The sequence below is a fragment of the Alosa pseudoharengus genome, unplaced genomic scaffold, assembly GCF_046254945.1.
Source record: "Alosa pseudoharengus isolate Yale_2024_CS ecotype anadromous, Long Island Sound unplaced genomic scaffold, YU_APseudo_1.1 YU_APseudo_1.1_scf_3, whole genome shotgun sequence".
Taxonomy (NCBI): domain Eukaryota; kingdom Metazoa; phylum Chordata; class Actinopteri; order Clupeiformes; family Clupeidae; genus Alosa; species Alosa pseudoharengus.
Window position 1 is genome coordinate 21,576,776 of NW_027468718.1, and position 72,089 is coordinate 21,648,864.

A 72,089-nucleotide genomic window follows, 5' to 3' on the forward strand; every position below is an offset into this window, starting at 1 on the left:
TCTGTGCAACTGTCTCTCTCCCGTGTTCTCTCTCTCTTTCTTTCGCTCTCTCTCTCTCTCTTTATTTGACCGAATACCATAGGCTGCAGTAGACCTCGCCCCTCACAATCCCTCACCTTGAATGGCCATGCGTGAAACCTGCAAAGAGGCACCAGTCTCTGAGAAGCACCGGTCTGTGAGCCGCACAAGCCCTCTCAACCATTACGCTTGGACTCCGCCTGTGGATGTGTGCAAGCAGCAGATGGAGATGGAATACAGGGCCATCCATGGTGCTGATTACTATCCCTAGACTCCATTACAGGGCTTCGCGCGGACACAATGGAAAGCAGAAAATGCAGAGAGCACACGGTCAAATCCACTCACAGTCAAGCACATGGGAGATGAGAAACAAGGTTGTGCACTGAGTCCTGAACTCTCTCTCTCTTTCTTTCCTTTCTCCTGCCCAGCCCACCAGGAGAAATGCTCTTCTTGTTGTCTACTGATGTGTATAGAACGGAAAAGAAACACAGCACAACACAAGAGTGTGAGGTGTGGACAGGTCTCTAAGCATACAGACTGTCTCTGGGGGTGTCTGTTTTAAATTGCTTCTCTATATAAGTTTACATGGCTCTGAAGCTCTTCAATTATAATTGGCTCTGTTGGAATTAGGCTCTGAGCATGGCGAATTTCTCCAGGCGAGGGAGAAGTTTTCTCTCTAATAATGTTGTGAGCAGAGAAAGAGAGAGTTTGCTGCACGAGAGCCAGCCAGTCAGACTCCCCAAAAGTGAAGAGATTGCCTATCCTGATACCCCCACCCCCTCCACCATCACCACCACATTGGCTGGAGCTGAGCACACAGGTTCTGTGGAAGAGGATGAAATATCACCTCAGTGTGTGAGGGGTCTTATTAAACTTGCAGGAGAAACCTATACGTGTTGCGTAGGGGGCACCGTGTAAATCAGTGCCAACTGTTTCGCCCCAGCCACCATTTTGGCTCCTTCAGATTTGCCACCTTCTCTCTCGCTGTCCACCTCTCCTTTTTTTTCCGACGACAGAGATTAGTGGCCAGGCCCTGGTGTGGCGTGGCAGGACTCCAACGCGTTAACTTTCCGTCTCCATGGAGAGTGAGGTCAGCCTCGCAGGAGCGAGCAGCATCAGATAAGGACACCATTAGGGTGTTATTTTAAACCACCTGTCCCGTAATGGGCTGCCAGCCCTGCTGTCACTGTGGCCATGTCAGGTATATTTGTGTGAATGTGTGTGTGTGTGTATGTTTGTGTGTACATTCCTTGGGATTTTGTGACTTTCTTTTGCTTACAGTCTTGTGTTTCAAGTGTATGTGTCTTCGGATTGTGTGTGATTGTACATTTTGCTTATGTTGCTTGCAGTTATGTTTTTTGTGAGCTTGTTAGTGTTTGTGTGTGCCTATGTGTGTGTGTATGTGAATTTCCTCTGTGCTTCCATATGTATGTGTGTACATGCATGAGTGATAGAGTGCATGTGTGCATGAGAGAGAGAGAGAGAGAGAGAGACAGACAGAGTGTGTGTGTGTGTTGGCTGTGCCACCGTCGCTGTGTCCTCAGGTGTGATGCCGGCTGTGTCCCTACAGCGCAAAGGTGCTGGAGAGCAGCGCAGGCCGAGTGAGATCACGCCCCGCCATGACTCATTAATTACACTGGAGTGGTTGCCTTGGAGAGGTTTACAAATATTTGTTACGGAAAAAAAATGCCTCCTGCTACGCGTGCACACACTTTCACACCACCAAGAGCGAAATGCAATCAAGGTATGGTGTTGTGACTCGGAACATGCACACAATTTTTGCTTTTAATTCAATGCTGACAGGTACCTACTGAGAGAGGGATACATTCAGGGGGAAAGTCCATATTTAGGATTGAATTCTATCAGTATGACATGAGTTTAATATAAATGTAAACCCAATGGCAGCTACTGAATTAACAATAACAATTGAGTTGAGTGGGACATTGAGAAATACAATAATGAATGCAAACATTCCCGGTAATAAAAAAAAAATCAATCAAATCTACCTGAAGTTGCAATACAAAGCGATAAGGAACCAAACAATGGAATTAAAAGGCTTTTTTTGTAGATCAAGGATGGCCTGTGGGGTCAGTGTTGTGACTGCTGTGATCAATATAGTCTTTGACTAGCCAGAGTGGATTGTGGGGCATTTAATCAGAACTAGAAAGCATCCGCTCTTCAGTAGCTGATCCCTTTGCTGATACCGGGGTCCCTTCTTCTCCTGTGGCCGTGAGTCATGCCCGGCAATGGTGCAGTGAGGTGTGTGTGTGACCTGGAGCTAATCAGCATCAGCAATGCATACTCAACCACCCCCTCTCCAGTGACCTCAATGAGTTGCCTGAGTCCTTACATTCATCAACAGTGATTTATTGTAGCTCACAGTTCAGTTTGTTAGTAGAATCCATTAGAGTATGCATGATAAATACACACTCAATCCATTCCTGTGTTGTTGTTGTTTTTTTTGCCTTACAAAAAATGTACAAACAGGTTAACATCACTTCAAGACTAATACAAAGTTACACATTTCAAAGTTGAAAGGCAATCTATGTTGCTATGTTTTGTACCATGCACTTAAAAACGCCATGAAAGTCACTCTGTGACCAACCGGTTTCATAGACGATAAATATTCACATTCCGTAGCATGGGTCAGAGTTTAGTTTTGATTGAATGTGTTCCTTCCTCTGTCATTAAGTAACAACACCCCTTTTAGTTTATTCAATTTAGTCCATTTTAATGGACTTAATCAGACTAAATTAGCTGTTCAAATTAACTACATGTAAACAATACAACTTTGATTAAATCAATCTGGTCTTCCTACATAAAGCTATCAAGAAGTGCCGATGCATGAAAACATTATGCAATGTAAAATCTTGAAAGTAGTCTGATGATATGTAAAGGGGTTTTGAAGTCAGTTTAGCTTACAGTGATAAAGTATATCCAACCAAACTGCTAATAATGACAAAATACTCTAGTGCATTTAAATATAGTAAATGTCTACACTCTAAATTTCCATAGGGCTTTCAAGTTGCATCTTAAAAAAATAATCTTTTTTTTTGTGTATGTACAGTGGTGCTCAAAAACTTTTGGTTATATTATTTACAATATGCCAACTGCATTGTATGGTTGTTAATGACAAAAATAATAAATTAAATGTACAGTAGTTTGTGTTGTAGTCAAGGCTTGTATGTCAAGGGCTGAATGACAATGATTTGTCTGTACAGGTATTCATACTGTCTTGTCATATATCTGCTTGAGGGATATCATGATGTGTTGCCTATAGATACAGTAGCATTGCTATTTTGGTGAGGCTTTCTACATTGTTACATGGACCCTTCACTTTAGCCCACCGGGTAATCAACATCTGTCATATCACTTAATCCCTACATTTCTGAAATATCAGTGTTTTTTTCATTATAAATAGGACACTTGACTATTTAGGGAAATAAGTGTTTTCTGAAAACAAACAACAGCAACGACCCAAATAAAACAGGATTAATATCAAATCTGCAAACTAAAAAAAAAAACGGATATTGGGATGCCCCATTAATAACAAAAAAACAACTAAAATTGAATTAATATCAGTTAAGCAACATATTATTGAAATGATAATAAAAAAACAGAGAGATTCAACACACGTCCCTGTGTTAAGTTGACAAAAGGATTTGCTTCCAGGTAGAATGTAGTTACTTAAACAACAATGGATAGAAACGTGTCAAGTACCTCTCCGTAGCAACAGTGGCTCCATCCACCCTTCTCAGTGGTCCACACAATGAGTTCCTATTAATGATACGATAACTCAAACTTTCCTTAAGGCAAAATCAATACACCACAAGTCAATATCTCTGCAGTAATTGAAAAGCTTCCCACACCATAACTGCCGTCTTAAACAGTGTCACTGGTGCACTAGTTTTTTCTTGCAAAGAGACATGCAGACAAGATGGCAGTTCTTCATCTGATTCTGCAAAAATTAATATCTACTTACAGGTCTAAGTCTGACAACTGGTTTCTCCAAACAGTAGTCCTCTCCTTAAAATGATGTATTTAATAGAAATAGTAAGATTTCCAATACAGGTCTGATAAGTAGAGATATGGACGAGGGAAGTCAGATGTGATATTAATTGACAGGCCCCTTGCGTGTTGTTGTACTTGCATCGGAAAGTATGTGCAGTACTGTGCAGAATGCAAGGTGATTGTATGATCTCTAGATATGGAAAAGGTTCCACAGCTAGATCTGCTGAGCACTCTGGGTAATGCAGTCTTGCTTTGGGTTTTGTCTGGAGTGGAGCAACAGTCCTGTGAGTGTCCACAGACGCTTGGGTGGTCAGCTCCTGGTGACTGAAGCACAAAGAGCTCGACTAACAGTCTCTGAGCAGGTAGGGCGGGATGAAGTCCTCATGACAACCTCTCTCTTAAATCTCAGACACACACACACACACACACACAAAAACAAAAAACTCTCCCACACAAAAATACACTCAATCACACAGATAGGCTGGTTAAGCCATGCAGTAGAGGCTGAGGGGAGAGGGTGCTTTCGCCCGTTCCTACACAGTCACAGGTCCCAGCAGCAACAGTAGCAGCACTAATGGTATCGTGTGTGTCTGTGTGTGAGTGAGTGTGTGGTTGATGTCAAGTGCCCTTTTTGGGCACGCCAAGGGCCAACAGGCTCTCTCAGGTGGGAGGGGTGCCAGCCTGGCAGGCTGGAGGTCAGAGGTTAAGGGTCGAGGGGTCATGTGGGGAGAAGGCAGCTCACGCGCTGAGGGTCATGTTCCTCAGGATCCACTGCTGTGAGCGGCTGCCGTTGCAGTCCCTCAGGGTGGGCACCATCTTGTCCTCGTCAGACGGCATGTCCAGACACTGGTTACTGTTCACGTGCAGGAGGGTCAGCCTCTGTAACGAAGGTGAAGGTAGGGTCAAGGGTCAAATGACAGCAAAACACAAACAACGGACTAGGTGTTGGACAGACATGGACAATGCAACAAATGTCCACATCGAGTCCTGCCCACATAGTAGTGTGTGTGATATTCACATGAAGCTCAACAGAGAGGCATCAGCAGAGTGATGTTGGAGGAGGGCCTTCACCACTTCACATCACTTCCATCAACAACACTGATTAAAACAACAACAACAACATTAATTCAAACAGAACTTACTTATTACTTAATATAAACGTAATTAAAGCAATGCAAACACCATATCACCCAACGCCGTAGACCAAATGATTTTACTATATCACGAACAGAGTGGAGTTGGAGCAGGGCCTTCACCACTTCACATCACTTCATCAACAACACTGATTAAAACAACAACAACAACATTAATTCAAACAGAACTTACTTATTACTTAATATAAACGTAATTAAAGCAATGCAAACAAGACATCACCCAACGCCATAGACCCAATATCACCAACACTCTTCAGATCGACAGCACCATAATGGAGAACTTGAACTTTGGTGTGTAATTCGTTCACCATCCAGTGACTGCCATCTCTGAGAAAACACAGGGAACATGAAAGCTCTTTCGAGTTTTCAAAATGGCCTTCGATGGCTTTTTGCCTGAGTGGCGTGTGCCTCTACTGAATTGAAATAGTATCAAAAGCTCTTAGGAAAGAAAAAAACAACAACACCCACAGCAACACTGTCAAACCTTGATTGTTTTTAATGGTTTCAGAGAGAGGGGAGTAATCACTCACTGTGCACGCATGAACAAGGAAATATCAAATACTTGGGGTGCGTTCACGTATTTTCACGCTCATCAAGTAAGTTGGAGACCCGTGGTAATGAGCGAGGCAGACCCCTCGAGTTTAAGGATCGGTGCTAATCACGCGAGCTGTCTGGCCATAATTAAGAGCGCCTATCAGAGCGCACTGCCTGGAGAGACACAATAGGACATGGAGCAGAATACGCCACTAATGCCTTTTAATGCGGCCTTGGCGTTCACAAGTCCTGAAGCCACTGTTGGCCTCTCGTCTCTCATTACAGATGAGACCGAGGGACAGAGAGAGTGTGTGTGTGTGTGTGTTATGGGGGTGTGAGGGGATGAGGGGGAAGGGTGGGGTGAATAAAGAGCGTGTGAACAGCGATGTTTATGCTGTTTGCTTTTGGGGCGGAAAGATCATTTTTCAGAAAAGAAAACACCACCAAGTTTTGGCGTGGTGACCGAGGGTTATGTTTAATGAGCGTGGAAAACTCAGATGCAAAAGCGAGTGGGCAGTCGCACACACACAGCACAAACACTCGCACACACACAGCACAAACACACACACTTCTATACACCTCTACATTGTCTAAGCACAAAAATGACAAAGCACCACTGCCACGGCACAGACAACTGCAGAGCGGGCAGGGCAGTCCATCACAGAGGCCTGGCCCTACACAGTGTACACAAAGCACACACACCACACACACACACCTCTGAGCTGATGTCATGTGAGCACGCAACAGGTCCTTCTGAGAGGAGCAAGGCATCTACTGTACTATGCAGTGGCTAGGAAATACGTGGACCCTGAGTCATGTTTTACAATGCATTTCAATAGCTCATTATCATAATGCTTGCTTTGTAGCCAAGCTGCTTCAGGAAACCATGAAAACACTGGGTCAAAGGCCAGCTAGCACGCTAAACACACTCATGATTACGCCTCTAATCTTAAAAACATGACATGTTCAGGCCTTGGTGTGAGCGCCTTTCATTGTAGCAATATTGACTGGAGCGGTCATTCCTGACAAAACATGTCAGAAGTGATGTATTCGCCTCAGTCCCTCTCCCATAAATCACATGGAGACACGGTCAGTGGTTTGCAAGAGACTGGGCTGTTCATGGGGGTGGGCGATTTCGGCTATTTGGATGGAGTGGTGAAATAATGACAGTGATATGCAGACGCTTCAATCCTTAGCGTCCCCATTCATTATGGATGAGTAAACGCTGCCAAAGCTATTGTGCTAGTTGTGACACCATCAAAATAAGGATGGAATATGAAGCCCCCTCGTGTAATGAGAACATGAAAAGCGTTGGGTTTTGGTCAGTGTCTAATTAGGACTCGCTTTTTTAATCCTTCCCAGGTCCCATTCTATGTCTGTGTTCCTGGACAAAGGTGGAGTACTGTGCTGTGTGTGTCTCTCTCTCTCTCTCTCTCTCTCTCTCTCTCTCTCTCTCTCACTCTCTCACTCTCTCACTCTCTCTGTGTGTGTGTGTGTGTGTGTGTGTGTACACTTGTCTGAAACCCAGCTAATTAAAAAGCGGATTGTATCTTCCATCCCCCCCGACTCCAATGAAATTGCTGATGCTGACACATGCCAGACTCTCTTTGGGTCTGTCCATACGCTATTGTAATGAAGTTAAGAGTCTGACGTACATCCACTTCACCTACTGTCGTGACCCCACACACCTGTTTGGCTTTGATGCCGCGTGGAACGTCTTACTGCGGGATACAAATTGTGTACAGGATACAAACTGCTGTAAACATTAGCTCCATATCCGCAGCAGCTATATAATAACCACAGTAATTATTTCCAAAGGGAAATAACAATGCATACGCCCGAGTCCAAACAACAATGAGTTTGAAACCGAGACCCAGCAGCAAGGCATATTCACATGAAAGAGAGCGCCACAGTGCCCAGACCAACAGCCAGGGTGTGCATTGCACGACACAAAGAGAAAGTGACTTAGTGAATAAGAGACGGAGAGAGTGGAGAAAAATAAAAAATCAAAGCGAAAAGTCCAAAAATGAGAGATGATGAGATACAGGTTAAAAACAAACAAACAAAAGCCTTGAAAGAGAATGAGAGAGAGAGAGAGAGTGGGCGTAATTGAGAGGCAGGCTCCAGACAATGAGAGAGAGGGAGAGAGAGAGACGGGGAGAGAGCATGAGTGCGTGAGAGGGAATGTGAGTGTGAGGGAGAGGAGAGAAGGAGATCTGGTTGTTTTTGTTTTGAGCGGCACATGGTGCTGCAGCTGCTGGGTTTGCGTCAACTCGGCCGCCCTCCATCTCCGCGAGGGCGTCGCCATGAAAGAGCCCGCTGACAATGAGGCGCTCACTTCAAAAGAGCTTGTAAACAAAGGCCAGCCCCGTCTCCAATCGGCCTCGGCGATAATCAACTACGAATAAATATTAAAAACTGCCTGGCGTTTCCATTCAGACGACACATCATGCCCCCCCCCCCAATCACCACTAACTGTGCACAGTGCCTCCACCGCCGCCAAATGTTCACATCAAAAAATGAAATATTTATGTAACGGAATAAATGTCAAATGAAATTTAATTTGAGGCTGGCTGGACAGGTGGTAGTAGTGGGGGTGGTGGTAAGTATGTGTGTGTGTATGTGTATGTGTGTGTGTGTGTGTGTGTGTGTGGGGGGGGGGGGTTGGGAAAAGGTCTGCTAGATAGTGAGGTACGTAAACACAGCGGCAATGGGAGCCTGTCACAGGACGGCCGTTATTGCTTTCTCTTTTACACGCCTGTGTTCCTGTCTTCCCACATTCATCTCCAAAGGTCAACGGTAATAGCTGGAAAGCAGCCGGCGACCCGCTTTATTGGCACGCTCACTTTCACCAAGCAGGACAAACCCCGGTGCCCTATAACCGCCACGGTCACGCTCCTCAGGGGAGAAAAACAAACAAATAAATAAATAAATAAACAAGACAGGCAGCTGTGATTGACATGTCGATCAATGATTTAAGCGGACTATAAACACAAAACTGCAACAAGGAGAAAATGATATTCAAACAGTTTGTCGAAATCCATCCTTAGTAAATGTTTCAATCAGAACTGATGCACCTTGACAACTAGTCAGCCAAGACTAGCCTAGAAAAACCTACTGTACTATGATTTTTTGACTACTCACACTCTACCTACTAACATTCTTAAACTGGCTGTCACAAGTGAACTATACACTGTAAAAAATGATTTGCCCTTGTGGTGCCTGGTGTTATCTTAACTTATATTATTTTGTCAAGTTGACTGTGATTCGCCACTGTTGTTCAAATAACTTAGAAATCAGTGTTATTGCCTGTAAACTAGTGGCACAGTTGATACAAAATAGTATTTGTTGCTTAGTATTAGTATTTCTACACTGTAAAAAAAGTTTTGAACAATAAGCCATAGTAAAGTCTTTTCTTAACTTACTTCAACTTATAAAAGTGAGTCATGTAATTTCAACCAAGTTTCATGAGTTAACAATGTTTCAACTTTGATTTTGAAGTGAAGTGAACTCAATAACATGTGAGCTGAACTTAACATGGTAAGTTATGTTCCTAACTACAGCAGTTAGGGATTATGGGTAAACTATTTTCTTTAATGTTTATTGTTTTCTCATTACTGTTTATTGTGACTTTTTGGGATGTGTATGACTGATGAGTAAAATTACTGTGTAAGAGATTTTCATTGTCAGGATTACCATTAAGGAGAAGACCATTACTGAAATATAGGACATTTTAGAGAGTAGACATACTTCTTCTCTGGATTCAATGCGAAATAGACTACTTTCTCAATTAGGCTCTTAGGCCGTATCCATTTACTATGAATGGATATAAAAGGTGTAGCAACTGGACTAATAATGGTAAAATGGGAGTCTATATTCACAATGCCAACAATGCACAACTAAGTTTGTGTACATATGTTCCTGCCTCCAGCACAATCAATACTTTAAGCCCTATGCACAGGATTAGTGTGTTTTGGATGGTCATCTACTTTGATGGTTTGTGGCACCAACGAATAATTACACAACAACATGACGACAACATAGCCTTTAGTTTCACTGTCACTTAGTTATGTATTTTACTTTAAGATTAAATTTCAGTAAGGATTGATATGTGATCTTTTTAAGAATGTGTTGACTGGGGCTGTAGCATTCTGGGAACAAACCTCTGCTCAAGTTAAATTAATGTTAAGTCACATTCATCAAAAATTATGTTGTGTTGACAAAGAAGCCTTAGTTGATTGAACTTGTCTGATTTAGAATATTAGTCAGATCAACATGCTATCTTTATTTGATGCAACTTCATTGCCTCATTATGATAACTTTTTATATGATTTTCAATCAACGTACAATTTCAAGGCAACCAGGTTACTCACTTTTTCCAAGTTAAAATAACAAGTAATTTTTTACAGTGTAGCTACTCCCCTACGGCTAGGCTCCCACTGTACCTGCCACTCTCTGACACAGGCAGCGGCTACAGGAAGTAGTCGGTGGGGCTGTAATAGAGCTTCCTGAAGACCTCGATCCGGCTGAAGTTGCGCAGGATCCAGGTCTGCAGTGGGCTGTCGTCGCAGTACTCCACCGTGGGGCCCCAGGTGCCGTCCTCCAAGCGACTGATGGTCAGACACGACTGTGTGATGATGTGCAGGAAAGTGTGCTTCTGCATCCGGGAGGTGAGGTGGGGGGTGAAGTAGGGAACGACACCAGCAGGCGCCACATGCAGGTGGAGTGGATGAAGAAGGGAGGGGAGGAGTCAGATGGAACATGTTGATGGTTAAATGAGATGAGACAACCAAACAAAAGTGTCAGACTAACTACTCAGAACTTGCACCAAATGGCAGTGAGGGACAATGTCCAGATAATAGTAGTGGTGGTCATCTGGTGGTGGTAATGGGTGGACCAGACAAGCCCAAAACAGTCTGACTGCGTGTCCAGACACAAACAGCACCTGTGGCTCTTGGAGCTGCCTGACTGGGCAGCTGGAGAATGGGTAATGGCTGGGGGACAAAGGGCGGCACACATGACTGACAGGTAATGGATGTGGTTGACGGGAACCTGAGGGGCGAGGCAGGGAGCGGCCCCAGACAAACGAGGCGTAAATGGGATAAAAGTGGCCGGAGCGGCATGGGTCTGGACGGAGAGGGAGGCTCTTTGTCGCCACGGCTGCCGTCTGGTGCCGCTCCCGACGCTGCTGCCGCCACAGTCACCGCCGGCTCAAAATAGTGCCTGACAGCACGAGGGCCCAGCACAAATGAGAGGCAGACATTTTTCTTCATCCACAAATAATTTAATGTCTCATGTTTCACGGAGCACAGAGCCCAACGCTGCAGCAGCATCTCTCTCCCTCCCTCTCTCTCTCCCTCTCTCTCTCCCTCTCTCTCTCACTGTCATCCCTGTCTTCTCTCTCTCTTCTGTCTCTCTCACTCTCTCTCAACCTCTCTCTCTCTCTCTCACACACACACACACACACACACACACACAAACACACTGTAACCCCCCTCTCTCTTTCTTTCTCTCTCTCTCTTTCTCTCTCTGTCTCCCATCTCACAGCACCCCCCCCCCTCTCCTTTCTCTCTCTTCTGTCTCTCACTCTCTCTCTCTCACACACACACACACACACACACAAACACACTGTAACCCCCCTCTCTCTTTCTTTCTCTCTCTTTCTCTCTGTCTCCCATCTCACAGCACCCCCCCCTCTCCTTTCTCTCTCTCTCTACTGTGTTCCCTCTCTCTGGCCTATGAATAGACCATACTGCATTAGATGGAGGAGAGAGAAGGGGGGGGGGGGCAGGTTCAGTGCCCCTGAGACAAAGATAAGAGAATCTCTGGAAGGAGACATTGCATTTTTGACATTAAAAATCATGTCCCAATAGTGCAGTCCCTCCCCAGTCCTTGTAATAAATAATCCATTATTAAAATCAACAGCTATTTCTGGACTTCTGATGCTACTTTCATGCATCTCCCTTTGCCCCACAGCCAGCTCTCATTTCTCTCAATGTCGGATTTCCAAGAATCTGCCACTGGCTCCATAGAGAATATATGTCAAGATAGAGATGCACAAACAGGCTTTCAGTCTACACTCCATTCAGGCTTACCAGCATGGTCTGTTAACGATTCGGCTGTGGGATCTATAGGTTCATGTAACAACCTTGCTAAGGGATGTAAGGTTATACAACCACGGGGACACATGGGGCTGCTCATTATACCAAACACCATACACACCATCACCGGTCAAACTAGAACGCCTACTAAAACTGACCACATAATGTCACACAGGGGTTGCACTGACACTCACAGAGCACAACTTACCTTAAAATCATACTCCCACTTGCCCACATACTGAGGCAAAGACAAGAGAGACAATCAGACGCTGGTAAGTTGGAGGGGGTCTCAAGGTTCATTCTGCACCCCAACAACAAAGACTCGAGTCTGCCTGAGGATGAGCCACAGGCACCTAGCACCACCTGGTGGCTTCAAATAGCCCTGCACCTCCACGAGTGATGCAACGACATGATATCCCAGTACAGACACTAGTCTGCAAAATTAACAACTACTACTATTCTCATTCGTTACAGACAATCCTTCAGGGTGTCATACTGAAGTATAGTAGGCCATCTTCATATTGTAGCCGTATTGCTGTAATAATATACAGCGTATGTAATATAGGAAGTCATACCTCTGCATCATAATCAAACATCTGGTTTCCCTTCATGTGGTGACACTTGAGCATGACCACTGGACCGTTGAGGCGTGAGACATCCAGACACAAGTCGTCGGTCCTGATCTCCTTATCGGCCGTGTAAGAAAACACCTGTAAAGGCGCACAAGCAGAAGAGCATTGGGTGTCAAGTTCATCGGCGACACATTTGCTGCCCAAGCTCTGTGTTGTGACTGGGACAGAGGGTCTGCTCTGCTCTGCTCTGCTCACCTGGTTTCCCCCCATGCCGTGGCAGTTGAAGAAGCCCACTTTCTCGTTCTCCTTGCGGCCCATGTTATCCACGCACTGGTTGGTCTCCACGTTTCTGATCTGGGAGCAGAAAGAGGAACAGCTCGATTGCGAGGTGGGAATCCTACTCCAAACTGGAATAGTAAGGCAAGCAGCATCTGACCACTACATTAGTCTGAAGCAGCTATAAGACATACAACCCATTGGTCTTCTCCTGTGTAGAAGGTCTCCTTGACAAATGAATGAGGAGACGGCACCTGTGCCTCACATTCAAATCTAATAATTCTTTTCAGATGAACAGATATGTAATACATAATTGAACATTCCCTGCTCAATGGAACAGACCATTCTGCGCTATTAAGAGTGTTTCACAACCGAGACAGAACGACAGCACCTATAATTGGGAGAGCCATTGTTTTGGATCTACAAATGACTGAACATAGTCATGCCATGGAGCCGAAACACGGCGAACAACTCCAACAGGTCTGTTACTTAATGAATTCCCCCTCCAATGGGCCGTTTAATATCAAGCTAATATATGCCTAAATGCCGGGCATGCCCTGTGCTTTATGCTTCAGTTATTATCTTGCATCAGCAGCATCTAAAATTGAATAATATAACAGTGTAATGGCTTCTGTGTTTGAGAGGGAATCCAGGATGAGCTGTGTGTGTGAGGTGAGGAGTGAATCATGGCCAGACATAGAGAGAATGAGAGAGAGAAAGAGAGAGAGAGGGAGGAGGAGGGAGGGAGGGAGAGATGAGAAGAAGGAGGAGAGGAGAGACTGCGGTGGCTTGCAGTGCAATGAGCAGGTTTTACTGCGGCACGTTGCAGGCTGTAAAATCGCAGCGTTTCAGCAGAATTGAACTTGGAGGGGATTACAGGCTCATTTGTCAACGCTCACTGCCCAGCGCCACTCACCAGCCCTCTGCTGTCCACCATTAATCATGGTCTCTCGCTCTCTCATCTCTCACACACGCACAATCTCTTTCTATCTCACTCTCTCATCCCTCCCTCTCCCAGACTCTCTTTACCACTCCCCCTCTCTCTCTCCCAGACTCTTTCTCTCTCTCCCTCTATCTCTCCTTGTCCTCTCTCTCTCCCATAGACTCTTTCTCTCTCTCCCTCTATCTCTCCTTGTCCTCTCTCTCTCTCTCTCACACATCCACGGTCTCCCTCTTCTCACTGAGTCTTTCAACATCACTCAAGTTTCTCATTCCCGTTGTCACTCGTAAGTCTATTACCTCTTGAGCTGCGTGCCTCTGCGTCTGCTCACAGAAGATTATTCGCTCGGCCGAGCACTGACCTTGGCTCCGAGTCCGCGGCTGAACACCTACTGCTCCACTGAAGCCCTGTGCGTGCGCGGTCGCTACACTTTGATCCTGATGAATTGTGTCTGGTGTGGCTGACAGTTATGTGTCCAACGTCCTACGTTGGGGCCATATGTGTGTGTGTGTGTGTGTGTGTGTGTGTGTATGTGTGTGTGTGTGTGTGTGTGTGTGTGTTGGGGTGTGGTGGGTTGTGGGAAGGCGGTGGTGCCGACGTACCTCTCCGAGTGAGTAGTATCTCCGGGGGATCTGGGAGTCGGGGTAGACGTTCTCCAGGTACCAGGAGAAAGGCTTGCACTGCAGGGTGTCCCTCAAGGCCTTGCGGGCCGACACGTCTCCGTAGTCCACCCGCACCACACCTTCAGGGCAAACACACAACACAGCACAACATTCGTGAAGGTTCACTTACGCTCAGGGCCTCAGCATGGCTTACACACTCACACGCACACACACACGCGCATACACACATGCACACACACATACAGACATACACACACAAACAAACAAACAAACTGAGCAGGGCCTTCACTGAGCAGTAATCTGTGATTTTTGTATGACATACAAAAAACCTTGATCTTCAGCTGCATTTACATCAGACCTATAAACACTTTTTCACTTTAAAGAGCATTTGTTAGCATGAAGCATTCCACGGCCTTAATCGAACGGAACTGTGAGAATGCATTCATACTCACCGCCTAAACAGAGCTGAACTCTGTGATTCTGCACAACGCAGACTATTTATGATTCTCCACTGCCAGGGTGCACTACGTGACTTGAATGTTTACTTATGTACCGATCCTAAGAGAGAACTGTCAGCTGAAGGGCCTCCCCAACACACAGACTGATTAGCCAAACACACACACACACCCACACCCACATAAACACACGCACACACACACCCACACACACATAAACACACGCACACACACACACACCAGGGTTTCCGTTGTCCGGTAATTACCGGACATTGGCCGGAAAAAAAATGAAATGTCCGACAAAATTAAATCTCTCCGGTCAAATTGTCCGATTGAAATTGGCTAATAATCCTGTCCCCTAACACAATCTGAATTTGAGAATAAGCCTTAATATGTAAGCCTATATTATACGTCCTCTGGCTATGTTTTTAAATGAACAGGCTCTACCGTTTGAAAAGTAAGCTAAACAACACGCCTGCTGCATTTCAAATAGGAAGCGCACGCTTAAAACGTCCATGTTAAACAACTAACAAATGAGTGAGGCGGTTCAAGCATGGCCAGGCCCAGGCAGACTAGCCTTAAAAGTTTTTTCAGAGGCCAGACGCGATGGATGATGATAAATTGGTAACGTCTGAAGCCTCAGATGTCCGGTCAACTCCACCACCACCAGATAAAAAGCAGAAGTGTCGGGCGTATCTGTCGGAATCAGTGACATTGGAAGTGAAGTTGCGGGGGGTGCGGCCGCTCCAAGACACTGTCATTCTCCGTGTACACTGGACATGCAAAGTGTTCTTTACCCAAAGCATACAGTAGGCCTATACGTTCTCTGTCTATGATCTGCAGGGTTAGGGCCTCCTCGACGAGGCGATTACTGGTCCGCGGATCATTTCTGGCACAATTAAACGGTATCATTGAACCGCAGCCGAAAGAAAAAGAAACTAAACATTTCCCAGAATAGGAAACATTTCTTAATTTATTGTTATCAAATAAAGAGGCATAGCATTAGGGGGTAGTGGTGTGAGCGCTCATTCTTGTCAGGGATGGATTCGTGCATGGGCCTACCGGGCCCAGGCCCAGGGGCCCAAGGGGTCAGGGGGCCCTGAAGCCCAAGCCTTTGCATGGAATCATTGCCTCAATATCAACAAATCAGGATGTAGGCTATGAATCTGATTAAATTTAGTATTGGCCATCCCCAAAATGCACCAGAATACAGGAAATCACATCAAACAAATTAAAAAAATTCTGGGGGAGGACCCCCAAACCCCCCCTCCCACATATACGACAATAAGTGGGGGGCCCTTAATACATCTGGGCCCAGGGGCCCGAAAGTTCATAATCCGCCCATGATTCTTGTGTGTGCGCATCTGTGTAAGTTAAACAGTCACGACTGGAGATAAAAACAACGAACGACGCGGACTCTTGCTGTCCATGAAAAGATACTGGCTAGATCTTGTTAGGCATGTTTAAGTTACTGGCTAACTTAACTAACAGGCTAATGAACATGTTGCATTCTACACAGCCTGATTATGTCATTCTTTAAGCTACATAGCCTGTCTCCAGCTTTCCTCAATTTGACTAATTAAGAAGGGATAATAGGATATTTGACCGGCATATTATCAAAATGTCCGGAAAACGAAACCTCAGCCGGTCACTTTGACACACACACACACACACACACACACACACACACACACACACACACACACACACACACACACACACACACACACACACACACACACACACACACACACACACACACACACACACACACACACACACACACACACACACACACACACACACACACACGAGTGGGCGCTGCAGGCTTGGCCTCGTCTCCAGCTGAGATCTCAGGTGGCTGCGGAGCGCCTCCACTCTTCCTCTCGGGCGCCTCCAAAACATTTGACTGTGCCACCTGTAAATGAATAATGCAGCATTTGGGGGCACCACAGCGCTCTCTCTTCTTTCTTTCCTCCCTCTCTCTCTCTCTCTCTCTCTCCCTCTCTCTATCCCTCTTTCTCTCGCTCTGTCTTTCCCCTGCCGAAAGCTATTACAGCCTTTCGCTGGGGCCAGCAGCGGGACACGGGAAGGAGCTCTCTCTCCCGCTGCAAACGGCCATTTTTCCTCCTTCATCACTCTCGCCAAGCAGCCTTGAGATGCGCTGCCTGGCAGTATCTGATAGCCAGTCATCATCCACAGTCCAGCACTGCAAGATAACGCTGCCTAATACACCTGCACAATGCACACACGCAGCACTCCCTCTGTGAGTGAGCAAAGACAGAAAGCATGCATTGAGTGAATGGATGTGGAAAGGGCTTTATACATGTGAAGTGCATGGCAGATTGCAAAGATGTAATACCTACACTGTACACTAGAGGGACCCTCTTTACCATGGAATGTTTATTGTGGGCGAACTCTTAGCAGTGTGTGCTGATGGTTATTCCGTTTTTCAGGATTGTGAACACCTGCACATCATGTCAGTGGCTTGTTGTTTTCCCCCCTGCATAAGTTCTGATGAAATCGAGTAAAAAAAATAAATAAATAAACCCAGCTGGCTCTCCTTTCAAGTCGCCCTCGAGTGCCCTCCCGTCTGTCCAGGCCATGCTGTGAGAACTGACAGGTGAGCAAATGGATTAACAGAAAGAGATCCCCCTTTCAAAAAGCTGCGAGCCAACAGCACACTAAGGGCGAGGCCAGAGCCACAAGTCTAGAATATCGGGGTAGGGGGGGGTGGGGGGGTGACCAACGTCGTTCAGAAGCTCGCAGCGGTTTGGTGGTGTTGTTTTCTAGGTTACAGGGACCAAGGTGCTGCAACCCTGCGGTGCAATATCTCCAGCTGCAATCAAACAGTGTTTTTTTTTTTTTTTTTTTTATGTGATCTGCAGTCAACCATGTGATGAGAACGCTGCGGCCAGCTCTGTCATGATCTAAGCCTGGTTATCTGCAGGAGTCCACACCACACACACACATACACACAGACACACACACACACACATACATACATACACACACACGTTTCAAATCTTGCTGTGCAACAGTGTGAGACAAAAACAACTTCTGAAGAAGCTTCATGGAGATACAGCTGCTTTTTGTTGTTTTTGTCAGTACGTGAGAGCCATGAAAAGCTAGCGCTAAAAACACCTCAAGCCTTTTGTAAACTGTATATATGCTATTAAATTAGCATCACATCAGAGAAGCAGTGCAGCTTTATTCTGAAGCCATTTGCCTGCAGTTGTTTTATTTGATAATTTGCATGACGACTGTAGGAGGAATAATCACATTAGACAGGTAATTTAATTGGCTCGACTGAAATTCCTCATTTATTTCTTAGGTGTGCTAGAACTTGCGTGGGCAAGTGTGTGTGTGTGTGTGTGTGTGTGTGTCTGTGTGTGTGTGTGTGTATTCCTTTAACTATGTGCTTGTGCTTAGGAAGAAAAATGAAGTCTCTCCCCTGTTCTGTTGATGATCCCCAACTTTAAGATGAGCTCAGTGAGTTCAGTTGCTGTGCCCCTCTGCCACCCCAATTCCACCCCATCCTTGCCCTGCACGCCCTCATCTCCACTTCCAGACACCCCGACCACTCCCTCCCCACCGCCCGCACCCCTCACCCGTCCCCACCGCCCGGACCCCTCCCCCTCCCCTCCGGGCCCCTCATCCATCAGGCTGCTACGGGTCTGTGGAGGATGGCAGGGGTGATGGTGGAGGTGGTGGTGGTGGTGCAGCACTTATAGGAACTCCCTGAGCTGCCCTCTGGCCACTCCAATTCCACAGCCTGACCAGATTAGAGCTGGGCGCCGGCACAGGATGCCCCTGCATGCCCGCACAAACACACACACACACACACACACTCACACAGACTCACACACACACACACGCACACTCATGTGCTCTGATTGGATGTGGCAGAGGTAACACAAAGAGTAATCACATTACCCCGCTTGTAGGAATAGGATGCTGGCATTCTTGTTATTTCACACACACAAACACACAGTCTCTACACTCTTTCACTCTGTGTCTCTGTCTCATTCTTTGTTGGTCTGCCTGTGTCTGTCACACACAACACACACAACACACACACACACACACACACACACACACACACACACACACACAGAGAGAGAAGGCGAGCTGTAGGCGAGTGGCCTGTAGGGACTGATGTGTGGCGCTCCCGTGAGGCCCGTGACCGGATCATAAAAGCAGCGTTTCATGAATATGTGAGCGGCAGTTCTCAACTGCTCCATCCCTTCTCTCCAAAAAGACACTTTAGTACAATGCCTGCCATGAATAAAAGATTACCTGTGATCCCCCCCCCCCCCTCCCCCCCACCACCACCACACACACCTCACCCTCCAGAAAGCTCGCCTCATTCACTTGCTCTCTCGCTGGCTCGCTATGTGTGTAAACATGACAAACAGCATTGCCCAGGTAGAGGTAGGGCCGGTACGTGCCTCACTTGCACCCACACTCTCTCATGGGCGAAAACCGTCCCGCAGGGAGTCCGCTCACATGAGCGCTGGACAGAGAGGGGGGTGGGGTGGGGTGGTGGGGGTCATTACACATCCGTCAAGCTGAGTCATGCGGCGAGAAGTGACCCACAGGCAGACCTCCACGAGAAGGAGAGAGATTTAAAAATAAATAAATGGAACTGCCCGCAAGTCTCATTTTTGTGTACAGGAGCCTCGGGAGATAAACTGCAGCAAAAATGAAAACAAACAAACAAAACATACAAAACAAACAACATGAAACAACGTGCAACGTTTCCCAGAGTTCTTGGCCACATGAGGTGAGACTGGGTAGAGGCTGCGGTGTTCACGTGCCCGGAGGTCTACGCATACACAGCATACGAGAGAGAGAGAGAGAGAGAAAGAGAGAGGAAGAGAGGGAGAGAGAGAGAGAGACAGAGAGAGAGAGAGAGAGAGAGAGACAGAGCGACAGAGAGAGTGAGAGAGGGAGAGAGAAAGAGAGAGAGCGCAATTACAGGCTCTGGCGCCTGCACCTCCACAGAAATGGCCAAACTGAAAAATCTATTTTTAAACAACGCCGCTGCATCATACTCGCCGACTGACACTCATTCACTCTCTCTCTTTATTTCTCTAGAAGACACACACACACACAGAGAAACACACATACTCACATGCACACACAGACATATGCAGACAGACACACACACACACACACACACACACACACACACAGAGAAACACACACACACAGAGAAACACACACACTCACGTGCACACACAGGCATATGCAGACACTCAATTTGCCATCACAAATTTTAACTTCTTGGCAGTGCAACAGAGAGCCTCCTCTGACAGTCTGAGGCCAATCTATGTGTGTGTGTGTGTGTGTGTGTGTGTGTGTGTGTGTTTGATTATTTATGTTAAGGGGCTCCACAAAGGCCATTAACTTCTCTGTCTACGCAATCAAACATCACAACAGCAAAACAGAAATTTGTATTCATAATTCAGCCTCGACACATCCAATTAAATGAGGTAAATAATTTGGAATGAGTACAAGCTAAGAGTAAATAAAGCAAGTCCTCTGTTTTAATTAGACTGCTTCTCTTCTAATTTTTTTTCACAAGCGTGTAATACACATCAGCATGAAGGAAGCGCTTGGCAACTTGGCAACAGGTGGAACTATGTCTACGTTTTCCATTATTCAAATGAGTTGCAATTAGCTCTTCTAAGATAACAGAGATGATGAGGACGGGGTCAAACCGTAAGCTAAAAAGCACAGACTGTGGTGTCACCTGCCATTACATAGCACTCAGGAGCAAGTACGTCACAAGCGCAAGACACAAGGGCGTGGTGGAGCAGTGGTATCGTCTCCAACCAGGGATGTAGTGGTAAAATAAGAGGTGGGTAAACTATGAATTCTGTGATCAAGGTGAGGTATACTGCAGTATCGGATATTTAAAGGTAAACTATGCAGTATTGGCAATTTCTTACTGTTTTCTCAGTTTTTGCTTCTTGTTCGCTGGCTCTGTCATGACGAATGTCTGAGAAACTCCATCGCTACCTTCTTCTAGCCTGTGCCTGGCGTGTATGTGTATTTGAATGCAGTAAAGCAATTTGTTACACTTGTTATACTTCCTCACACTGAGGCCGTCGGCCCGCCGGCCCACAGTTGCAAGGGGGGTTTTTCCGCTCACAGGCGCTAGGGGGAAGCGAGACGGCCACCATTCAACCCGAAAAAAGTCATATAACCATTCCAATGACTCTGAAGCTGTTAAATGAAGGTAAATTAAGCGAAAAGAAAAAAAGCGACTTGCATATTAAGCTAAAAAACCTGCATAGTGTGCCTTTAAAAAAGGCATTCAGAACGTGGTTGATGATGGTGGAGGTTATTGTTGAATGTTAACAATGTATAACAAATACCAATGGTATTAAATGGTTCCTAGAGTGTTGATGAGTGTACATAATTGTGAATGTGGATAATACAGTGTCATTTTTGAATGTTAATAGTTGCAATTGGTGAATAAACTCTTTTGACGTGGATAAACTCAAATAAGAAATGGATAAACTCTATTTCTGAAATTTCAGGTGGATAAACTGCATTTACTTGTGCTTAGCCTCCACTACATCCCTGCCTCCGACTGACCATCAGTCGACCCGCCACTGAGAATCTGTGTCTCTTTGGATAAAAGCGGCTGCTAAATATCAGTCAACTATCAGTCACACAAGCATGGTGACAGACACACAGAGAGAGAGAGAGAGAGAGAGAGAAAGAGAGAAAGAGAGAGAGAGAGAGAGAGAGGGAGAGAGAAACTAGTGACTGTACCTGGTGATATGATGTAGAAGAAGTCTTTGAACTCGTCCATCCACACCTCGGCCAGGCGGCGGTTGTTCTTGTTGATGACCTGGCCGGTGCCCCCGGGAAATGTGTAGGGGGTGGCCTTGCGGAACACGTGGCCCACGTGGGAGCAGGTGACAATCTCCAGCGAGCCCCCACACTGCCAGATCTGTGGAGAGATGGGGAAGCGGGACCAACCAGAGGTCACGAGACGCATGTCAGGGAGCGTGTGTGTGCGTGTTTTCTACGATATCATCAGGTACAGCAGGTGAACGCTGAGCTCTTTTACAGTTTGACCCTCCTCACCTAGTGACAGCTGCCCCAGGGGGCCGAGAGACTACTGAACTTACACTGACCCTGTCGTCAGCTACACACTGCCCACTCCATAGACGCCATCTGAGGGGCTAACCCTGACCTTGGCATTCATTACACATGACTCAATCCTCAGAGGGAGGCCAGGTACGGTCACTTACCCTGAAAGACAACTCCAGGTTCTCCCCTCCCCATATGTCCATCCCTGGGTCATAGGTGCCAATTTCTTCAAAATATGTGCGGTCAATGGAGAACAGGCCGCCAGCCATCGTAGGTGTTCTGTTAGAGAAAACAGAGTGACAGAGAGAGAGAGAGAGAGAGAGAGAGAGAGAGAGAGAGAGAGAGAGAGAGAGAGAGAGAGAGAGAGAGATGGGGGGTAAGGGTGATGGACAGAGAGAAGAGGAGAAAAAAAACGATAAAAAGATTATGCGACATTGTACATATCACATTACAGGCCGTTGCTTTTCAAGTGTGACAGGGCCTTCTATTGAGCCTTTCGTGGATTTCAAAAGTAATTAAATCCTGTGTATATTTGTCAGCCACCGAGAGCTGACAAGCAGCCCTTTGAGATGGGCTCAGTCTATCTGGGGCCTGAAGATAGACTTATAATCTCCAACCCTGCTCTCCTCTGATGGACAGCTAATGCTAATTTACGGGTGGGTAGGTGATCAATCAGGCGGTGTCTTTGCTAGCTGTCCCACGGCAAAACAGACATGTCTGCTGATGCTGCAGGACTAAGGAAGCCACCGGGCATGATGGCATTTTTTATTCCCTCCATCATCTCACATTCATCAGGCCATTTTCCCCCCTTTTATTCGGTTGTTTCGTGGCATTTGATTCATGAAGAGCGCAGATTTTCCTGAAATCTCTTTTTTTCCCCCTCTCTTTTTCTCTGCGGCTATTATTGAGATCTGATTTGTGCGAGGCTGAGCGATTGGCCGCTTCAGGTGCTGAGCACAATTACGGCGAAGCTGGCCGCGGCTGTCAGGGGGCGACGGCGCGCCTCTCCGCTAGTTGCCACATCCAATGAATGAGATTAATGATGTTGAGACAAATGGCGGCGTGTTCTTTTGTTCAGAGCGCCGCCGCAGCACTTCAAGAGGAATTAGCATGGGCTGTGTTTAACACTACGGACTGACACATGTGGACGCAAATGTGCAACACACACACACACACACACACACACACACACACACACACACACACACACACACACACACACACACACACACACACACACACACACACACACACACACACACACACACACACACACACACACACACACTCTCGCGCGCGCGCACACAAGCACACACACACACACACACACAGACACACACACACACACACACGTGCACACATGCACGCACACACACACAAATAGAAGACCACAAAGAAAGGGTTTTCGATCTCAATGAGGATCCCTGGGAGGTAGAGCAAGCAATCTTCACTGCCGCCTAAGCACCGACTTGGCTCATGATTACACTTCTGGAATATTCTGGAATAAGTGATTAGTACTATGCCCTGGTGTCTTTTCCCCATGACTGACTGCTAGACGTGACGGCTCATAGACACACCGGGGTGAGCCTTGGGAGCCATATCCCTCTAAAGTTAACACCTACGCTGTGCTCCATTTTTTTTTGCGCTGCCAGTAAAAAAAGAACATTTTGTAGGGAACTGAAGATTAGATTTTTCCCTTGGTTCAGTGAATCTTAATTAATCTAGGTGGATTGGATGAGTCCAGACATGCTTGAGTGTGTGCGCTCCACGGCAGCTCGCAGACACGGGCACACGGGCGTAGGTAAATCATTCCAATCTAATCTCCCTTTCCTTATCGCCTTTCTGGATGCTTCCGTCCGCCCCTATAACATGCTGTGCCGGCGTTATCACAAACACATCTGTTAAGCAAGTGCAATGTCTCTGCGCAAACAAACGCCAGTCCCTCTGGTGGGCGGAACGTCCGAGTTTATTGGACAGAAAATGACACGATCGGGTCGTTTGGCGTCTCAAAAGGGATTCTGAGTTGTCATGGCACCGCCTGAGGGGAGACGGTCTGGAGAAATTTGATCAAACTTCCCACCTCCAGCGGAGAGTCTATTTTTGGGCTGCAGGATGAGTAAGCAGGCTCTCGTGTGCTCGCCGCCCTCAACGACCTCGCTGGTTCAGGAGGAGGTGATCCACTGACGTTCCAGCTGAATCCTCTATGGATATGACTCAATCTATGGAGCTCCTATATGCAACCACTCTTTGTGAATGAATAAACCCGAATCATGCCCCTTGTATACCCCTCAATGACAAAGTCTGAAGGAAAGAAGTTCAAGTTGGGAGCACACATTCAGAACGAACACAGGATGCTGTAACTCAAACTGTTTTCTGCAGCTTTGTGTTCAGATATCTAGAGTCCAAGAAATATATTGACAGTCAAGTGCTATGACATTACCAATTCTAATCATTCTAGTATGTCTTGAACTTGAACTCTTTGGTGTAGCTCCCCAACTGAATTAGTATTGGTTTGGAAAGCGCGCCCTCATCTCCCTCCAGCCAAACAAAGTCTATGGAGCGTCAGCCATCTTTGCTCTGTGAGAAAGTGTGATAGAAATGTGGCTCTGTAACGGCAATCGTACCTGACTGGGAGGGTCCGGTCCCCCTTGCGCCGGTCCATCTCCCTCTGGGGTACAGGGTACCAGCGGAAGTTCAGCTTCCAGTTGAAGCCGCCGTACGTCATGTCCGAGCCGGCCATGTACTCGAACGTCTCATCGCTGATGACGTCGATGATGGGACACACCACAGACGTCCTGTAACAGCAACAGAACAGGGAAACGATGAGAAAGCACAATATCATGACTCACACACAAGTTTCAGTGTTCCAGCAAAGTGAGTTATGCTTCCCACTTCCTTAAACAGAATAAATTATTCATAGAGAGGAAAATCCCCAAACTATTCTTCTCGAGACCAAGAGGGAAAGAATGAGAAAAATCACGATGTGCTGACCGCACAATACACGCCTGGCATTATTCCGATATTCATTATGAGCGTTGCTACAGTCAGTCAAAAAGCCCATATGGCAGCCATTATGGATCCCACCGACTGCTAAACTCCATAACAGGAATGCCAATTACTCTGACACCTGAGGCAAGACGCAGCACCACAGAGTTCCTGATTGCAATCAATGCAAAGCTAATATTAGCACTGTCTGAGGCTGCCAATATCAGAGCTGCTGCCTTGCATCTTTCCCCGCACAAATTAGCACAAAAGTGTGTTTTTTTTTTACTCTCACCCAAAGGCGCCTCCATTCCACACCAATTCGGTCTGATCTCGCTCAGCAGACGTTTTCCTCAGACTGGCGACCGCAGCTGTCTGTTAGCCTGGCTATGGAATTATGTATGACAGCGTTGCGGCGTGCCTGGCATAATGCACTGCGTAGTGTCACTCTGAACACTCCGCCTGGCAATATGAGCACATTTACAAGTTGCTATGACGGGAGTGTGACAAGAGGGACAAATTGCACTTTTCATGTCTTCATCATCATCATCATCATCATCATCACTACCACCACCACAAAATCCACTGTCATCGCTCTTGAAGCATAAAAGGACCAAGAGCTGCTGACAGTCTCAAAAAGGGATAAACTGGAACAGTCACCAACTGCAAAAAAGTGTGTGGGGAAAAAAGTGGTTTGGCCTCTTTTTGTTCCCAAATCTCTGAGCCTCTGAAGGAGCCGTGGACAGATGAATCACAATGACTAGGAGTCGGTTTGCTCATGGGTCTGTAATGATGGGCTTAGATGCTCTTGTGATAGAACAAGCGGTCACATTTCACCTTCAGCTGCGAGAGAAAAGGGACAGCGCTTCCGCAAGAGAAACATTTGCATGTGTTTCAGCATGCACGCACACACACATGCACACACACACACGCGCACACAACTTCTTTTCACTACAGCTCACTCTACCACACACACACACACACACACACACACACACACACACACACACACACACACACACACACACACACAGCTGTCACTGGCACTGGCTTCAGCAAGTGTCTGCTAAAATTACATGCAACTCTTTAGATTACAAAAAGCACAAAATAAATGCAAATCCCCATCACCCGCAGACAAGGAGGACAGAGGCAAATTACCCATATGCTGCTCACACAAAAACCTGACGTGCATTTCACCAAACTCAATTTCTCCAGCTGTTCCTGTGCTAGGTAACTGGGGGGAGGTAAGAAATCTCTTCATATGCTCCTTGCACTTGCAGCATTTACAATACCAAGCACAGAATGTCCTCTCCCTACAGTTCAAAGAGGTACATTGAATAATTTAACCTACACAAACCAAGCCCATTATATGGTTATATGGCCTCAGATCTGCTGGGCCATTGCGTTTTACTACAGAAGTATGCACAGTAACTTAGTGCTGTATATATTTCAGTGGTATATCACATTAGTTGGTTTATACTGCACAATCTCCTCAGGGCAGTCGTGGCCTACTGGTTAGGGCTTCGGGCTGGGAACCGAAGGGTTGCCCGTTTGATCCTCGACCAGTGGGAACGGCTGAAGTGCCCTTGAGCAAGACACTTAACCCCTCACTGCTCCCCGAGCGCCGCTGTAGCAAGGCAGCTCACTGCTCCGGGTTAGTGTGTGCTTCAACCCACTGTGTGTTCACTGTGTGTGCTCTGTGTGTTTACTAATTCACGGATGGGATAAATGCAGAGACCAAATTCTGTGTATACGCAAGTATACTTGGCCTAGAAACCTGATTTACATTTACAGAAGAAGTGCACACACTACTCCAGCATGGCCGCCGCCCTGTTCTTCACCTTAAGCTAAAGAAAGACAATGCCATGAAGCATTCTCTACAACCAAATCTGGTGGGTGGGGATTAACTAAAGGTCAGTCCCTTTATCTTAAGCTAAAGATAGAGAGTTCCCCCAAATACAAGTCTGGCAGGTGGGTATTAACTACAGGTCAGTCCCCTTACCTTAATCTAAAGACGGGGTATTCCCCCACATCCAAATCTGCCGGGTTGGTATTAACAAAGGTCAATGTCCTTACCGGTCCTCTTTGATGCGGGCCAGCAGTGGCTCCAGCCAGCCTACTGTGCACTCGCAGTGGGCGTCCAGGAAGGTGATGACCTGGCCCTTGGTGGCGGCTGCCCCCCGCAGCCGAGCCCGGATGAGGCCCGAGCGCTGCTCCATGCGCAGGATCCGCACCGGCACTTCCAGGTTCCGCACATAGTCGTCCAGCTTCTTCTTCAGGAAGTCTGGGGTGGGAGGGGAGGAGAGGAGAGCAGGAGGAGACAGTGCTGCTTACAGAGAACATCCGGTGTGATGGGAATGTTGGAAAATGAACGTTCTAAAGAATATCTGTTCATTGAATTCAACGAGAGCCATATAAGGCTATCTATAAGGCAGGCTTGTGCAAAATTCCAGAATTGAATTGAAACTGGCTCTTAAATTCCAATTCAATTCTTGAATTTCACTTGCATTTCAATTGAGGAAGCAAACAGGAAGCAGAATTGCAATTCGAATTGTGCACAACCCTGCTATAAGGCTCTGAATTCAACATAGAATTTTAGAACCTTGAATTGTTGCGGAACGGAATCTCATGTTAGAATGTTCCAAAAACCCACACCTTAATTAAACATCAAGTTTTGAGATATGGGGGTCGGCATAGTCGGCATTCAACCCTGAAGTTGAATGTGTGACAAAAGGAAGCGTTGAAGCGTGTGTGACAAAAGGAAGCGTGACTGAGGGAAACAGGGGAGCAGCCAGGAGATGGTACCTCTCTCACTGGCATCGTCCACCAGAACGATCTCCACGAGCAGGTGGCGCGGAGAGCGGTTGATGACGCTGTGGACCGTGCGCAGCAGCGTGCTCCACGCCTCGTTGTGGAACACGATGACGATGCTGGTGTTGGGCAAGTCATCCTGATACACCTTGGTCTTGCAGCTAATAAGATTTAAATAAAGTACAGAGTCTCGGTTAAAAGAGTAAGCCTCAGGATACACACACACACACACACACACACACACGACCATAAAATGGGGCTCCTGTGATATGATGTGGGTCTAGCTCAACATGCTTCTGGGGGGGGGGGGGGGGGGTTAGGGGGTGCTGGATGGGAGGCAACAGAGCCATAAAGCTCCGTCTTGACTTAATGGCACCAACAGTGCTGCCTTTACCCCGGGATGGAGATGCATCCATCCTGCGCACGCCACACAGACACAAAGCAGAGCAGGGGGCGCCTGTCGCCAGCAGCTGCTGAATAAAGGATGAGGGTGCATTAGCAGCAGAGAGGAGGATGTGTGAGGTGACAGGGGTGGCTGGATGGGAGGGGAGGGTAGCTCTCCTGCCCCAACCAACACCCCCCCCCCCCCCCCATCACCATCCCCACCCCCCCGCCACCCCATGTCTCAAAAATGGCTGACCCGGATGACAGAATTGGGTCAGCAGGGGGCACACCCCTCTCTCTGTGGCGTGAGTGGACCCACGAATTTAGCCAATGACAGGTCTTTCCTCACTGTGCTTGACAATGTCTTTTCAGGGCTGTATGGCTTTTTTTCACCTAAGTTTATTCAGCACAGCTGATTTGTAAAGATGTTGGGGAGAAAAGATTAGATTTGCAATCCCACCTTTCTTCTGCGGCACTACACTCGCTCGCCATGCGGCAGAATCACCTCCACGAGACTCGTCATTTAGTCGCCATAAGAGCTCCTCGCCAAACCATCACGCTGGACTAATAGCTTACGATTACCCACAGTGCACTGCCTGGGTATTTTTCCAACAAGTCGACGGCCCCAAACCTGGAAGCCGGTGATGAATAGGTGAATTGTGCTTTAAAAAAAAAAAAGAGTCTTCAATAAAATGGTAGGGAGTGCACCATCCTCAGGAAAACAGATGTTAACAAATGCTTCTGAGGGAGTGCATAAAAATGAATCACAGTGGTGTGTCGTAGGAAAGAGGGGGAGGGGGAGGCTAGGCTCTGTAAATCAGCGGGGTAAGATGAATGCTGAAATGTTTCACCCAAATAGCTCCCCGGTTTTTCATTATGCTGCTCAAATGAGGCCTGGGTGTTTCAGAAAACAACACTTCCCCATTCCCCCCTCTACTGAGTGATGAAAAACGCTTGCCCCTACGCTCCTTGAAATGGAGGCAAAACAAGAACATTTTAAAACGCTGAGCATTTATTTATGATGTTTTGGAGACATTTTTAAAAGCTGAAAATGGGTGCCTTGTCTTCATAATACACCACATTTGATCCTTTTTTTTAAAAGCATTCTGTACATGTAAAGTGCTATTGAAGACATATGCCTTTGGCAGTCAAACATTTTGTGCATTGGGCTCATCATTGTGGCTTTCGTTCATTTTACTCAAACACTGATGCCACCTATGTGTGTTACTTTACATGATTTATAGTAAGTAAAAATAGTGGTGACACAAATGTATTTGTCTAGGGGTTGGCATAGTTCTGGCAATGTTCTCTAAAACACTACTGAAGTACTGAAGTACTATTAAGTGAACAACTTGTCTTGTGGCCTTGTGGTTATCAACGACATTCATCCTACCATGCGGTTAGGTGTCAGGTGGGCCCAATCTCTACTGCCTGACTCACCCATCCAGTCTTACGTCGGGCAGGCTCCTGTTAAGGGCGATCATGTCGCTGGCCATCAGGTTGAACTGGTTGATCTTAAAGAGCTCCTTCATCTTCTCCTGGTCATCCTTCGGGAGGACCACCGCCTTCCCCATCTCGCCTGGACCCTCGTGGGAGCGGGAGATCACAGCTGCAAGACCCACACAAACCAGAACGCCATCAGCAAGACATCAGTTACGCCTCCGTAGCCAAACCTCTGCCCTGTATATGCAAACAGATCCTGACCCCAGCTTGACTCTCACTCAAACAAAAAATAGTTACATTCAGAGAGAGAAAGAGAGAGAGAAACAGAGAGAGAGAGAAACAGAGAGAGAGAGAGAGAGAAACAGAGAGAGAGAGAGAGAAAGAGAGAGAGCCTCTGGCCTTTCGAGGATAAATTATGAGAGGAGTTGTGACATGGGTATGAAGTAAAAAATGAGCAGTGTTCTGAACCAGTGATCCATGTTATAGAATGTGTCAGCGGGAATGCGGCGACGTCCTTGGGCCGAGACTTACAGTATCGTACATCTCTACTGTAGCCCGGCACTGTCACAGCAGCGAAACGAGAAGTGACTAGAGGAAAAGCGAAAACAGCTGCTGGCCAGATTCATGGGCCGCTGGCCTATCTAATTGTGAAAGTAGATACCAAGAGTTCCTCACACCAAAGCCTCAGATGGAGGGGCAGGGCAGTGGAGTCCAGACAACTTGAAAGCAGCCGACATACGAGTCCCCACTGCATTTGTGGTAGTGTGACTGGGCGTTGTACTGCCCACTCAGCAGCACGGCTTTCTTTAACTTTAAAGGGTGGTAACCGCAGCACTGGACTGTGCCCTATGGCTCTGAATGCAAATTAAAAACAGTGGAAATAGCTGATGGATTGATGGCTCTTTGTGACGACTCAAGGTGAAGAGGTGCATTAGTGGGTGGCTGGGGTGTGTGTGTGTGTGTGTGTATGTGTGTGTGTGTGTGTGTGTGTGTGTGTGGGGGGGTGGATGTGAGGGGGGTGGGGTGGATGCAGGTCTGCCGCAGGTTCAGGTTAAGAGGATTCCACAGGGGCCCTAACACTGGGGGTGCAGCGTATGGAGCAGAGCCTGATGGGTCAGCCCCTCTCCATTAGGACATTGGCTTAACACCGGATGGTCCGAGGCCATCGGATGATCGGGATTACTGAGTCAAATTGCAAGGCACTCTTGGACAATGGACCGAAATCAACGCATGCACAGACTCCTTGTTATTTAGGTTAATTCACTGTGTGATAGGCCACAGGGGCCTCTGGGGAGAAGAATTTTATAAACCAGGCCAAATCATCAAACCCTCAAATATGAACAAAAAAATAACAGTTGCTGAAAAAACTAATCTATCTGTGTCATATTCCTTGCTTCCAAATCTGCAACAATTACACATTAGAGGCTTAACAGTTATGGCAGACTTACCACAGTCATTTCCAGTAATGGATTATTGTAGTTCCTAGTACACAGGCACATATTTAAGAACAATGCTGAGATCTTGTTCTATCTCTGTGGCAAATGTGACAGTATTTGTCCCTAAGAGAAATGCATTCACTTTTAGCTGAGGTTTGATAACGCCTGTAAGACAACAACTCTCCCGACAGGTCATATATTAATCTACATCATCGCCTCGAAGAGGGATCTGGGATTAACATGGATGATCATGTGCAGTGGTAGTCGAGTGAGAGACGCACTGAACAGTGAGGGCTCACGTCTCAACCCAGAGTAATAATAAGGACATACAACACGTCAGGTCCAACAATCGATTTACACGTAGGCCTACTAAGACACACTTGAACAATGAAGTAAATAACAGCAATAACAAGGCTATGGCAACCAGACAACATGGATTTGATAACTAAAGGAAAATGGTGATTTATGTAGGCCTAACTAGTAAATGTTCGAGAAAAAATCATTTAAAAACCCTCTTCAGCATTAGCTGAATACTATGAATATTCTGAATTTGCGGATGAAGCCAAGTCTATCTTACTGGCTAAATCAGCTTTGAAGTATCTCAACCAGCCGCTGACACTTAAATATGCATGACGAAAAACAGTCAGCCTCTTCTGCCTCTATTTTCTCCATCTTCTTTTGAAGCCATCTTGGTGTAATGCTGCTATGACAACTGTTCACTCATGTGTATTGTTCAGCAGTGGAGGCACCTTTGTTGATCATTGGATCTCGGAAACTGCTAAATGTCAGGGTCTCTTGTGAGTCTCTCAGCTCTCAATCTGTGTGTTTGTGTGTGTGTGTTTCTCACATTTCAGCCCTTTGACATCTCCTACCCTGGTTTGTGAGACACAGACAGACACACACATACAGACAGACAGACAGACAGACAGACAGACAGACAGACAGACACATACAGACAGACACACACACACACACACACACACAGACAGACACACACACACACACACACACAGACAGACACACACAGACACAGACACAGACACACAGACACACACACACACACACACACACACACACACACACAGCATCCGTTTTAAAAGACCAGGCTCTCTTGAATCTAACAACCACATCCGTCAAGGAGGCAAGATTGCTTCCCCAGGAACCAGTTCAAGTGTTTTACGTCATCTGTACATTGGAGCTCAATGGAACACAGCACAAAGTCTTACTAGGCCTGTGTGAATAATACAGTCTCAGATTCAGATAAACAATAACGGCCAACAGACCGATTAACGACACACAAAGGGCCACAGACAAACAATGTCTTGTCTGATGCAGGAGATTGCTGTATCTCTCACCACAATCACCTCATGTGAATGTGAACACACAATCACCTTAGTGTGAACAGTGAGAGGATTAAGGTAACCCACGACAGCACGCCAGGGTTTGGGTGTGTGAACATGGCAGCTACACACACACGCACACACACGGCTCTCCGCTCCACCACCACAGTCGGCCGCCAGTGCTGCTGCGCACCAGGCAGGAACGGTTTGATCTCACCAGGTGTCCTACAGCACCTGCCATCACAGGCTGCCCAGCCCAGCCAGGCCCAGCCCAGAGCAGAGCAGAGCACAGCCCAGCAGAGCAGCGCAGAGCACAGCAGAGGGCTGCAGCACCATGAGCAATGTGAGCTCCAAACCATGAAGACGGATGCACTGAAGTGAAGGCCTGCTGTGTGTGGTGTCGGCAAAGCTCGGAGTTAAACAAGGGAGAACGTTTTCCTGTTATTTTCTGAAAGGAATGTTTAGGATGTCCAACGTCCTGAAGAGCAGACACGGTCAGCAGCACGCATGGAATGGCAGTTATGATGGTAATTACGGTTCAAATGGCAAGCCACACGTACAGATGCCTAATGACTCGTGCAAGAGAGCTCCTCTAATCGAGCGGTGGACATTTTCCAGTCTCCTAGAGGCCTTGTCTAAGAGGACCATATAGACATATGGCCACGTTGTAAAAGTGCATGTCATGCACTGGCCCACAGACATGATCATTCCCCAGGCAGACTGATGCATCCGTGCAAATCTCAGTGGAGGCAAACTTGAAATTACTCAAAAATAAATAAGACAACTGGGGAGCCGGTGCATCCATCAACCCACACAAATAGCAGTAAGGAGAGAGGGTATTGATTGAGTCCAGAATGAAACATGCTGCAAATGAGACTCTTACTTTTCCACGAGCGGGCAATCAATTCTCTGTAAGGTGGCACGATTAATCTAAAACAGGGTGCTCAATTTAAAAAGCAAATCACTGAGAGATCGGACTGGCACTGCTTTTTTTCCGATGAAATCATAAAGATGTTGTCAAACTAATTATGGCTTACCAAATTCATACCCTCAATAACATAATATTAAAGACTAACAGACACTTAGACAGATGAGGGCAATTTCTCCACTGCAACATAGTTAAAAGGGACCTGACTATGTTCACGATAAACATGTTAATATTATTGATACTAGTGATAAACATCTAAACTATTTTTTATAGCTGCTCAACAAACATATCATCCAGGGCTTCATGACTAATTATCTAGTTACCAGGCATGAGTTTCAAATGACTAACAATGTCCCGGATAAGGGCCTGTGACCGTGTATATACTCTATCTGAACACATCAGTGCTTGAACATCTCAAGGGTAGTCCATTCACATCAACACCTAAATCAACAAGACATAAAGTCAGGGCAGCATGAAGGTGGGCAACATGATTAAATCACCCATTGTGATGGCAATTCAACAAGTACAAATGCACAATAAGTACAAATGCACAACAGAGCAATATTGTCAAAAGCTGACAGACCGTCTCAGACCGTTTAAGCCTTGCTTTTCTGGGCAGAATGACTACTTAGACCTCAGTTGACAATCTAATTCCCTAATAGCTTCACAGGCATATTTAGATTTCAACTTGCTGTATTGTGGGGTGTGAGAATCAGAGACCGAGGAGGATTTCTGTTTTACATAATGGAAAAAATCTCTGAAAAAAGAATGGCCAACACTACAATTTATTCAAAGAAACCAATGATTTGTGTATGCAAAAAGAGCAACACACTTTACTTTCTAGCACTCCGGCTTCCTAACCTTGGAAGCAGCTTAACTTGACCCTCTTAATCCTATTTACCTGCATGACCGCCTACTTAAAGATACCAATTACACTGGTAATCAGAAAGTATGGCCAACTGTTCAGCTTTTTCAGACAGACTAAGGAAAAGGTGATAAGCAAGAGCTACTTCCTATTGATCTAACATTTACTGCGAAAACCAACTGGCCTTCCAAATGCTGCATTTATAACTGCATATGAGTATACACATATCACTTATGAATGTAGTATCCTACTATGAACTGAGGCATCAGCCAGACACCATTGCTCTGGTGGCCCTGCAGTGTGCTACAGTAGGCATGCCATGGATGTAAAAATGACTTAACAGGCCCTTCAGCACCACAGAACTATAGGAGTTATATCAGGCTCCTCTGTGATGCTTCCCAGATGTCCGCCTCCACTTTAATTTTCTCTCACTTTGTATCATCACTGTTATCGCTCTACTGACATCATTCCTCCACCCTCCCTTCTCTGGCACAAAGGATAGATCTCCAAGGACACGGTCAAACGATCAAAGCACCATCTAAAATGATAACATCACTACGGGCCATGCTTGTTTGAATTACCACCACTGTTTAGCTTAGGGCAACCAACCCCCCCCCCCCCCACACACACACACACACACACTCACAGATACTCAAACACTTAAAATACCGCTATTAAATTAAATGACTCCTCTGAACTTCTGATCTGTGTACACAGGGGTAAATCAGCCCCTTTCCTGTGTGTGGCCTGCTCTGAGTAAGCGTGTTTGTGGCCTGTGGGGGGGGGGGTTTCAGCAGAAGACTCGTACCTCTCAGGGCGGGCAGCAGCGAGCGGTCCTTCCTGTCGTCGCACTTGTTGCACTCGCTGAAGTAGAGCAGCAGGAAGACGTCCACCAGCACCCACACCAGCGAGGTGGTCAGCACCACCTTGCAGTAGACGAAGCGCCGCATGCTGGAGCTCGGGGTCGGAGTCGGGCTGCCGGAACAGGGAGAAGGGGGGTGGGAGAGGCGAAAAGAGGAGAGAAGAGGAGAGGAGAGGAGAGGAGAGGAGAGGAGAGGAGAGGAGAGAAGAAGAGAGGAGAGGAGGGGAGGGGAGAGGAAAGGAGAGGAGAGGAGAGGAGAAGAGAGGAGAGGAGAGGAGGGTTGGCCAGTGGCGTCAGGAGCCCAGGGAGAGCTCAGGGGTGAGGCTGGAGGAGTAGAGAGGCAGTGGTGGGGAGAGAGAGCCGAGGCGACGCCACGACGTCATCCCACTAGGGAAAGGAGGGTGTGTGTGTGTGTGTGGGGGGGGGGGGGTGTGGAGAGAAAAATGGAGAGAAAGAGAAATGAAACACACACACACGTAGACACCATCAGGGCCTAAACAATGCAGGAAAGTCTACCCCACAGTCTGCATTTCCTCATTTCAGCTGCCAATAAGATTCAGTTGTTCTCAGCCCTCTTGACCACTGCAGTCAAAACAGAGAACCATACGAGAGGTTTCACTTTCACTGTCGAGGACAGACAAACTTTCTTAAAAGACTTTCAGTTTCTGCAGTTTGAGAAAATATGTTTCTGACTCACTGAGTGCGGTTGAGCAAGTGAATCATAACCTGGAGATTTCCCACCAGGCCAGGAGTGTGTCAGGTTCACCACCTTCATTAAAATTAAACAATTCCAGGCCAAACCCAAACAATAACTTACTGTCCTCAAAACGTGTCTGTAAGTGGGGGAAAAAAAATAACTGAGATAATATGTCAACCTGAAAATTTCTATGAGAGCTTTTTGTGTCGCTCTGGGAACAGAGCGGACGGTACCGTAGGAAAAGGTAGAAAACAAAGAGAGGAAGGATCCAGAAAGAGGAAGAGAGAGAGAGAGAGAGAGAGAGAGAGAGAGTCAGTGCCGTCAGTGCTGCCTCACAGCCTACTCTCCGATTCGCTCCCCAGGGTTTGCTGGAGGGGTCCATTAATCTGATTTCCTTATCATTCCACCACATCACCCCACATGCTTCCCCTTCTCCTTATCCCCATCCCTCCATACCTGAAGGAGAAGCCCTTACCACACAAGACTGTCAATGTGAAATTATGCAGCCATTATGCAGACATACTGGATACTCAAAGATTTACAATTTTGTGTTAAAGGCATAACCTCTAACTTGGCTAAAACGAGCACGGCATCAAATGAAAATACAGGGAATGCAAGTGTGTGCTGGAATGTGTTCAGGCCATCTTTAAGAGCCTCTATGCAGGCGGCAGATGTGATATTGAATGGGAAATTTCCACAATGTACAGTAAAAGCATGTTTTCCCTTAGAACACCTCAAGTTTCCTTTCAACAGGTCTTTTCTCAAGGTGCAGGTGGACCAAAAACAGTGCTAATGTCTGCACTGGCAGTAAGGAACAAATAATAACTTCTGACTTGTTTTCATGATGTGTCCAAGGGGCAGAACAAAGGGGACTTTAAATCAAACCCTGGGGAACTCCATACTGTACATAAAATGCCATTCTAAACCCTGTCCACATCCTCTACCCTAAAATAAGAATCCTTAGAACAAATGGGGATATCAGAATAAAGTTTAGACTTGAAATGGGCATTGAGCCGCACTGACAACCCCAGCCTGACTGATGCCGTGTTCGGGGCCATCTGGCTTCTCAGAGGAGCTGTGCCATGATTGGGGTTTAGTGCCACCGCGACAGCCAGAAGCAGTGCCTGCAGTCTCCGCTGCAAAAGCTGGGTCATTAGTCCAGCCATCTGCAAGGATGAGCGATTCCTGTCTGACGAGCTACGAGCAACACAAGGTCGCCTACTCCCTTCCCCTCCCCCTCACAATCGAAAATCAACACTGAGGTATCAGGGGTTATTGACCATGTTACAACCAAACATCCTTGTTCCAGTATTTCCTCAAGCCTGTTCTATATGGACATCCTCATTATCAAAACTATCTTGATAAAAAAAAGGGTCCTCCCAATAGCAGTATTGTGAGGAAGTACTTAGGCATCAGCTCTATGGCTGGCTTCACTGTTTCCACAGGAAGTAAAGGTTGATGTGATCTCCACCCCCTACCACCACATTGCCACTCCAGTCGCAGGGTTGCAATTACGGCCGCTCCCCATACAAAGGCAATTCCTCAAGTTGCGAAAGCCTACAGACTTCTGGTAATCAACTTGCTATTATGATGATTGCTGATGTTTCTTCTGGACATAACGTTTGCTAAGTTTTTAAATAACAATGTCCTCATGAATGACAATGACAGGCACACCCACATAAATACAAAATCATGACACATGACAATACTGATAATAATCTAAATCTACAGTGTACAGAAAGAGGTCACTCCATTTCTGAGCTTCGTTTCTGTCTACTTTGGTGGATTCAAAATGGAATGGAAATGTTTTAGGATAATGTAATCTTTCTACCCAATCTAGTTTCACAAGTGACAGATACATAAGAGTTTCCAGTGGCCAATAACAATGTTTACTATAAGTGAACTCTGCTTGAGTAGCAAGAGCAGTAGGCCTGCAGCAGACAAGTGCAATTCTGACATAAGTCACACACATAGAAATTGGTCAATCTCAAAGGCTTACTGACCTACTTATGCGTCCTGTCAGGCCCACAAGAGGCTATGCACCAAGATGCATCGCATTGATGCCAAATGATGCCTAGTGAACCAAATTGAGAAGTTCCAGACGGTAATAACCGGGTGCAAGATGTTGCATTGCCCATCATCCACGCAAAACCAGAAGGCACAACAAAACACAAACATGCATTGACGCACACTCTTCAGAGACACTGAGTGGCCACAACAGTCTGGAAGTCTAACTGCATAATTATCAATAGTTGCAAACAAATGATTCACAACACACGACATGACCCTGCTTCGATTGACCAAGCAGACTTGACATAGGCTACATGACATACGACTATATATTAAATTGTCATGACATTCTTGACAACGTAACGTTATGCCGCATTATTTTCTGACAGAAATTGTTTCTGAGATTAATGGAGTTTCACTGCAGCAGGCTAGGTTGGTGATTACAAGATATATTGACAGACCAGAACAATGTCAAAACAAGTTTACTGGCTAAAATTAAACAAGACAGACTCGTTGTAAAAGCAGGATGATTGTAAATACTTACTGAATAGTGGTAGCGTATGAATGACACCTTGAAGTCTTGCTTGTCAGCAACGTGTTGCATAGGGTAGATTGCTAGCTAGCAGCTCAAAATGTATATCCTTGCAACCTCACTTTAAAGAGTCGCTGGATAATGCTCAAGGTCCACCTCGCGGAAGCATTTGCATCGCAAATATTCGCGAAGAGCGCTGCTATGCTCTCCTATTTTGCAATTATCAGTTAAATGGGTCTCGACGTCAGGTCGCACCGCTACACTGTAGCCATCGGTCCTATCCTTTCAGAGTATGCTATGTATCACGATGATGTTGTCTGTGTATCCAATTCCAGCTACATTGCTGGCTTTTCGTCAACCATCATCGTTTGATTTCGAATTCCCCTCATCGTAGTCTTACTGAGCCCACTACCACCTGTCTCCGCCTTTTTGGCTAGATATGTTACAGAAAATAATATATCACCGGACACTTGATCTATCCCTAGTGCTGGTTTGCTAAATCTAACGGGTCTGGATAGTGTAGCGTAGCGGAGTATACGGAAAGCTCTGCGCTCTATATGCAATCCTGATTGGTTGCATGTTGTGTCCGTCAAGAAACTGATCGCGCAAAGGCCCTACGGATAGCTGGTAAATGTAGGCTCTTGTGCAAATGCAAATTGTCTTATGTAGCCTAGGCTATTTTGTGTCTGAACTCTGAAAAAGAAAAAACATGTCTTAGTTTCATATGGATTATTAGGGTAGCTTATTATCTGGGACGTATAGCAATGCTATTTCATTCCATGTAGTTAATATGTAGCCTAGGCTAGACGGTTCACTACTTTTACAGCACTGCAACATCCATCAACTGTTAACATGAATGCTGAGACATAGACTATTGCTCTGTCTGGAATATAGTTTTGATATAGGCTAGTTAACTGATTAAGCCATTGCCATGGGACATATAGGCTACATCACATGAATGCTATAGATGATGATCATTCTGGGGAGGCAAACAAAGTGTGATATAGGCTACACTATAGTACAGGGATTGTATATGCCCCAATGCATTAAGATAACATATGGAATGTTAAAACGGAAGCCTTGTGGGGCCAACTATGATGCTGATAATGGAACTCTCTTGAAAGGGTCTATGATGTGTAATACAGTGCAAAAGGAAAATGGGCCTACTGTTATACTCATAGATATAGCCTACTCATTACCTAGGCTACCTATCAGATCACTGTCATGGCCTGCATGGCCCAGCCTTTTTTTATAGCCTACATGTCTCAGCATAAAGCCACCATAGACAGACTGACAGACAGAGAGAGAGAGAGAGAGAGAGAGAGAGACTGAACTTGTGTATTTCTGTGATTGTACATATCACCCTAGTCTATCAGGCTTTAAAATAGACAATAGTGCCATCTGCTGTTTACTAGTCAGACAAGGAGGTATGTCTGTCTATCTATATCCGTCTATGAGACAGACATAGCATAGGTGAGATGGTGTTATCAAACGGCTCTTCATCTAGATTGTCTCTTCCTGGCTTTTCATTAGGCCTTTTCCTTCACCTTTGACTGAAAGAAATCAGTAAAATACCATAAAGTGCAATCTTTTCTAATGATTTTCCAGAAGCATAATGTTGAATCTAATTCTTGTTCGTTCAGGACAAAAACCTTTGATAGCCTTAATAATAACATGTGCCTTTAATTAAATTAAGACGAGCAGCAGTAATCTAGCAATGTCAAGTTTAATACCCTTGATGTATGTCTGTCAAGTCAAGTCAAGTCAAGTTTATTTTTATAGCGCATTTCATACACAGAGGTCATTCAATGTGCTTTACATGGATTATTATTGTTATTATTGTTTGGTTACAAAACCAAACAATAATAACAAATAAAAGCATATAAGGGTAATATAGTCAAATAATAGTTCAAAAGGTAAAGATCATAATAAAAAGAAAACACAAGGTAAAATCATTTAAAAATAAAGAATAATTAGTAAGCAAAAACAAAAACCAAGCTCATATAGGGCCGAGAAAAGTTCCTTGAAATCTTCTTTGACAAAGGCAAAAGTAGTAAAAAAGTAATAAAAGACAAGGTAGAATAATTGTCAAGGCAGATTCAGAATTTGTAACTCGGCACAGTCTGCAATGTATAATGATGCTCTGTTCCAGGTATAGGTCACTGTCGCCCAAGTTCCCTTGATGGTTTTATGTATGCAGTGCTCCTACCCCCTTTAACTTGTCATACCCACACAATATACTATAGTGTAGCATTAAATTCATAATCCTTTGATCCTCAATCACTAACTGCTCTGTAAAGCCATCCTAGCCAGGTTGTGTTAGTTGAATGGAAAGCATATTGGACTAAATTATACAAGACACACTGTGTCCCACATTTCTATAATCTGAAATAGTTGTATACCTGTGTGTTGTGCATGTGGCTGTTAGAGGTTTATATGTTAATGAATACTGCATACACATACAGTGTTCTTTTTGAATTGGAAGTGTGCACAACACATCAACAATAGTACATGATTGATGGCTACATGTTTGCACTGATTCATAGGCCTGTGAAGGTGCATGCTGCAAAAACACATGAAGATGCAGAGGTAAACAAAGATAGAGGGGTTCAGAATGCGATAGCTGATGGAGGAGATGAGTATTTCAAACAGGGAAAGGGCAGTCCATTTTAAGGTCAGCCAGTGAAGAGTGTTCTTTGTGTGGGATGCCTTGTTCTGGACTAGTTTGTTGAAAGTTTTGGCAAACTGGCAGGTTTGTTGAAAACAGCATAGTCTACAAGGAGTCAATCAGCTGTAAGAATAAACCATGTTCAAGAGTATGGGTGTGGTGTGATGCATTAATGCTAAATTATTGTTAAACTACAGGAGATTTACTTTTACCGAATATTTATGAGTGATGTTGGACTGCTTCCATTTGATGCTGCCATGTCTGCTGTTTTTTCCTCTCTGGTAAATAGTTTGAATGTTTAAATTCTGTTTTCTTGTTAGAGTGTTCCATCCTTGGAGTGGTCTTCTTTCATCACACTGTCTTGGGGAATATAACTAAACACAATTTAATGTCATTTATGTTGTTTGACAAAATGGTGAACATGGGATAAATTAGGTCCAAAGACTGACAGCTAACCATTGTGCCATATGGATTTAAGGTTGAGTTTCATTTAGGATATGACAAAGTCTATACTCACTGAGTTCACTGCTCCTATAGTGAACCGTATTAAATTATAACTAAATAACTAACTAAATTATAACTCAACAAAATTCAATCATATTTGCGCACGACAAATGTGTCAAACTTCCATATTGCCTCAGGGTGGCGCTATAACACATCTACTGAATCCATCTGAATTTATAGACAGCCCTCATCGGTTTCCCTAGACCTGGGAATGGTTTCACCCAAACAGGTATAATAAACTGGGTTGTCACGCCACAAGTTCAGTGCTGATCAGTTTGAGCCAGTCTACCGATTCAATCCGGATAAAGGAACGCAGAACGAGATAGTCATCTCACTTTGGACACTTGTTACTTTGTCTACATCTTTAGATATTTTTGAACCAAGAAGACAAAATGATATTGACTTAATGAATATTGGGGAATATTTCATGAAAACTTAACACGAGCAACTAAAAACCAAGTCGCGTAAAAGTCTACGACGGAGACGAAGATGAATTCAACAATTTTCAATCAAACGGATGGTGGATTCTTTTCCAACCGCACTGAGGAAATCATATCATGTTGTAACTTAACATCAGTGGTTACTGACAATGGATTTGTGGCAGCCGCCCCGGACGAAAGAAGTCTTTTCATCATGCGAGTTGTCCAAATAGCGGTAATGTGCGTCCTCTCACTCACTGTAGTTTTCGGCATTTTCTTTTTGGGTTGCAATCTTCTCATCAAGTCTGAAGGGATGATCAACTTTTTGGTGACGGACCGCAGACCCTCCAAAGAAGTTGAGGCCGTAATTGTGGGTGCATACTAACGATATCAGACCGTGAATGTGGACTCTAAATCACTCCAACAGTGGCCATGGGATGGTCCAGAGATTATTCGGAGCCTAACCCCACGTAGCCTACATAGATAAATGAACATTAGTAGGCTAGTATTCGCCTTATTAATGCGGAGGACGTTGAACTGTCACACTTTTCTGGCCAAAGGTTGTTGATTCATAGTAATTAATGTGGACTAATCAAGGCAATTTAGCCTATACTCAACTGCCCATGCATGACAGCTGAACTTAACTGACATGGAGGACCACTTTATTAAACCAGCGACACCAAGGTGCACGCGCGGATGTTGTCACACACAATCGTCCAAGTCTTTTTATCAAGACCATTTCCTTTGTAAACAATGATTTAAAGAATGAATGTTTAAACCTATAAAGCGTATTGTTTCTAGAAGTTTACGTTTTTTAAACATAGATGTTTCAAAATTGTAAATGGGAAGCACAGCACGGATTGTTAAAATGTTCATGTCAATACAACCTGTCATGATTGTTTTATAACTTGGTCCAGTAGAATAGCCCAGGCATACAGTCTGATTAAGCAGCATTTCCTTCGAACATCGCTTGCGCGCAGCCGTCATCAGGACCACTGTTTGCATGCCTCTATAATTGTCTAGGCTGTTTAAATATAGCATTACATTAATTTGTGTTCCTTGTTCGGTTCTGTTCCATTTATTATCGCACCGCTGCTTTCTCACAAAGTGCGTGTTGATGATGACAGGTGTACAGTATTTAAACAGTGTTTTATTTGTATTTTATACTGCTTTTATCATTTAAAGCCATTCTTTCATTTTGTTGATTGGATTTATTCTTTGCATAAAATAATACTACATATGTAATTTGGCTGTTATTGGTATACCACAAACAATTAAATATTTAATGCACAATCAATTTTCATAATGCTCCTTGTGAATGTTAACATTAACTCGTATTGGGATGACTTCCAAGCTTACAATTGACAAGAGCTCTGTTTCTTTGAAACGTACACATGCATGACTTGCTTTTTGAATGCAAAGGGTGGAGGTAGCAGAATACAGAACAATATGTTTCCAGCCAACAAGTCACCTGTGCTTAGTGCACATTTAAATTGCCCTGAGTTGTCACACACTGTGCCTTAGCAGACAGATCGATCAGATTGTCCGTCACTGTTTTCAATTGGCCCATTGGCCCATTGTTCCTGATGGCATGATGAGAGACCAGGGAACAAGCTGTGTTAGAGCAAATGAACACTGTGATCAACAGAACATACAGGACAAAACACCAAGTGACCCAGACTGAGCTAGATATGCATAGCTCTGGATTGAGTCATCCGTGTCCATGTACTTTCAGGGAGCAATGATACTGAAATATCTGTATGTGTCATTCCCCCATACAGAACACATAAGACTGTATAGATGTTATCCTTTTCAAATCACACAGGAGTCAAAATCAAACCATGCAATATTTTAGAGTAGTCATGTTGTTTGAAGAGGAAGATGGTTGTGTACATAAACATACAATATACATGTATAAGCATCTCTGATAAAGTAAGACACTGCAAGTCATCTCTCTAGATTATTATTATTTAGCTGGGTCTACATGAAGGTCTCTGAAATGACACCACTGATAAAGTCTTTTATAATTGATTATTACATAGGAAATATGAGAGCCCTTTCAAATGTATATATGTATGCTTAACACGCCAACAAATAATATTAACCGCATATTTAAAAAAAACTATCTTGACTTGGCATATAATCAATATTTGACATCTCTTTAATCTCAAACGCTTTTCATATTAATTAACATGCAGGATAAAACTGTTGATTAGAGTTTGTCGTGGGTAGAAGTGCCTGCTTCAAATTTACAAATGGATGACTAAATTACCTTAAATAAATTAGTAGTGTGTGTGTGTGAAATTGACTCTCTCAAGCAGGTTGAACCTGTCATAGTGGCTGGCACCCAGGGCTACTAGAGAGGTTTTGTCACCATTAAGTCTGCTGTTATTTGTTTCTGCACACCATAGAAAGTCCAATAATGTTTATTATTTTAGAAGGCCTATTGATGTACAGGAAACACCGTGTAAGATAAACAAATGTGCTTAGTATAAACAAATGTGCTCAGGACAAACAAATGAGATTGAATAACCTTTCTTTCAGGGTCTTGTTAAAAATTAGTTTGACTGACTGTTTGGTGGACTTGGTGGTCCACCATGAAATACTGTGAGCCAGACATGTGCTCCATCTGAACAGCTGAACCAGAGTATACCCTTAGGTGACAATTATGGGTGCAACTTCACTAAATGTCACACTATTCTGAATGTGGGTAACATGGTAAATAGAAGGTTTCATTTACGCATGATACAACATCTCTTTGAGCAGCAGGTGTAACTATAATCATGATAGAGACATAATGTTACCTTTTCTGTTTTTCGATGTTTTGAAAAGAGGCAAAAGACAAACGTCTACTTTAAATCTAGATTGCATATTCAAAAGTTCTCTTGAATTAAGACAATCATTGGGTAATTATGCTGGATAACAAAGTGCCTCATCCCTTTACATCTGTATTCTTTGTTGACACTCAATACTTTGATTACAATTGAGCTGACCAGACATTATCTTTTATTTATTGGCATTGAGATATCTTACAAGAGCAAGTGCATGTGCTAGTTCAGACATATAAGAACATGAGCATGCATGACATTCATAAAGCCCCCTCTTGAATGCACTACAAAGGCACGACTAAAAAATAACTCCTATTTCCACCTATCCCATAATGAAGCACTATAATAAGATGCTGGTGTGTGTGAGAAAGCAGCCAGCTGCAGAATGAGAGAGAGGCTGAGTGAACGACGGAGAGTCAATAAGAGAGACACACTGATAAAGCTGTTCTAATGTCACACTGAGTCCTGTCCTCTCCTGCACCCATTAATACCAGGGTCAAAAAAAAAACCTTGCCTTGAAAGGATGGGTGGTTGTGTGTAGATTTCATGTGCAGTTTATTCCATTTCATTTTACCATTTTAACACAAGTTGTAGGGCAACCAAAATGGCTTCTCTGCATTCAGAGACAAAAATCTTAGCCCAAAAGAAACATTATGTGGGTTTCAGAATGTTAATTGTTGCTTGAATGTTGTGTTACAAGGCCTTGTGGTTTTATAAAAGATCAACCTGAACTGTGTTCTATTCAGTAAAGTGACATTCATTATTCACATGAAATGTATTTGAGAGTGTCCTTCTAAATTCATGTGGAAGATATAAATACCAACACGTGTCATATCCCACTGAGGATATTTTACCTAATTGATTGACATCTGACTCCAAAATAGCATGTGCCTAGTGAGGCATTTTGGCACCCTGGTACCACGAGGTATTTATCTCCTCAAAAGAATGTGGCCAAGTTCAGAAAGAGTTTTTCTCCCGCTCCACCTCCACATATTTAATAAAGGTTTGACAGAGGATGGACAGGCATGCCATTTTGATGTTGACAGTGCTATGTGCTCTGTTATACTGTAGCCTATGTAACCCCTGCTGTGAGGACAGGGCCTCTCCAGAGTGTTGATTATGGCCCAAGAAAAGTCCCTTTGGGCCTCGTCCGTCTCGTGTCCCATTGGCTGAGAGCGCAGCTGCTCGGCGGAGGTGGTCAATGATCTCGATTGCGACTGACAGCTCCAAATTGCAGCATGACAGACACAATCATCTCCACTGTTCTCTCCCTGTACCTCTCTGGCAGCAGGGCTCACTCTGTAAAGGCCAGCCCTGCACAGAACACTGGTCGGGAGCCAGAGTGAGTCTGTCTGTCGGTCTCTCGGTCACTCTGTCTGTCTGTCTGTCTGTCTGTCTTTCTGCCTGTCTTACTCTCTTTACCAATAAATACTGTCACTTAAGTTTATGTTTTTAATGCGGTTCCAACAATATGATCAATTGACTTAGGCAATATAAAATCCGTGCTCCCTGGCTGTGGGGGATATTTTATTACTCGTCTTCTCAGCATGGGTTCCAGTGGCGGCATGAGTCACATCTCAGAATGTTGATTGTGTTTACCCCCCCCCCCAACACACACACACACAATCCATGAAATGTTAAAGGGATTTGGTATTCCAACAATACTGCTGTGTATACCTTCAACTCCTAGCCATAATCCTCTTTTCTACGCTGTCACAATTCTATCAGGTTGTGATAAAATGTAGTGTATGTCTACAAGGCAATACACACAGGCTTGTTACATACGGCTTGTGGCTGTTCACGTCATGGTGCCGTGCATGCAGGATATTACATTCTGTTTTAAAATATCATCTACCAATATATTTCCAAAAGCCTTTTTTCCTTTTTTAGGGGTAATCAACACTTGTTACCACAATGTGGTAACTATGTGGAGTCTATGTTTATTTTTTGTAAGTTGCAATGAATAGCATAAGTGATTCACCAAGGGATTCTCTTCACTGATGGGTCTACCAAATTAATTAAAACATTTGTATTAAAAAATGAAAACGATATTTATAGTGAAATCCATTTATGTCTTAGTCTATTGCAGTGGGCTACTTCAAGGCAGGTTATTCCATGGAATTTGTCTCTTTTCTATATTTCAACAAAGTGGTGGGCCTAACGCAGAGTTTTAGCTACCAGTGTTAAAGCACTATGAAGCATGTGCACTGCTGTTTGTGTAAAGCATTCCAGTTAACAGATGATTCAATCGATACTTGTGTTTAGTCTGAATAAACACTGATACAGAAATCGTGTTTACAGCTTTTCATCTGGTCAGTGTGTTGTTTACACGTCGGATTTCATAGTTTTCCATTTTGTTTATCTAAATCCATCAGCCAAAGAAATTTGCACTCAACAGAATGACATCTCCCCTTAACCCAAACTAAAACAGTGGATATATTCTACCTTCAAACTCATATTTACATTCCAAGGACCACAAAATTTAGTTGTCCACCAGACAGTTTATAGCAGTCATTGGTGTTATGCTCCTTCGAGGTCACAGTATGAAATTTTAATGGCGACTTTGAGGAGAGCTCTCTCCAAACACAGAGGTGTTTAATGGAGCCATGCATTATTCAGTCCTGCCCTATCTTAATGTACAGGGCCCTTATCTCTGTGGTCTTATCTCCGGGGACTCATCTATATTTCAGAATTTGTGTAGAACAGCAAGAAAGCCGACTAGTTTGGCTTCTGCAGGTAAAAAATTAGCATGTCAAGCAGATGTCACTCACACACAAACAGCAGTCTGGCTCTGATATTACAATGTCACCCCTTGGGAGCCGTTTCATGGGTCCCTATAGGACTGGTTTTCAATTTCTTGCAATTTAACCCACCACAGCAATAATAACCTCAAGCTATTGGACTGTCCTATATGCCAAAGGTCAGTGAAATCACAAGGAATCATGTCACAAAACGGAATGGCATGTCATATCATATAATTTGTAAAATCACACCACACTGATATGTGATGTAATGTTAGTGCTGTAGTAATTAGTGCCACACCACATATAAACCGAAAATATTATGGTTTTATACATTTATATTTGTGCAGTCAACAGAATATGAAGTTTTCACTTTCACATACATTCACTTATGAAATACAACACAAAAAATGAAACAATTCACTATTTATCAGTAAACCATAAATGATCACATAATGACACATTACACATTACAATAGCCACACATAAACTACATGAAACAGGTTTCCCTATGCTAAAGTGGTTTAACAGACACTGCAGATGTAAAAAAAAACAGCCAAAAATGTTAACTTCAAAGAATCAAGAGGACTTTTTTGTTTTCTCTCCACTACATTTTCACATTGTCAGACTCCAAAGCCCTATTCCCCTATTCCCATAGAGGCACAGCAAGGGAGCAGCACTCTTTGGCAGTGTTGGGAGTAATGCATTAAGAAAGTAATGTAATTACAGTAATGCATTGCTTTTTGCTGTAATGCAGTAATGTAAGGTCATCTTACACGACGGTAAAAGTCATCTACAGTATATGCTGGTCCTGGAATTTGATTGCCTTGTTTAGATGACTGTAGAAAGGGAATTTGTGTTATCTCTGCCATTCATAAAACAGATCTAACATGGTTAGGCTATACTTCTCATTTCAGGCAGTGAGAATAACTAAAATGTTGCTTTTACAGACAAAGATTGTATCCATTATTCTCAAACTATTTGCATTAAGTCTACACCACTGTAAGTGGAAGGAAAGGCAACCAGCATTGATGAGAACCATTTAAAGTCAACATACAATTTCACTATGGCTATATTTTACTATATTAAGTTGTGAGTGACCTTTGGCCTTTGGGGCCTACATTGTTCCATGAGCCATAACTGCAACCATTATATTGTTCTTTTGTTAGCCTTAAGCCTAGCTCAGTCATTATGCCATACCACATCACCTCTTGCCGTGTAATGAGCTGCATTAAACACATGAAGAAATCCATATTTCCTGTTATTTTGGTGAAAGTAGTGTAAACGTAGTGTAATGCCTTACAATTCAAAGGCAGTAATATTGTAATGTAACAAATTACTTTGAGATGACAGTAACAATAATGCATTACGCTTTTGAAGTAACTTGCCCAACACTGCTCTTTGGACATCTCATGTTGTCTCCAAGCTGTCGCCATCTTCACCTCTCTGTCCAACTCAGGCCTGTCACTATCGCTTATGTGTCGCAGTTATGTATTTTTCATTGAATGCTGTGAGAGGTCTTATTTCCAGACAGTAATGCCGGGAGCTCTTTGGGCTTAGTGCAGACAGGCCATTGCACTGCCAGTGACAACAGCCCTCTAAGGACACCTTGTGGGGAAAGTTGGTTGGGGGTGGTCAGTGTGTGTGTGTGTGTGTGTGTGTGTATGTGTGTGTGTGTGTGTGTGTGTTGGTGAGGGGGTGGGGTGCAGCAGCCTCAGGAGTGTACCACAGGTCCACTACCATATCACAAATGTGCAGTGAAATATGAAAGGCTTTTCCACGCTTTTGTGATAAGATGTAAGGCACTGGCTGATGACAGATTCACACAGAAAAAGCTGGACGCTTACTCAGCCTCAGTTACGCAGACAAAAGCTGGATGTGGGAGCTTCATTCATCTCAGCTTTCCTCATTCTTCAGGGTGAAAGGTGACTGCTGCTACCTTGATAACATGGCAATCTGACAGACCGTTTCTACTTCTGCAAACAGCATATGAAATGATTATATGATAGAATATGAATTATTGAACTCTTACCTTTGCTTACCATTTATCGTCGATGAAATCTCAGTTTCTTGGTATACTTTAACTCGTTCACATTGCGTGTTTTCCTGTGTTTCAAAATAAACTAAATTAAATTCACTTTGGCCTCATTTGAATTCATCCTCTGCCCAGATTACAACTTAAACAGGCCACTGTTGGCCCATGGGAAACTAATTGAATGTTTTTGCATATTGAAGCTTGATTTCATGCACCGGAATGGGATCATCCTGTCCTAGCTGGTCCACTCATTCTGTTCAACTTCCATCCATCTGTTTGCTGATGTCATACTCTCTCTGGAGAAGAAATCACTAATTACACATATCTAACATGCTAAAAGCCATATGACCTTTAAATTCAAATAGTTCAGTTCATAAGTCAGTGAGGCATCTTATGAAATCGGATCCACAATGATTAAATGTTACTCATTAAAGTTTAAAGGGTAGCACTTTACTTGAAGGTATCTACATAAGAGTGGCATGATACTGTCATAACCCTAACACTAACCCTAACCAATCGGGCCATTTTCTAAACCTAACCCTAACTTGTCATAACAAAAACCGAATAACACTTAACAGAAGCGAGTGACATCGTTATGTCATAAACATTTAAGACTTGTTTATAATGTGTATGACACATTCATGACAGTGTCATGTCACTCTGATGTAGATACCTTCAAGTAAAATGTAACCATTTAAAGTCTTGAAGATGGAATTAGCGCAGTATAGTGTGCAACGCCACATGACCCCTTCTGCCAAATGTGGGGATTCATTTTGCTTATTGCATTTGTCTGCCCTTCCCCCAATCAATAAGAGAAGAGCACGCTAAGAAATCTCTCCAGTGAAATCCTTAGAGGAGCTGTATTAAAGTGCACACCATGCATGAGAATCCCAGACACGTCTAATCTGATTTGCCAGTTGAGCAGGAGTCTTGTGCCGGAAAACTCCCGGGGCTGACGGCCGTACCCTGGGAATTCATGCCTAATGGTCCGCTGCCAGCCTCTGTCGCACTTTATGAAAGTTTTCCTGAGTGCTCCATGGTGAAACATCACCAGGTCATGACTTATTGAGCCTTGTCAAATTGTCTGTGTGTGTGTGTGTGTGTGAGAGAGAGAGAGAGAGAGAGAGAGAGTATGTGTGCTCATGTGTTTGTGTGTGTGTGTGTGTGAGAGAGAGAGAGAGAGAGAGAGAGAGAGATAGATAGAGAGAGAGTTTGTGTTTTATGTTTGTGTGTAGTTCTTCTAGAAATACTTCCACATGCTGGGTCTGAGTCCATTATCGTCTGGGCAGAAGAAAGCAGCAACACATAGATGTCACCCCCCATTAAACTGTATGTTTACATTTCTGATTTTACATTTCTGATTTTACATGACTGGATTTTAGGGCAGGAAACCAAAGGAACTGTTGCTATGTGAAAGATAGATGGTAGGATTGATACCATATGCCTTAGTAAAAAGCAAACATAACTAAACTTCATTTGCATTTTGTGACAGCATAGTGTGAATACATTAAAACCTCAAGTATATTATTGCATGAGCCTGATTGTTGTTGGATGCAAATGTCTTCACACAATGAAAGAAATAATCTTAGGTTCCTCTCAAGCAGATATGCATACAACTTGCACTATGTATATGCAGTATAGGTTCCATATAGTAGCCTACTTCTTATATGATATATGCTTTTTTTCTTGAAGATTGAGCATCATAATCCGGTTTATTTGTCACTCCACTGTAGGCTGCCTCATTTCTGTCCAGGGAAAATGCAGCATTCAGTACTCGGGGGTTGCAGATGTCCACATGATAAACCTCACAAAGATAAACTTAACTGGTAGCCCTTTCAACCACGCCGAACGTTCGTATCTTCTGTATACAGGCAGTGGTTTGCCAGTTATCAGCGACAATCGGCTTCCAGAACATTTTTAATTTTCAGCTATATACACACACAGAGACGCAGTAAACACACTTCTGTGGAAATACATAAAGAAGGGGAAAAAAATAAACGGATAGAAAGATGGGGAGGGATAGCATCTCTGTGGAAAAACCTGAAAACCTCCTTTTCTTCTTCCATCTGCCTGGCAGATCAATAACAAAGACCAGCTGTATGTGTGCAATGTGTGATAGAGAAATTCATCAAACAGCAAAGCAACACAGAATTACAAAGGAGAATAGGCACACAACGCTGGCTTCATGTAGAAAATGGAGTGCTTATTGAAACACACAGAAGTTCATTCACACATTGCTAATGGTGTGGTTATGAAATAATGAATAAAAAATGTTTTATATCATTCTTTGTCTCTCTTTTTTCTCTCTCATGTGTTGTGTTTTCTTTGCATGAACTGAGAACATAATAGCATACAGAGAGCATTCAGTCCGGTGAACGATGAGAATTGCCAGACAGAGACTTTTGCTGGCAAAGCTGGCTTTGGCCAGGGGGTAAGTCACAGAAAATCAACACATCCTGGGTGTGTGGGTGGCTGTTCATGTGACAAACACTATACAATCTACCACCGGCAAAAGCCTTACCAGCACACAGTGTTTTATAGAAACATGAGTCCAAACACAGCACATTTTCAAGGCACAACTTAGTCATATCAATGTTGTCCGAATCATTTTAATTATTTTAAATTAACCCTGATATTAAAATGGCAAATTTTAATCTCAATGTATAGGTTTTACGTCACTTCATTGAGCACAGTATTGAGCTGGTACACTCAGAAAGTTATTGTAGATTTTTGCTGGTCTATCTACATCTCTCTGCTGTTCAACAGATGCTGTGGTCCACTGAGCAATATGCACTGTTGCTGTGCATTGACGTGTGCGCTGTTAAGTCACCTTCCCAGCATGTGCCACCAATGCAGCTCCCATACTGTAGCTATGGGCAGGACACACAGCCTTGTTGGGGATGCAGATCCCGCACAACCAACGATCCCACCACAGCGGTGGAGCTGGACATGCCGCTGTCAAAAGGAATCAGTGTGTGTGGCATCAGAGAACAGGGTGGTTGTCATCTTACGCTAATCGCCATGGCAGGGTCACAGCCTGACTGACTGCTGCTAAATTAGATTAAACAAAAACACAACTTCAAATAGTCAAGTGGAAAAGTGTGGTAGCAGTGGACAGACTGGACCTCATTTGACATATGCCAGCAGGCTGGATCAATTAAATATAAAATCTAGTAGCTTTTTTATGTGATCAATATGCAAATCAATATACTACTAATATTTCAATACTGAATTTGTTTCATGGGTATGGGATTGATCCGTCCAGGTTTCCTCCATAATGCATTTCTAATACACATAACATATTTCTGATATTTATTCCATTTCCCCCTCTCAGGGGTAATAATAAACTCTTTGAACGTGGCCGAGCTGAGGTGAGCAGCCTGTCCAGCTGACGCATATCGCGTGTCCTCTGAGCAACCCCATTTCAACAGGCTGATGAAAGCCAGCGCCTCTAAGCTTTGCACCTGGCGGAGGTTAGAGCCTTTGATCCTTATCCCACTCATTTCGCCCCATTGTAACCATTACTCTCTCTCTCTCTCTCTCTCTTTATTTCTCTCTCTCTTTCTTTCTTTCTCTGCTGAAAGGGCCAAGAGATTGAATCTATCAGTGTTTTTTTAAAAAAGCCATGGGATGTCATCCGGTGAGAGAGAGAGAGAGAGAGAGAGAGAGAGAGCCTCAGTGTCTGTGCACCCCGAGTCTGTCGGACAGCAGGGGCACTGGCTTGTGACACAGCCGGCCGTGGCTCGTTTAAAAGTGTTGACAGGTTAGATAGCGGGGCGGCGCGCTTCAGAGAAAGGGACAGCCCACAGGCAGTCGCAGTATCGTCAATCTCAGTGCCCCAAAGGTGACCGGAGTGGCACATCTTTTAGAGCCCTGCCGAACGCACGCTCGCCCTGGAAGAGGCTGCGGGAGTCGGTTTGGAGAAGCCACAGGAGGACTGTTGACCTTCATGAGCTGCTAGCCACACACAGCACTGTCATTGCAATGCCTCTCTGTCCAACACAGTTCTTCTGGACAAAAGTACTGGGACAAAAAAAAAATTCAAACTTCATGCAAATCAGAGAGAGAGAGAGAGAGAGAGAGAGAGAGAGAGAGAGAGAGAGAGAGAGAGAAAGAGAGACACAAATTCGGATTCATCACAGTGCACATCCAGGTCCCAAGTCCCAGATGGCCCGAAGGGACACTTGAGTCCTGTCATGCTGCATCCCATGCTTGCCGCTCGCAGCAGCTGTTCTCAGCCATTGCTAATGCATGCAGGCTGGGCTGGGCCGGTCTGTCTCGTCTTGTGAGAGAGGAGCGTCCGGAGGCATCTCCCACAGTGCCTCCTGGTTCTCACCGGTCAACACTGGCCCCACAGTGGCCCCTGTTTTTTTTTTTTTTTTTTTTTTTTGCATGGCGGCCTCATTAAAAGATTATTACACACTCTGTGAGTGTCTTGTCTTGTCCTGGCATTATGTGTTGAGGACGGAAATACGTCCTGGACTTTAATGTGTTTTTTATCCTTGATTGTATCTGATGTCTTTGCATGTGTAAGGCATTCTTGATACAATTAAATAATTAAAATCAAATCAAATCAAAGAACAAACAAGCCCACCGTAAATATTGACGCCTGTGAATCCGTTTTCCAGCACTTTGATTCCCTCCACCAGACAGTTGTCACATGCCAGGTGCAGATGAATTTGTCCATAATATTTAAGGGTCTAAGGGGCAGCAACCACCAGATGTCATGACTGCTTTTGTACATTAACTGCAGATGCACCCGTACTCATGGCTAAATGCGAGGTCAGAAATCTAGAGTCAGTAAAACCCCTCATGTGGCCTCAGCTTGAGACCACTGTGTCCATGGGCAGACATTGACAGAATACATAAAGACACAGTATGCTTCCAGGACAGGAACGGAAGGCTATTGTTACGTCAGTCACGAGTCGCGAGCACGCTTTGCAAAGCCTCCAGGAATTTTTGGTTTACGGCAGAGTGCAAAACGCTGATGTCATTCAGTGATATTCTCGGCATGCAATACCGACGAATTTGCCAATGAATACATTCCACAGTAGAGCTCACTATAGACAATGTACGCCTGTCGTCTCGTTAAAATACCAAGACAACAATCTGTCACCTCGAGCCGGGCTTCACATTTACAGCTATATCCACCGTGGCATGGCACAAGGACCTCTAGACAGCTGCTTAATAAGTATCAATTGTGGTGTGCACAAAAAAGGCAGCACCTGCTTGTGCTGTAACACTCAGTTTAGCAACACGGCCCTAACAAAAGAAGCTTTGCACTCTCTCCGACTCTAATCCACTATCTCTGTCAGCCCTGTCATGTAGCCAATACAATCCCCTGCTCTGTGGTGTGTGTGTGTGTGTGTGTGTGTGTGTGTGTGTGTGTGTGAGGGGAGGGGGGAGTGTAATATCTTGACAGACACAAAGAATATCTGTGTGGCTGTGTAGTGGTGGCACAAGCCAATTTTAAAACCGCCTATTGATTCACAGGGGGGTAGAGACGACCCGGGGTTCGGCTTGGGAGGAGATGTTCCAAGCTTTAGACTGGCTGTGAGCTGATGGTAGTAGCCCAAGGAGACCCCCCCCCCCCTGAAACACACACACACACACACACACACACACACACACACACACACACACACACACACAAAGGCATAAACATACACACACAACCACACAACACACACACACACACACGCGCGCGCACACACACACACACACACCTCCTCCATGAGGTGTAGAGGAGGGAGAGACTCGTGACCCACGTCACGCAACCACATGAACCCTCCCATCATCCCCACAGCAGCACGCAAGACAGCAAGCTCTTCGCACATGTCAGAAAATCTCTCAGCTCAACACCCTGATAGCTCGTAAATGCACCAGGTCTATATTTAGACAGACAAGTATCACTGCATAATTGTTCTGCTATTTTTTTTTATCTAAAGTGATTACAACTACAAACCCATCTTTGAGGAATTATGGGGTTTTTCAACAGTAGCCTATGGGGTAATCCTGAGACTTTGGTGGCAACTGATAGATCACAACATGTCACCAAGGGACAGGACAAGCACCATTCTGACAGATTTTCCTGGGAGGACTTATGTCCTCTGATAGCTAAATGACAGCTGTGATTCATACAGCAGTGAACAGACGCTGTGAGGAGTAGAAAGTGGAAATGGAGGCTGTTGCAACTGGGGTCACGTACCCATGCAACTTTGTGGCGGCACTTTTTACTCTGTGGCGAGTGCGACGCACCAAGGGTGCACAGAAAGTCTAGGTCTGTGTCTTCAAGGCCGGAAAACGTGGCACAATTAAGGGTGACATTTGGAAGTTTGCTCCGTAAACTGTAAAGATGAAATGGCAGCAATTACTTGTGTTTTCAGGTTTGGATTCGGACAACATGAACAAAACCTCTTAAAATCAGGATAAGATAGATGTTGCGATATAACATATCATTAAAGTGTAACTCCGGAGTAAAAACAAACTAGGGTCTATATACAGTAGTTAACAACTTCAAACTTTTGATTGAGAGCAAAATTATGTTAATTGGTGGCGTTTTGAGCAATACTGTTTATTTGCATTATCACTGAAGGAGCTTAGACCTACAGTGATGCTAACATGGCAAGGTGTTATTTTATAGCTCTGCGCAGCGCTACAAGATCAAGCACGCTCGCTGATTTGAAGATACATGAGTACAGCGTCTTGTCACCAGCGATATGCTAATGAGTCCCAAAATGTCCACGCCCTTTTTTAGGTGAAGGAAGTAGGCACTTTGCTACTACTGTTGACAGAACAGTAGGCTACTTCAATGAGCAGGCACCATGCCTAAAAGCTGCTGTGTTGTATTTTGCAACAACAACAAAAAAAATATAAGGATTTGCGGTTTAGTATGTTGCCACAAAAAGAAAGGGAAGGGAAAAGAAGGGGTTTGTGGCTCCAGGCAATCAGAAGAGAGAATCCCGATGGGAGGCTGTGGGACCTGGCGTCTAAATTTGTTTACGTCTGCGGCAAACACTTTGTTAGCTAAAGTCAGTCAGTCATGCTAGCTAAAGTCAGTTGATGTCCGATGTTAAATATGTCTAATCTAATAATGAAGGAATGAATGAAACTTTGCGAACTACTAGGAGCTGTGATTACATGTCATAGTTCAGCTCCGAGTTAGCCTGCAACACCTAGCACTAGTGCTATCATGGTTGCACTCTGCATGTTAAATGCGCTATAAAATAGCGACACCGGTCAGGACTTGGAGGAGAGTTTGTATAACTCGTCTGCTGGCTGGCCATAGCATTAGATCTGTATAAATAGCTATATATAACACTTGGGTAAAGTTCAAAAATGTAATGCACTGAAATTCTCATAGACCCCCTTTCAAATATTTCCGGGTAGTTTCACCTAAAAATGCCCGGATGTGTCAAAAAAACGGAAAGTACCCGGATTGTTGGAGCCTTGTATAGCGGACCAGGAAGCCATGGATTTTTCTTCCTACAGATACTGTACAGGTCTTGTTATAACCTCTCTGTACACTTTCAAAGTTTACAATATTTTGGTTTGTCTGTATAAACCCTCACCACACTACCACAGAAGTGTAATTATATTCTGAGCATTTTTAGTGCTATAAAATAGCCACGTGGCACCTTGCCCTGTTAGCATCACTGTAAGCTCATTCAGTGATAATGCAAATAAACGGTCTTGCTCAAATGCCACAGATTAACGTCATTAGGCTCTCAATCAAAAGTTGTACCGTAAATAGGCCCTAGGTCGTTTTTGTCTACCATAAATAGGCCCTAGGTTGTTTTTACTCCGGGGTTACACTTAAACAATCTAAAAGAATATAATTGAAAAGAGACCGAATTTGTATACTGCACAATTGCTACTATGATGTGTAGTAAAAATGGATCAAAATATGTGATGCAAAATGATCTAGGGATTACATTCCTTTATGATCCTTTTCTTCTCTGACCAAAGTCTGTGACTTCTCCCTTTTTATTTCATGCGTCTTAATTTCCCACCGTGAAACATTATGTGTAGTCATAGCAACTGACATTTTGGAAGAAAGTGAAGCGAGGATGGGAGGGCTGAAAATGCGAAAAGAAATAATAATAAATATCATAAATTCAAGAAAGGTAGTAAAAGCTGAGTAAACATTCTCAGGCTCCTATTCTGATTAAATGTCGGCCCCCTATCTGAGTCCCCCTATCAGTTTCTCTCTCTCTCATTCTCTTTTTTTCTCTTTCTCTATCTTTCCTTCTCTCTTCCTCTTTCTCTCTCTCATTCTCTGTCACTGGTGTGTTCAAGTCCCAGTGCTGGCATTCTGGCCGTGCTCTCTCTCTCTCTCTCTCTCCCACAGTCTGTTGTCACAGCAGGGCAGCGGCATCAGGAATAGCACGCCTGGCTGGCTCTTCTTCGTGCCCCCCCATCCGCCCCCTTCATAAGCCTTCCCTCACAAGGTCACCGTCACTTCCACCCTGACCCCAGACCACATCAGATAGGTCACTGTCACTGCCAGACACCAGACGAGGCATCTTTTTTTACCCTCAATGCCCCTACTTTGCGCCCATCCGTTGCCCTTCAGCGTTGCTCCCAACGGATGCTATTCAATCAAATCATTAATGAGTTTACCTGAGGACACTGAGCTGTGCACAACCTCAGAAACGTCAGAAACATTTCCATTTTGGCACAGACACATGTTTCTCCCGAGACTTTAAAATGAAGAAATATTGCTAAAGGTCTCCACGCTCTTTTTTTTTTTTTTTGCGGGATCCAAAAAGTCCTTGGGAAAGCGATTCTTTCTGAGAGGCGGCCCGCGGTGCATAATTAACATCAGATCAAGATGCTCTCACTACTGGCCTGAGGACTGCCATGTTGCCAAATGCCACTCCAGGGGCTTTCCAGGAAACGCGGTCCACATGGGCTCCGTCTAACAGACTAAGGCCTGCGGGGCTGGCTCTTCCCTGAGGGACATCCAGTAATTGGGGGACGGTGCAGAGAAAAACGTGGTTTTAGGGACAGAACCAACGGTGCAATTTCTTCCTCTGGAGATGTGAGCGAGTCTTGTCAAAAAGTAAATGAAATGCTCCTGGGGACATTTTATTTCAACCAATTCCACCGTCGGCCTCCTGGCAACAAGGCATCATTACCACAAGAGCGTCCATTTCACAGGAGAGTGACACTGATTAAAAGCAATTACTTCATCGTCAGAAAAATCAGTCTGTCCCTTGTATGGTCTCCACATGGAGATAATGGTTTGAGCAAGCAATCAAACGCTGCCGTTATCTCTGTGGTGCTCGGGCTGATGGTCAGTGTGGTCGGTATTCGTTGCACAATGGGAGAGATGGACAGGGCACACCGCAGCAGGGGTGCCATGACTGTCGGAGGCAATTATGCTGCCCAGACGACCGGCGCTCACTGACAGCTGTGTCAGCTCAGACAGAAGGAAACCGACTCTTCCTCTCTCCTCGCTCCCATCTACACTTTGACAGAGCTCTGGACCCGCGTCAGGAGGACATTTATTAAATATTCCTTTTTTTTTGGGCCTCACATCGCTCGCCTTGTGATGGGGCTGCAGCCACCTCATGCAGGGGCAACAGATGTCATGCTCAGAAGCTGGAATACAGTGGATACATACAGTACACACACACACACACACACACACACACACACACACACACACACACACACATACATACACATAAACACACACACACACACACACACATACATACACATAAACACACACACACACACATACACATAAACACACACACACACACACACACACACACACACACACACACACACACACATACACATAAACACACACACACACACACACATGCACGCATGGACGCGCGCTAGCGCAAACACACACACACACACACACACACACACACACACACACACACACACACACAAATACACAAACAGAGACACAGTGGCATAAAATCAATCACATTCATGCACTCATCCTTCCACTGTACATTAGCATCAAACCTGGCAGAGCAGTTTCACAAGAAAGCCACTTTAATTAAAACAAATGTGGTAGAGGAGAAGCAAGGCATTTGGCCAGCGAATGGATGTGCAATGCAGCAGAATGCAGTGTGCTCTATGTAAATGAGAGAGCAGAGCTACCCAGGCCCATGTCTCCTACGGATGAGTGGTTTGAAGATTCAATAAGCCATTCTAATAAAGAACACCTGCCACTCTCCGGCTCAAGGGGGCAAAGAGGGAGAGGATGCAGAGTGCAATCTCACTCCCCCAAAATCACAAAGCACTCAGACGCTCTTCAAATTCACTCAAAGTACCAGCGTATCTGCAAGACCTGCTTTGAGTCCTTGTGAAACTTTTTACACGCGTGAACAGAAACACCTTCAAAAAATGTACGACTAAACTCCACAGAGTCTAGTCTGAGTGTGCCATGTATAACTACTCTTAGGAGCCATTCTACAAGCGACGTTTGAATCTCAATGCTACACTGAAATGAAAATAAATCACTGTGAGAGTAAATAGATACTCTGCGGCGGCTAGTTGACATCACGTGAAAATGACATCCAGACAGCACTGAGCCCAAAGAGGATTATCGCTATTGTCCAGCTTTGCGTGATGCACACAAATATAGTATATAGTATATGGATCACAGATGGCAAATCATTTTGCTCGTATTAGGTTAAAGGGGAATGGATTAATTTGTTCCAAACAGCGAGTGAGATGTCATGATTGATGCGCACACACAGAAGTGCTGAGGTCAGTTTTATTTTTTTCCATCATGTGACCAAAACAATCTCTGAAACTCACAAACATGAAAGCATCTATTCTTCTGTAACCTGCTGAATCACTGTGATAATACTGTTGCTCCTCTCCTTGCAGGTACAGCGACCATGTCAGACTGAAACCCTGTTGACAAGAACACAGAGGGTGCCGCCACCTTGACTGACACCGCTGAAAATAACTCTCTCGTGCACATAATCACTCCATGTCAAACTTCAGCTCATCTTTCTGTCTGCGTTAAAATACAGGGAAACACACTATTTTCCTAATCAATACTAGAAAGCTATTGTTCCATATGTATCCATGCATTCATACTGCATAAAAGTAGGCTATAGAATAACTGGTCCTCATTTCATGTAGTGAAGTGGTGTTGTGTTGAAAGAATTGCTATTAAAGCCCTCACAACACTTCACTCAAAGGGTTCTAATCCTGTTAATGCTTTCTATGAAAAATAAAAGGTCTCAGCAGCTGAGGAAAAAAATTATCTTCATTGCAGACCAGGGTTGTGCACAATTCTGCTTCCTGTTTGCTACCTGTTTGGAAGCTGCTTTCCTGTTTTGTTTTAATGCAGTTATTGGCCATAATGATGAGTGACGGCCGGGTAGCACCTGGCTAGAGTTAATTTCGCTGGATCCAGCAGCAAATTTCCCTCTCCACTTAGAGTGCCCTGAGTGCTATTTGCTGGTAATGGAACAGACTCGCTAGCACTGCTCAGAGCTGTCCTCTCATTATCTCTGGCAGTCTGGTTCCCCCAACTCTGCAGAGACAGTAACCTGACAGGACCTCAAAGTAGCTGGAAATGAAGGGGGGGGGGGGGCCAGAGACATTGCCGGCCCTGTTTCAGAGATCCAGAGCAAAAAGGTGTAATCTATGCACCACAACAAAAGTGTTTTAAAAAAACTTTGAATGTGACATAATTTGAGAAATTCAAAGATTCCAATGGATTATTGGTCGACCAATGATTCCATATTTGTATTTGTTTATTTGAAGTGAGACATTTGGTGTTGCCTGACCGTGACATAAATGAATAGTGACAGATTGTCAGCAGCCATTACATTACACGTCCTTACGGATCACAGAAGGAACTAAAGCTGTGAGAGAAAAATGAAATCTGCTCTTTGCAGCGTCTCACTGACACCCTGAAGGACTGAAAAATGGAAACATGCGGGGGAATGGTCAGAGAAGGACGCCTAGTTGTTTATTTCTCTAACTTTCTCTCTCTCGGAGCCGCCTGAGATTGTCTGTCACCTGTTGAGTTCTTTTTATCTAAATGGGATTCAGGCGAAACTGAGACAGCATCATTTCATTACGAACCGGCTCTCAAGATAATGGCCTCATTATTTTCTCCTGTGTTGTCCAAAATAACTCACATCAGACAGCTTTTGACATGCCATAAACCCTGGCTTTCCCATTGAAACACGTCCTGGGTGTAGAATTAACTGTGACAACCCCCCTCCCTCCAAAGTTTTGTGCTCACTGTCAAGAAGGAAACCTTTTCAGTTGTTTTAGCCCAGAATTACACCTGAACTCATCTGTGATGGGAGCTATGATGGATACCGACATGAAAAACACATAATTTCCTCGTTAAATGCATGTGCTTTGGAATGACGGAAAGATCAGGGGCCTGGAAATGGAAACACGGGGGCTCAAGGTGTCTCTTTGTTGATCAAACGCAGGTCGTGCAGTCCACCCACGCGAGGAAAAACAAGCCAGGGACAGACTGTTTTGGTAATGAAAGACTGTTTCAAGTCTTGCTGAATGGACCCTGTTAAAAGCCACAAAAGGGTTGGATACACGTGTGAAGTCAGTGTTGCTGTTTCCGCGCTAAATGACAGCCAGCCGAGAGCTGGCGAAAGACCAACTGCTTCCTGGAGATAAGAGACAACTGAGTGTTTGGGATGGGGCTAATTTAATAAGAAGGCAAGATAGTAATGATTTAATGACCAATCTAATTAACAATCTGGGATCAGATGATAGGCCATATCGACAAAAAAGTTCCTAAATAGGAGGGTGGATGTGATAGATTTGAAAAGATCTCATTTTTAGTAAATGTTTCCGTCTGAGGCTCATGAGACTGAGTAATCTGTGTTGTCTGCTGGAGCTTAATCATTAAAGAACAGGCAAATTGAATAGTGCCTATGCACAGGCTAAACAAAAGGAGAAAGTAGTGTTTTAACTTTTAATGAGCAAACTGCATTGTCAATACATGAATCACACTTATGTAAGCACTTCAAATTGTTTAACTGACTTCTTTGCCTGCATAAAACTTTTGGTGCAGACGTCAATGTGGCTTTGTTTGTCTGGCTACACATTAAGACTTAAAGTTTATGTAAACAAACGGCAACTCATAAATCAACATCATGACATGAAATACACTTTATTTTGTCCTGGCTTGGACTATTGACTACCAAAGCTGTATAAGCCTCAGAGTTTTATGCTGCTTCAGTTATGCTAGAAAGTGAAAGGAACAAATAGGCCTAGAGAAATTGGTGTGCAATATGAGACACAGAATACCTTGTTAACATCACTGTGGGGAAAATAGCATGCTTTAAACAAAAACGTGCTCAATCCGATAGCAACATAGCCTATAGAGTGAAGTGCAACATGATAAGTTGGTGTGAGTCATTTGGCAGTTTGAACGATCTGTTCAGAATCCCAGTGAGAAAGCTGACTTTATGGCTTTTGGGGAGATTACGATGAGATGGAGGGAATTGGAAGCCGACGCCACACTCTAATGAATTATCAAAGGCCCCACACTGGCTGAGATGGGTACCAAATATAAATGCTGGGCATCCACCTGAGCTTCTGCAAGAGGTTATTATTTTTTACTTTGAATACCAGATCCCATCAGGGCCTCCATTGCGCGGGCTCACAGGAGGCCACCGCCACCTCCACCAGCTCATTAAAGTGCAGGGAGCAGGTGGGCTCATCTAAGTGAATATTATAATGCAATGTCAGTCAAAGAACACAGTCAGGAGTGGCTTTGAGCATAGGCCTACGGTGGTGCTGCCCGCAGTCCTGTGGCTCTCTCGCCCGCCCCTATCACATTAACAGCGACCGCCAAGCTGAAACGAAAAGCTGCAAATGTTCAGCCACCTATTAAATGTTTCATTAAATGAGTTTGCTTTTGAATATTACAGGGCAAGCAGTCCCGAGTGTGCAAAAAGCGTTTTACCATCAATTTTAATTACCGCAGAGATCTCCGCTCGAGGAAAACATTTATGAGGAGCGCTTCAGTGAAATTAATAAAAATGGGCGCGTGATCATCAACCCAGTCTAACTGGGATCAGACCCAGTGTGCTGAAGTCAGTATGGAAATGCAGGGGTATTTCTGTAACGCAGCAGCTTGCCTGAACACAGACACTATATTTGGGAGTGAAGGTGATGCATCTGTTCTGAGCTGCATTATACGACAAGTTGCGAGAAGAAGGGTGGGGAAATGGGTGCTGCTGCAGCAAGTGTTTCATCCAACCTGGTTGGTTTCATCTCCTCACTTGCATGCAAAGCTCCATTAGCGAGTAATGGACCAAGTGCTGCTGCCCTCCTCGGAGCATGAGTCTCTCTAGCTGCAGTACCATACCATTTAACATCTACTTCAACATTCATGCAACACTGCTATCTACAATGCACCAGGTTTTTTTAGGACTGCTGCTCCTTCCCCCTTAACTCCCTTACATTCAGCACAGCTGGTGCTATTAACCCGTGCAGATCAGGTACCCACACTATCCCTCCTCATGGTGGACCTATCGCTGTGTTTAGAACATCCACTCTCTCATTCACTATCGATGGGGTGGATGTTTTGAACACAGAGTGTGTTAGAACGGCAAGAACAAAACCTACCCTACAAAAATGCGTGTTCTTTATCTGAACGTGAAAAAGCATGAAGTAGGCCACATGCAATATATTATAGCTATTTACCACATGAGGAGTTTCTCCAATTCAGATTTCAGCTTTCATCAGCCGACTGCCATGGCAGCATTACCTTGTCAAACCACCCAGAGGAGTATCTGAGACGTGTTTAAATAGCTAATTTCACATCCCCCTCTCTCTCATTCAAACACACACACACACAGAGAGAGAGAGAGAGAGAGAGAGAAACACACACACACACACACACAAACATTATGTCGTCTCTCTCTCCCCTGGGTTCTGATCAGCTCATCATACACACCTCCTATATAGTTCATCTCTCTCATCTGGTCTCCAGCAGCAGCCCAGTGTTCCAACACAACCCCTAATTCCCCTAATATCAGCGAGGCCGCAGCAGTCAGTAGCAGGTGTACTTTTCTGTAGGTGTCGGAGCCGAGGCACACGGCACATCAACAGTTCATTACTCAGTAGGCTCTGCATGAGAGCGTCGCCGCAGATTGTTCTCAGAGTGACTGAGAGGTGCATGCCGCAGAAACGGAGCTTGAGTTGCATCCATCACGAGGAGCTAATTAAATATGTTTTGGGATGATTGAGACTCGCCCCATCCATTAAAGCCATACGAGCAGCCTGAGTGAAAAGTCAGTTATGAAAACCTGTCAGACTGGCAGATATAGGCCATTTGTTTTTGCCTGTGGAAGCCAGGAGTTTCTGTCTGTCCCAGATTCACCAATCACGGCCTGCATACTTAAGAGAAATCACCTACACAAATGTTCCGTAATGACATCCACAAAATACACTAAATGATGAACATGTTGGATGTGCACACAGTGAATGATTAAATAACATCAACCAAGAACAGTTAGCTTGCATTTATATGCACATAGGGTACTTGATATTTAAATTCATTTTTTTGTTCAATACCATCCTTATCATCCATTGTGTCTGTATACTATACTATATCTATAGATGGTGAATTAACACTGAAATGTATTACCTATCACGATTTATTACAACATAGTCAACTGCCGTGATTTGCCTGAAGGGAAAGCCAAATATGTGTACCAGACATTCATGAGATCAAGCACTCTCTGAAATAGTCTTAGAATTGCTTTCCAGCAATCAACATCTTTGTGCTAGATCTGAGGCAGCTTGAATGAAAACTGAACGAAATATATATCTAAATCAAAGGCAATTGTATTCTAAATAGACGCCTGAAATGACCTGTTCAGTCTTCTTTAACCTGTCTGTTTAATATGTTTTTATAGTCATGTTTGTATATTTTAAACCAGGGTGACACCCCTTGAAAGTGTTAAGGTTGGTTTGGGTTGGGTTGGGTTGACAATATTAGATAGCCTAGTGTGTGGTAATGATTCAATACCTTGAAAGTCCATCAGCATAATGGCCAATGTCCCTTTAACGTAAAATAAAATGAGATCATGGTGTGTAGGTTTCAAGGATGACAACTCAAGACACATGTCTCTATGGTAACAAACTCCTGCCCTCCTTACAACGATCAGAGAAGGATATCTGCACACCTGGCCATATTAACCAAATGAGAAAGATATTACAAAAAGAACACATTCTATAACCATGATGCTGCCATCTGCCAAAACTCTGTATTTATAAATCTGTTCAAGAAGCATTCTTTCAGAGTAGAGTTTATATTTATATATCTTTAGAGGAACATGTATCACACTGGAGAGTGACAGCCACCATGTTTCAGACAGATCAATAGATTGAGCTCGCTGGGATCAATACCTAGTGGAACAAACATTAGAGGAACACACCAGTTTTAGAGCACATAGGCACTCTAATTTTTAGGTCATTTTACCTCTTAAATGTGCTGGAACCACAATGCACAAGTATCACACTGGTTACAGTCAAAACAAGCTCCTTTAAAAGTGGACAGTGTATCACACAGGCAAGGTTTGCCTGCGTCTAAATCAAATGGTATTTATATAGTGTCAGTTTGCCCTAATGCAGCAATGGTAAAATATATTACTGCCGACATGAATTTGTATTTTGAGGCAGAAGGCGGATGTGAATGCATCAAAATGAAAGTGCTCAAAGGCTATATTCATATATAGGATTATTCATTTTGATATGTTTTTTGTTTCCAATGAGCTATACATCAGTTATTATTGAGGGGAGCATAGAGCCCACCACCACCCCAGCTACCTCTTAGTTTTCATCTCAGGTTAATTGAATTCAAGAAGTGGAAGAGGTAATTCTGTCACAAATCGTTGAGTCCTTTTCTCATTATGTTTCATAGATATCTGAACATGGTAGATCAACCACTTGACCTTGTTTATTTTCCTGGACTGTCGGTGTAAAATATGAGTCTGTTTATGGCCTAAATTATGAAAAATGGGAGATAGGCCAGGAAGCTTCTGGTGAGAGAAACCCTCTTTCCTAAACAGGCCAGTCCATCAGAGAAAAGAGTGTGCTGCCTCTGTGGCTACAGAACCAGGGTAAACGGGACAGACATTACATAAGTCATAACACCAAACAGGTTTCCACTAAATATTTGACACAATTGTCAATGACACAACTGCAAAATGGTTCATACAACCCGAATTCCGAAAAAGTTGGGACACTTTGTAAAATGTGAATAAGAGAATGCTTTGAAATCATGTCAACCCTGTATTTAATTGAGAATTGTTCAAAGACAACATATCAACTGTTGAAGGAGAGACATTTGACTATTTCATGGGAAATAAGCACATTTTGAAATTGACACCAACAACATGTCTCAAAAAAGTTGGGACAGGGTCATTTTTACCACTGTGTTGCTTCACCTCTTCATATAACAACATTCTGTAAATCAGGGGTCTCAAACTCAAATGAGCTGGGGGCCAATTCTGCCAACGTCATCTGATTGGAGGGCCGGCTATTTCTGAAAATGCAATGTTCTTTTTTTCAAATACCACACAAAACTGCAAACAGAAAGTGCAAGTGTTTTTATCTAGTTTTAGACACCTGTGCTAGCAACCTTAGCTTATAAATGAAAATATTTTAACATTTTTAAACCTGGCAAACTATAAGAAAGCAACACCATTGGATTTATATATCAAAATTTCAAAAGGCCATGGCTTGAAAGTGGTCAGAGATAAAGTCCTACTGTAAATGTAAAAATCTTTGAGTAAAACAAAAGTTTATGAAGGGGGTACATTTACCCATCTAATTTGCCACTGGATGGCAAGCACCTCAAATTATGCACCTTTCAGTATACTGGATGAACATATTTGAGCAGGTTTACTTTCCTTTTTTCATATTACCCACATAACAAATTAACAGGAAAACATCTAAGATGTATACCAACACCTAAGATGTATATGGTTTCTAAACCACAAGGCCTACAATAAAGTATTCTGGTCAAATCAGTTCCTATCGCGGGTAATCTGAGTACCCAGAAGTTCGCATCATATTGCGGGTGACTTTGTAGTTTAGAGCCCTATTTCTACTAGCCCTGCTGTCTGTAGCCTACCACGTCTATTACGGACACTATCATCACGATTACCACTGCAACCTCCAAGCTATGTTGGGCAGAGGGTCGAAATAAGCATGGTATGCTTAGTGGACACCGTCGTATAGGCTACACGCAGACGCACCTCCATTCAATAGAGGATGGATCATAATCTCCAAAAGGATATTCTTCTTCAGATTTAGAATAGGTGAATAACATAGCTTACCTAAGACTTCATCACACGTAAACGTTTTTCAACATTTGGTGTAGGCCTATTTCTGCTTAATTTCTGCTTCAATTTATGCAACACTATGGCCTGCATCGCTTCCGCGTCATTACAAATGCACGTCTTTGTGTTTCTCGCGTGTAGCCTACAAGTATTTCCTGAAAACTTTGCGCAGCGATTTTGGGTTTGAATGAAGCTCTGGATGTCTAGCACATAGTGGAGCAGAGTACAAATGAGATTTGTCACCGTACTTGGAACTATCGTCTATTTTATTCAGTATCGTTGTTTGTCGCAATTAAAAATAGTCTCAAGGGCCGGATTACATTATTATTTTGACATACGTCGCGGGCCGGAATTGGGCCGGACGCGGGCCGGATTTGGCCCGCGGGCCGGGTGTTTGAGACCCCTGCTGTAAATGTTTAGGAACTGAGGAGACCAGTTGCTAGAGTTTTGAGAATGAAATGGTCCCATTACTGTCCGAGCCTGGGGTCTTCTTAATGATGCACCAAATTGGACAGGTTTGGACTGCAGACAGGCAATTTTAGCACTTGGACTCTAGAATGTTTAAATATGGGCAAAATTAATCTTAGTATTGTTTGAAATATATACAGTACAGGGCAAAAGTATGGACACACCTTCTCATTTCAATGTGTTTTTTTTATATTTTCATGACTATTTACATTGTAGATTCTCACTGAAGGCATCAAAACTATGAATGAATGCAATTTGGCCCACAGATGAATATTTGTCAAGTTATGGCTTGCTGAATATATTAAATAAATAAAAAAAATTGCAACTTTGAAGAAACTAAAATATATAAGACATGTTTTCAGTTATTTCACACTTTTTTGTTAAGTACATAATTCCACATGTGTTCATTAATAGTTTTGATGAATCTACAATGTAAATAGTCATGAAAATAAAGGAAACACATTGAATGAGAAGGTGTGTCCAAACTTTTGCCCTGTACTGTAGGTCTTGGGGCAGCCGTGGCCTACTGGTTAGCACTTCGGACCTAACCAGAGGGTTGCCGGTTCGAACCCCAACCAGTAGGCACGACTGAAGTGCCCTTGAGCAAGGCACCTAACCCCTCACTGCTCTCCGAGCGCCGCTGTTGATGCAGGCAGCTCACTGCGCCGGGATTAGTGTGTGCTTCACCTCACTGTGTGTACACTGTGTGCTGTGTGTGTTTCACTAATTCACGGATTGGGATAAATGCAGAGACCAAATTTCCCTCACGGGATCATAAGAGTATATATACTTATACTTCCCTGAAAATACATTGTCTCGAGTATACAGTATGTTGCTCAAAACCTCTGTACATCATTCAGAATTGATTGTGCCTTGCCAGATGTGCAAAATGTCCACCTTCACCTCCACCTTCACCTGCACCTTCACACTGTCATGGATGCTGGGTTTTGAACTGAAAACTAAAACAAGTTGGATACGTTGGATAGTTGAATAGTCCCTCCCCTCTTTAGCCCAGAGGAGTCCATGTCTAACCACAGGACCTTTTTCCACTTTACCTCAGTCCATTTTATGTATAGCTATGCTTATTCAAAATAAGAAGACCAACAGTATTCCATAAACCTTTTTTTGCTAGGGGCTGCCCCAGAGCTGTTTTTCTGCACTTCATATATGGGTTCAATTGGATTGGTCCTATTTATAAGAGGACTGATAATCTGTGTCCGGTCTCCCCTCTGGATTATACGGAGGAGGAGAAATCCTATAAAATGCATCAGAGTTAAGAGGGTCTTGTTTCACCATGTCGTGTGTAACTTTTAAAACATTCATTTGTATGCACTAAACACATTTTGCAGAGCTTCAGAGAAGCTAGAGGAAGTGCAAAATACAGAGATGAGGTGGGCTCTGTTGCCAAATAGCTGCATGCAGTGCCCACTTACCCCAATCACCATGACAGAAGAGAATACAATTACACAACAATAGCTTTTTGTTCCTAAAATAATCTTCATTGGCCATCATTTGGGTATTTCCACATCTACATCCTGAGCTCTTTGTAATGGAACCATAATTATTCCTTTTATTTACCTAAATTATTAACTAAGGTCATTCAATTTTGCATTTATTATCGAATACTTTATGTACTAAAAGTGTCCATTTCTGAAACAGAGAAAGTTGGAGTTTGTCATAACCAAAAATGTAGGCTATTACAAGGCATGAGCCAGGTCTAACCGCCGAGGTTTAAAACTGACAGTGCCCCCCTCAGAGTGATTTCAGGTTCTATAAAATAAATCATCATGACTTGGGCTTTCAAGGTAGGCTAATACGCCTCTTTCCCCAAAATGCAACTTCCTTGAGGCAGAGTCCAAAGACAATTTCCTCAGATGAAAGGGAAAAAATTGCCCAATTAAAAACAAATGACAAATGACCATGACAAGAGGAAAAGGTCCGCCCAGATTTCCCCACACTCCCAGCAGAGGATTTATATAGGCTAGAAGGTGTGCCAGCCCCATTCCAGACACAACAATGCTTCTGCCATGCATCTTTCATGCACAGTTCTCTGTGGGTAGTTCTAGTTGTGTTGATTTATTCTCCTCATGAAACCAAATGACAAATGGCTGCATTTCCAAACATCATCATCATAAACTACTGGTTTGCTCACTATGGAAGGCATATGGAAGGCATAGAACAAAAAAAAAAAAAACCGGTTATTCATTTGTTCAATTTAGGCCTACAATAGCCTATCAATGACATCTCCTAAAATTCAGTGGTTCTAGGCTACTGGTTGACAGATACAACCTATTCAAAGCTCATGTTATGACAAGAGATAGGCTACCGGTATTCGTTATAATTTGATTTTCATATGCTTTATTGAATAGCTAAAGAGTGGTCCTGCTGGTTTACCTTGGCCCGCCATTAATGCCAATGCCATCTTATCTATTTTTTGTTAATGATAAGGGGTTGGGTCAATCATGCCACAGTGATAATGAATGTGCGCATTGTTAACGCAGCCGGCATGTTATTGAATACAATCTTGAGGAGTTTGCAAGTGCCCTTTCAACTTGGATACTCTTGTCCAATCAGAAGACACGTTATTGAGGGGTGGTGAGCTGGGCCGCTAAATACTCAGCCAACATGGTGAGTGAAGTTTGTCTATGCTTTCCCCTTAATATCATGATAAATGTTTCATCTAACATGATAAAATAATTAAATATGTCATTTTAAAGAGTCAGTGAAATAGGTTCAATCTCTTGGTTCATTATAGACAATAGTAGGAAGATTTAGTCACGATTTGCTAACCGGTTAGCATATTGGTAGCCATGATTAGCATTGCTAGATGGTGTTGAAACAACATGGCTAGCTAACTAGAACAGCGTTTGAATGAGTGTTCCGAAACCAATCTTGGGCGATTCATGGATAGCCGGTATACAACGAACAAATGAAAGTTGGAGAAACTAGATACCTTTGACAATTAAAACCCAGTTGAGGCGTAAACGTTAATGTTACCATTTTTACATCCTCGTTCATTGTCTCCCCAAACATTAACGTTAGCTAACTGAAAACTGGCGTTGGTTAGCTTTTTTCAAGACGAAACATTAAATAATGTTATGCTTATGGTTAGCTTGCTAAACTTGCAGTGTTGCGTTATGGCGGTCTTTCAGACTATTTTTTTGTTATGAGCTATGATATGAATATGCTTTAACGTTAATTAGCCAAATGTTGAACTAGAAGCTTATTCTGTGATTTGAGATCATCGCGAACTTGACGTAGTCAACCCCTTTCACTGTCAACGCTAGCTAGGGGCTAGGTTATTACAGTGCTGTAACGAGTATAACTGTACTAGCCAAGTCAACAGCTAGCAGAAGTTATCTAGCAATATCTGTTGTCGACGACACGGCGTCTATTTAATATCATTAGATTGGATACTCTTGTTCTTTTGGGAAGTTCTCATGGAACTGTAACAGTTACTCTTACCATAAGTTATTACAGTCCTAGTAGCCTGGGCTGTAGTAGTAACTGTTTGGGGTCTCTTGTTTATGACAGTCCTCATCAGATCCTAATAATGGTCCGAGCCAAGCACCTCCTTTTCCTGGTGTCCCACCAGCAGGCATACCGCCTCCTTTTGTAAGTCGGTTTGGGAAAAGCTCACTTCTTCCGTGTTTCTGTCTTTCTATTTTTTGTGAGGCGGGTTAAAGAAATGAAAGTGGTGTAGACTTGATGTTGTGTTGTTTTTTCCAAAGATGGGACCACCTGGAATGCCGCCTCATTTCCCTCCCATGGGAATGCCCCCAATGGGACAGAGGCCCCCCACCATGACTCCCGGCATGCCACCTGGCATGATGCCGCCCATGATGCCACCGATGGGAGGACCGCCAATGGGACAGGTGAGAGAAAGATTCCACATGTCTCTGCCAGAGACACATCTCGGTTTCTGTCAGTTTGTTTTGCAAACCGATTATTTATTTTGTTGTTAACCTGTTTGGAGTTTAATAATTATATTTGTGTACAGTTAACAA

The 72,089-nt window shown here is 44.1% G+C and overlaps 3 protein-coding genes across 5 annotated transcripts in view; 2 read left to right on the top strand and 1 right to left on the bottom strand.

Annotated features, from left to right (window-relative positions):
* Positions 1 to 2,368: 2,368 nt before the first annotated feature.
* On the bottom strand, positions 2,369 to 38,587 carry galnt13 (polypeptide N-acetylgalactosaminyltransferase 13). Of its 2 annotated transcripts, XM_076263563.1 has the most exons (13): positions 38,100 to 38,587; positions 34,795 to 35,235; positions 29,415 to 29,583; positions 27,585 to 27,751; positions 26,856 to 27,063; positions 24,422 to 24,592; positions 21,959 to 22,076; positions 21,474 to 21,654; positions 14,209 to 14,348; positions 12,646 to 12,744; positions 12,394 to 12,528; positions 10,163 to 10,374; positions 4,780 to 4,908 (listed from the first exon to the last, which is right to left on the bottom strand). In XM_076263563.1, the coding sequence occupies exons 2-12, from the start codon at positions 34,934 to 34,936 to the stop codon at positions 10,189 to 10,191; spliced, it is 1,716 nt and encodes a 571-aa protein (XP_076119678.1). In that variant the 5' UTR covers positions 34,937 to 35,235; positions 38,100 to 38,587; the 3' UTR covers positions 4,780 to 4,908; positions 10,163 to 10,188. The 2 variants fall into 2 exon arrangements, with proteins under 2 accessions (XP_076119679.1, XP_076119678.1); XM_076263564.1 differs by lacking the exon at positions 10,163 to 10,374 and having other exon boundaries at positions 2,369 to 4,908.
* A 2,953-nt stretch (positions 38,588 to 41,540) lies between these two features.
* rprma (reprimo, TP53 dependent G2 arrest mediator candidate a) lies at positions 41,541 to 42,923 on the top strand. The gene has a single exon (XM_076262580.1). The coding sequence runs from the start codon at positions 41,749 to 41,751 to the stop codon at positions 42,061 to 42,063; it is 315 nt and encodes a 104-aa protein (XP_076118695.1). The 5' UTR covers positions 41,541 to 41,748; the 3' UTR covers positions 42,064 to 42,923.
* Positions 42,924 to 70,662: 27,739 nt separating this feature from the next.
* Positions 70,663 to 72,089, top strand: part of prpf40a (PRP40 pre-mRNA processing factor 40 homolog A) — a 17,205-nt gene continuing 15,778 nt past the window's right edge. For both annotated transcript variants that reach the window (XM_076263565.1, XM_076263566.1), the window contains exons 1-2: positions 70,663 to 70,710; positions 71,814 to 71,957. In XM_076263565.1, coding sequence (XP_076119680.1) covers positions 70,708 to 70,710; positions 71,814 to 71,957 — 147 coding nt within the window. In that variant the 5' untranslated portion in view covers positions 70,663 to 70,707. The remainder of the gene's footprint in view (positions 70,711 to 71,813; positions 71,958 to 72,089) is intronic.

Coding starts and splice junctions, on each gene's coding strand:
- galnt13 (XM_076263563.1), bottom strand. CDS start 34,936: ATGCGGCGCTTCGTCTACTGCAAGGTGGTGCTGACCACCTCGCTGGTG. Junction 22,077..24,421: donor GACCGGACCCTCCCAGTCAG/GTACGATTGCCG, acceptor TTTCTCTAACAG/AACACCTACGATGGCTGGCG. Junction 12,745..14,208: donor GATACTACTCACTCGGAGAG/GTACGTCGGCAC, acceptor TTCTGCTCCCAG/ATCAGAAACGTGGAGACCAA.
- rprma (XM_076262580.1), top strand. CDS start 41,749: ATGAATTCAACAATTTTCAATCAAACGGATGGTGGATTCTTTTCCAAC.